This window comes from Centroberyx affinis, unplaced genomic scaffold (assembly GCF_046629955.1).
Source record: "Centroberyx affinis isolate AG114_WGS23_722 - 3 ecotype Tasmania unplaced genomic scaffold, CSIRO-AGI_Caff_v1 ptg001273l_1, whole genome shotgun sequence".
In the NCBI taxonomy this organism is placed as follows: domain Eukaryota; kingdom Metazoa; phylum Chordata; class Actinopteri; order Beryciformes; family Berycidae; genus Centroberyx; species Centroberyx affinis.
Genome location: NW_027279782.1, coordinates 562,873 through 634,961, shown reverse-complemented (window position 1 = coordinate 634,961; position 72,089 = coordinate 562,873). Strand labels below are relative to the sequence as shown.

The 72,089-nt window shown below is 39.4% G+C and overlaps 1 protein-coding gene across 1 annotated transcript; it reads left to right on the top strand.

Moving 5' to 3' along the window:
* Positions 1-50,065: 50,065 nt before the first annotated feature.
* On the top strand, positions 50,066-71,704 carry znf280d (zinc finger protein 280D). Its single transcript, XM_071525193.1, has 18 exons — positions 50,066-50,161; positions 56,854-56,978; positions 58,057-58,271; positions 60,108-60,207; positions 60,369-60,590; positions 60,699-60,773; positions 60,923-61,029; positions 61,770-61,969; positions 64,253-64,410; positions 64,502-64,602; positions 64,708-64,854; positions 66,174-66,308; positions 66,428-66,660; positions 67,515-67,655; positions 67,767-67,835; positions 67,984-68,099; positions 68,205-68,229; positions 68,695-71,704. Exons 2-18 carry the CDS (start codon positions 56,861-56,863, stop codon positions 69,161-69,163), a joined length of 2,631 nt encoding a protein of 876 aa, XP_071381294.1. The 5' UTR covers positions 50,066-50,161; positions 56,854-56,860; the 3' UTR covers positions 69,164-71,704.
* The last annotated feature ends 385 nt before the right edge of the window (positions 71,705-72,089 follow it).

The window sequence follows — 72,089 nt, the reverse complement described above, 5'->3', positions numbered from 1 at the left end:
TTTCAAATTCAGGAGTTGCTGCCCTTCACCCTTGCATACCAAAAAAGTTTATTTTCCCTTAAAATCCATCTCTGTGTGAGAGAAGAGATGTGGATTTCCTGATTGTATTTATCCCCACCCGGGATAATCAGGTGCCACGGCTCGGTCTATTTGAATTTTTTCTGACTCTGTAAAAAGGAAAAAAAAGGGGGAGGTGGAAAGGGGAAAATGTTTTCGTTTGGCCTTTGCCTTTTTCCGAGCCCAACTATTCTCCTGCCAGTGCTTGTTATTCACAAATGAGGAAAAAAATGCATTACTGCGGACCAGATGGGAACATTCCACATGACCAAACCAATCAATCACCTTGGTGGGACGCAGGTGTGACACAGCCGTGCAGCAACACACCATTTCACAGTCTATCAGGCACAAACACATGGTCACCAATCAATGGCACCCTGAGGACCCATGAGGAGGGGAGCTTCTCCAGAGCCGCACTGGTTCATGGCTGATGACTTCATAATCACACATCCATTCTCTCAGTGGAGAAAGGCAATGAGCTTCCTAATAACCTCTCCCACCATGTGAACACCAACACTGTAATGGATGCTGCTTTGGTCGGGACACCAACATGCTCCCCCGCATCACACATTCACATGTGAGCTCCCCGTCAGGCTGAGAGGGAACCATCCAGGGAGACGAGAATACACTGAACATGCAGGAGAAACGCACAGGAAAAAATTCCTGCATGTCCCTAGTTGGATATTAGAATCAAGTCGGCGTGCAACATCAAAGTGTGTGTCGATGTCTGGTATTAGATGCCAAGCAACTGTTGAACAGTGAAACATCAGAGAGCTGAGATGAAGGACAAGGAAGGATACACACATGGGCTAGGAATGTTGATCCAGCTCCAAGCACTGTGGGCATATTTCCTTACACAGAAAGCCATGCAAACCCTAAGCTGTCTATAGTTTAAGAATACAAGCCTGCTCTAAACAAAATAAAAATAAGGACAAACACAGTCCAAACAGGATCATTTCTTTTCTGTTGGTGTGTGTTCTGTGTGGGGATGAATTTGAATGTAGGCAAAAATTGGGGCAGTCATTTAAAAGGTTTTTGTTAAAAGTCATTGAGTTGACTAAAAATTTACCTCCCCACCTCCATACTCCTGGCAGTAAAGACAGTCTGATGCAGCCAGACTTTTCTCCACACTTCCCACACTTCGCACTCTCAGGACTGTGCCAGCGCAGGAGAAAATGTCAGGCTGAAGCCATTGTCAAGTGGGAGTACAGGCGAAACAAATGTTTGCATTTTATCAACCAATCACAATTCACTAGAGTCGAACAAGAGCATAGTGTACCATTAGCTAGTGTTTGTTTGGCAGTACACCCAGCATGGATACAGAGGACGACTGGGCAGGAAGGCAAGAAGGTTGCGACTGTGGAAAAATGATGGCACAAAGAGACTTCACTCTCAAATTTGTGATTTTGCAAAGAAAACTTTCACACAATTCTCACAACTTGCACCTAAAACACAACTTGGCAGTGTTCTAGAGGCGAGTGTCCAGGCAAAAGGAGTCGTCTATATTCTGCACGACCTGGTTTTCAATTCCGTGCCTTCCCCAGCGTGCTTGGTGAGACAGCAGTGGGAGAATCACTTGAACTATGCGTTTCAAGAAAAAGAATGGGAGGAGGTCTTGGACAGAATCCATTCATCCTCCATCTGCGCCCGCCACAACCTTATCCAACTTAAGTTCATCCACCAAATCCATTAGACCAAGCTTAAGTTGTCTAAAATTAAGCCTGAAATTGGTCCCCTTTGTGATGGATGCAAGCAGGCCCCTTAATGCATATGTTTTGGTTTTGCCCTGCTCTGCATTCTGTCTGGCAGTCCATTATTTTGAAGCCGAGTAGGGGTGTCTGGCACAACTTCACCTACTTCCAAGGTGCATGGAGAAGGTAAAAAGCTCAAAACTCCAGCAACACTTGTAGTATATAGAACAACTTTATTGTTAGACCAACGCGTTTCGGCTTGTGGCCTTCATTAGGGTCATCATGAATCACATTACAAACAACATTTAAATAGGGTAACAGAAAAAATTCAAAAAGGAAAAAAAAAAAAAGACAACCAATCATATACAGCCACACACATATCAGCCAATGGGGTACCTACAAAGATTGGTTGGGTATATGGTCATGTGGATTCAGGCCAATCCTAGTCCCAGACTGACAGAGAGGCAAGGGGAGTGGACAATAAGGGGCATGGGTGACACCATATTGGGTCATTAACTTTTTTCTGTTACCCTATTTAAATGTTGTTTGTAATGTGATTCATGATGACCCTAATGAAGGCCACAAGCTGAAACGCGTTGGTCTAACAATAAAGTATATACTACAAGTGTTGCTGGAGTTTTGACCTTTTTAGTCCATTATTTTGAGGCACTAGGTAAAGACACAAGACCCTTGTCCACTGGCTGCCCTTTTTGGCCTAGCACCAAAAAACACACTCCTCTCACATCTACATAAACATGCGCTCACATTCTCCACTCTAATTGTCAAGCAATTAATTCTTTTAAACTGGAAGCGTGTTAATCCACCCTCCCATATACAGTGGGTGAGAGATCTAATGAAGTGCCTCCATCTTGAAAAGATTAGGTACACAAGGGAGAACAGAGTGGATAAAGTTTAAAGTTAGACTGCTGACATGCCCATTATTCTCCCTAAACAACTAATTCCATGACATTACACTAGAGATGTCCTTTGGGTTTTTTCTTTTTTCGTTTTCTATTTTTTCTCTCTTACATTGTGACTGGGGATTTTGTCATCGTCATTATTATTATTATTAGTAGTAGTAGTAGTAGTATTATCATTACTATTATATCAGTTATTTTCTACCTATAAGGCACTTAACTGTCTGCTGTTAGCATCGGGTGTGTAAGCGTGTCTAAGTGTGTAATCTTATTGTCAGTCAAGATTATGGAGACAGAGCCAATTATTCATGTTGGTCTCCTTGGAGAAACAACTGTAGCTCAGCCTGAACGCTCGCAAGACAACATCTGTAAATTCCAAAGGAATAGTGCTAATGCCAATGCCAGTACTGCATCATGTAACAGTTAATCATATATTTGCTAAGTGTGGAGATCATTTCTGTGAAAAGTTTGTCTACCATTCCAATTTGGTACAGACTCAGCTGGAACCAAAAGTCCTTTATTAAATGTTTGTTTAAATGCTCATCTTTGCCGGTTGTTACACCAAAGAGATAAATGCAAAATCTGTATCATTACTTGCACACGTACTTAATATTGAGTCACAAAATGAACTGGGCACTTAAGGTTTACAACTCTATATCTGACTTGGGCAGAAAGAAAATCTGACAACGACAAAGCGGATAAGTGGAGTCATAAAAAAGCTGACAGCAAGCCAGTACTGAGTTATAATAACTGAGGCTATCTGTAATGAAGATCTAAACCATTGGAGTCAAAGAGTCACCAGTAGACATATTTCAGTGTATACCTAAGCTATACAGTAATATGGTATCTAAGGCTGTCAGCAATGACAATATCAAGCACTGAAGTCAACAGACTTCAATTGTTCCACTAACAGTAATTCTTCTGAATGAATCATTTCCCTTGAACTTTGTGCTTGCACTCAATAATCTCCAACATTCTTCTTGGCATCAGCTGCAGGCTAGCGAGAGGAGAGAGAGAGAAATTAGAGAGAAGGGGGAGGAGTGGAGAGAGAGAGAGAGAGAGAGAGAGAGAGAGAGGAGAACAGAGGGAGAAAGTGGTACAGAGAGAAGACGAGGGATATAAAGAGGACGACAAGTACAATGGGCCTTGGTGACAGAATTTGAATTAATCTAGACTTCAGTAGACTACATTTCAGAAAAAAATTATTTCAGCAGAAAAAGTTTTGTAATTTATTAATGAATACTGAATTGGACTCTTACTTGAATTATTGAGTTCTAACTGAAAAAATAAAAACTCACTTATGCAGAAATTAGAAGTGGAAAAGCTCTTGGCTACCCCTTATTTGAACAGTAGGGAAAAAGCTGTGCACACACAAACACACATGGACACACGCACCAACAGTTAGGCACACATATTCTAGGCCCCTCATAGCAATTTGGTCCCTTGCACCATCAAAGCTGCCTATCTTTGGCCTTGCCAACTCGACAGCATTCTGTAGAATTAAATGCAGTAGAAGTGACTGACAACAGCCATGTGAAGACACCTCCTCCACCGATTATCTACAACTATCACTGTGGCACTTCGGCTCCTGCAGCTGCTTCTCAGAGGCTTGTTATGTCACCGTACCTTGGCCATACCCCAGCTCTTCTTCCCTCTTTGGAGAGACAGCCCTCCAGGCCTACTGAGACTACAGCTGATCCTCTGCAGCTGGGCAGCCTCGCCAGTAGCATGCTGGGGGCTGGGGCCTAAGGAAGAGGAGGCAGGGGCTGGGCAGGGCCAAGACGGGCTGGGAGAGGCACAAGGGTGGGAAGGACTCGGATGGGGAGAAGTGGGGGGGCACAGGGATGGAGAAAAGGGATTTGTGCCCTTTCAGCTCGTCTTCAGCTCCTCACGCTCCACTGACCACAGTAACAGATAAGCACACCCTGCAGCTCTGCATAATGACTGGCTACATCCACAAGACTACACCGCACCACATCTCCTCGTCTTCCCTTGTCTTCCCTCCTCCGCTCTGACACTTTGTTCTCCTCATACATAGATTAAGACCTCGGCGCTTTTGATAAAGACGCGCCTGCAAAAGAACTGTTGAACATAAGTTAATACTGTATCCTGCTCTAACTGCCAAAGCTTGCACCGATGTATGTGTGCATGTGTGTGTGCGTGCGTGTGTGTGTGTGCATGTGTATATAGGGGTGTGAATGACAGAGTGGGAAGAGGGAGCAGCCTTGGCAGCACCTGTGACCCACGCTGCAGTGGAAACTGAGTGCACACCTGAGCAGCACCTGGCCACAATCACAGCCTGGGTCTGGGGAGGGTCTCTCGCGGGACAGAGCATTAGCACATGACACCTGCACCCGTAAAAACACGCTGGGGATGCCAGTGTGATGTGGGATTTGGCACTCCATGATAAGCCTTGAGGAACAATTAGAAACGAAAAAGGAGAAGACACTGCAGAGGCACTGAAAGAGATTGATTATTTTCTGGTGCAAAAGACTAGACAATACATCTTGGCGGTGCCATGGCCCTTTTTGTATCTTAAAACCTTCACTGTCACTTAACCAACTGCATAATTTCATTCAAGGAAACCCATTCAGTTATATAAGATGGAGATTAAAAAAAAAATAATAGCATTTTTGTGTATAGAGGATAGAACAGGAGTGGAGCAGGGGAGACGAGGAGAGGAAAGCAGAAGTAACTGCACAATCAAACAACACTCACTGAAGGCTGAAATGAGGATGCAAATCTTAAACACGAGCACTGTTTATCATTATTTTCCTTCTGTCAGTATGCATTACAGCTATTAACTACCTAGAGAGCGGAGACACATACACAATTCATGGTTAGTCTCTCATGACATGCATGATATCAATCTAAGTGACTAAGTATTGATCTGAGTGATCTGCATAACCTTGGGCTTAACAACACATGAGCTAGGAGCCTATGCCAGTGACATGAACAGTCTATACGCTCCATCTTTGCCATCTGTCTTGCTAGCAGTGTACATCGATGATAAAGGTCCCCATGAAAGCAGTTGTGGTTTCAGTCCACTCTGCTCAAGAATATCATTTTTGGGGAAAAGAGGAATTATAAAACTCAAAAACTTTATTGTTCTATCCATGAGCCAGAAAGCACAGTGTTTGTACTAGTGTCATACAAACATTGAATTTGATAGCTCAAACAGTGAGCCTGCACCTCTGCTTTGAACAGCTATTCAACAAAACAAGTTTTTAATGAAATTTCAATAAGAATTGTAAGAATTGACAGTTATAAATGCAACAGATACAAATTCTATGAGTGACACTTCTCATTATTAGGGGTGGGACAAAATATCGATACTGGAATATATCGTCATACTTCCTCTTGCGATACGTTATCGATACACTGGCGCCAAATATCGATATTTTTATTAAAACATGCAGGTGCTCTGAACGGATTCCCCCGCATTAAGCCTGTTACCATTTTGACTTACCAGAGTCACTACTTAATGACTCCTCGTGGTGGCGCTTATCAAATGAATGAGGGTAAAGTGAACGGAAGTTAACTAACTTGCGGTGAAGAAGACGAATAGCTCACTCAAGGGGAAAACGGCGGACAGCGGGGGGAAAGCAAATCAGAGAGGCACCCAGGGGGTTCCCCAAGCGCCGGCTGCCGGCTATTTAGCCGTCTACTCACCTCTGTCTGGCCGGCTACTTTTATAACTGAATGGCACTAAACGTACACACTATCAGAATTTGGTAGTGACAACCGAATTTATGAATGAGAGTGACTACGCATATGTATGGTATACTGGAGCAGACTGTGACTAGTGTCTGTACAGTTAACAGGAGTCACTCCATTCCTCCGATCTCGCGATGGCTGGAAATAATGTCTGTAACCATAGTAACGTTTACCACTGCCTGTATTTTCAGTTTGTTTGACACCAGTAACACCAGTAACCAGAGGCGTCAATTTATCCATAAGATCTTAATAAACCGCCACTGACAGCGGCGTCACTTTCTCTTTTTCCACCGCAGGAACTTGATACTTTTAACCGCAACATCTGGGCCGAGACCCAGAACTGGAGGAGCAACTGCAATGTTGAGGAATATAAAATTTGAGAATGTCCCACAACACTTACCTCCGTCTCTTTCAAATTAAGGATGATAATGTTACGTAACATAACGAGTGTCGCGCCACGTAACAACCAGTTGTCCAGTCCCGTTCTGGTTCACACTACTAACCGAAACCGCTGTCAAACTGGGTAGTCAGTAGGCTACCTGATTTTTTCAGGTAGTGAGTTTGGTTATAGACTGCGGTTGTCACTCTCCTTAATAACCGAACTGCGTGTGCAATTGCAATGAGAGTTGTGAGTTTCATAGAGGTTTCAAAATAATAGCTATCTCTGCTGAACCTCGGATCGCGCATCGAACGGTTGCCATGGTAACGACGGACTCAACTGAAGCGTTACAGCTGAAACTACTGTATAACGCTAAATACAAGGCATTAGCTGAGGAGATCATTTTAGGGGCTTCATGTAACGCTCCTAAATAAACTCCTGGCCTTTGATGTTACCACCCAAGTTTAACCAAGTCCCACTGACTCCATTTTGCCAATGTTCAAAATATAAATGGGAGAAGTAAAGGGAGGAAAAGGGAAAGATTAGAGGGACTTCTGTTTTAGGAGGTTTGTTAAAGCCAGTATGCAGGTGTTATGACCATGTAAAATTGGGGGCATTTTGCCACTGCAAACATCCCATAGCCGGCTACTTTTCCCATCTGGCTGGCTACTCAAAAATTTGGGGAACCCCCTGGGCACCACAGTTCCTGCTTTTTGCCTTTTTAGGGGTATTTTTTCTTCTTCAGTTACACAGATATCGTGATGTATCGTAGATGAATTGTCTTGCAATATATCGAGTATCGCAGAATCGCTGTATCGTGATACCATCGTTATCGTGGGCAACGTATCGTGATAGTATCGTATCGTGAGTTACTCTGTGATTCCCACCCCTACTCATTATGCATTTTAAAGACCTTAGAAGGAAAGTGTTAGCAACATGAGCACAAGCACACTTGACCTGCTGAACACACTGAGCAATAAGCAAACTTGATTTCCAGCGTGGGTGACTGAGTTGGAAATATAATTGCAGTTTATGAACCTACCTGAGAAGTCAACAAAATGAATAGAGCTGCCAGTGTAAATTGTGACTGTGTTGTAAATATAATGGTGGCCTAGCAAAAGAGCAATAAAAGCTCCACAACTCCACAAGTTCAATCAGTCCAATTTTATCTGTGTGTACTTGACAGGTTGAAATTTGGGTTTCAGTATGTAGCAAAAAATTCAAAAAGCTCTCATATTCTTTGATTCATATTTCATTCAAATTGTAAAAAGTACAACACAGTGCAAAGTTTAAAAGAGTGAGAGAGTAAAAAGAAAGAAAAGAGAGTAAAAAGACAGCCTAAAGCAGGGAAGTATAAATACAAGTTGAATGGAAGTTATAGTATATATTAATAGAGAGTGCAAATGTAAAGCTGCAGGGCCTCATGGAGTCTTACCTGGAACCTTCAAACAGACCGGCCAGCTGGCACTAGTGTTAACAGCATCTTTAACAACTCCATAAGGAGTCCCTACATGCTTCAAATAATCAATCATCGTTCCTGTTCCCAAAGTAGATAAGTTTCCCTGCCTCAATGACCTCAGGCCAGTCACACTGACTTCAGTCATAATGAAAACTTTTGAGCGCCAAGTGCTGTCCGACCTCAAATGCACCACAGACCCAATCCTCCATCCTCCATCCCCTGCAGTTTGCCTATGGGGCAAATCCGTCAGTGGATGACGCAGTCAAGTCAACATGGGTCTACACCTTTCTCATCAAACACTTCTGGCTCCTTTGATTTGCAGTTTCTTTGTTGTCATGTTCTGAATATTTCCTTACATGTTCATTAACAGGCCAAGCTGTATGGTACCAGTCATCATCCTATCAGGGATCTGTCAGTTCCCTTGAGGAGTAGAGAGGACCTGGGCTCTGGACTGGTGGGACCTCAGAGCAGTGAGAGGACGTCTACAACTGAGGGCCTGCAGCCTCTGGGGCCTTGGACATAGTGAGCATTTACTACCTGCTCCCTTAACAACCAGCTAACAGATTTCATCTACTTTGAGATACAACTGCATTGAGAAGTAACTGACTGTATTCCCAAAACATTACATGCAATTTGGCTATATGGGACAAATCTTAAATTGAGCTAAGCAAACAAATGATCTTTGACAAATATGATCAAAGATTATTTGTTTGCTTATTTTAATCAAACACTAATACATAAATAAATGTTCAGCCCTCAAACTGATTCTAATTTCTCAATGAGGCCCTCACCGAGATTGAGTTCTCAGGGGCGGAGCTTACCTTGTATGCATATGGGTGCAAGCTAGCTGTGACCTCTGTCTACACAGATCTCATAGGTCTAAAATAGCAATACCTTATAAGCACACTGAGACAACAGTTAATGTTAATTGCTAAATCTTAGGCTACAGAAAATGCAGTACTGATTCTCAGTGATATGTCAGAAAGAAACATGAGCGTTTAGCCAAAATTTGGCATATTTATTTACCAATTCACATTAGATGCAAGTGCATCAAAATCACCCCTACAAGGAAATTTTTCTGGATTTCATCTTTGCAAATTTGTCAATGACTTTGTTCAGATCAATATTCTTGATAATTTTCTTCTCGATGAAGAGGAGAGCAAGCTGAAAGAGACACTCCTTGCTCAACGTCAAGCGCAGGAAATTTTTCAGTAGTTCCAGCTGAATGAAAGAGCGCTCAGCCTGCACACTGTTCACAGGAATGGTGAGGTAAATCCTATGTAGTATCACCAGGGTTGGGAAGGCTCTGTCCATATTATTGGCAATAAGGAATGGCAAAACGTGGCCAGTGGACATCATCATCTGCGCCTCAATAAGCCTTTGTAAGCGTTGATTGACAGTATTGTGTCACTGAGTCATATTCTGATTTTGAGAATGTATTACATGATTCCATGGCAACAGAACATTCCACCTGAGGGATGGAGATACAAAAAGAATGTGACAGAAAGTAGTCCATGATTACATGTAATATGACTATTTAACATTTGAGGATTTTTTTATGTGGTTGCTAAATTCCAAATACATTGTCAGCCCTGGGTGCCAGGCACCCACAGCACCCATTCATATTCTGCTAGTGCCTGCAACGGAAGGATCCTGTTAGGGATTTGCAGAGGTGAGTGAGTCAACAGGGAACATCAATTGCTCCACCATACTCAGGAGGTGAAATTAAGGTCACACATGGGCATGTAGACAGGCTGGGAGCAGGATGCATGTGCCTGCATGTGTGTTGATGGCAGCATTAAGCTGATTAGTTTTTATGAGTTGCCAAAGCTGTACGTGCACAGTGTATGAAGCATACCAGAGGAACGTGAGCGTAGACTTATAACTCAGCAGTTGTGTTTGATAATACACCCTCAGGCACATGGTTGGATAGAACTGATGCAAAAGCACTCATACACACGTGTGCATTGTACATCCATCATCACAGATACATGGCAAGGCCAACCAGCAATCTGACTGTTTCCAAAAACTTCCAAAGAACAAAAACAAAGAGCTTATGTCTTTTAAATGAAATAAAGGTTTTCTTTTTTGAAGGGGGTAGAGAGGTAGGGATTAATTCATAATTAATTAGGATTAATACAAGTGTCATAACACTATTGTAGTGCAAGGATCATTGTGCATGCGTGCGTGTGTGTGTGTGTGTGTGTGTTTGTGTGTGTGTAAGTGTGTGTGGGAGTGTGTGTGTGTGTGTGTGTGTGAGAGAGAGAGAGAGAGAGAGAGAGAGAGAGAGAGACGCAAAATGCATGACTACATTTTATAGGTATAATCAAACTAAGCGTTTATAGCCTGTATGTTTTTCAAAAGCCTTGCAATTACGGTTTTCTGATCATAGTGAGTCAGGCCTTTCTAAAAACATACAAACATAGTGATTCAGAGTAATAATTGCCTATTTTTTTTTTTTTTTAGTAGGGTTTGTCCCAGCTTAGTCAAGCTAGGGTAACAAGGCTGTGATGAAAGATGGACTTAAACGCAGAGATACAATTCATCAAAGAGGTTTGGTGCTCATTTGTCCTCAGTCTCAAAAGAGAAAAAGTCACATTCCACTAAGAATTTACTGATTTACTGAAGAGCTGCAATTTGAGCTTAAAAAAAGATTTTATTTTCTTTTGATGTCCTTCTAAGACATTTCCCCCACTTTTTAGCTGCGACCAGCAGCTCTATAGCTCGCTCTGTCGGTCGGTCGGTTGGTTGGTTGGTTGGTTGGTTGGTCCACAAAAATTTCCCACCACATGTATGCATGCATGTACGAGGTCGCAGCTATTGCAAATTCATGCTTGTTTCAATACACGGCCACAAACTGTGACGAACAGCATCTGTGACCAGCTACATTAACCCCGTCTTGCAAATTCAAACAGTAATTTACTATTGTCATCTGAGGCTAAGGTTTAAATCAAAAGACGTTATCTGACATTTATCATTATATTTTCCCTTTATCGAAACAGATCAATCAATGAAGAACGTCTTCAATCCATTAAGCAAAAAGCAAACATCAGCGAACGTGTGCATGCACACACACACACACACACACAAGTCCAATCGCACAATGTAGCATGAAAGCAGGGGCAGAAAACAGCTCTTTCAATTGTAGCTCATCATCTGCTGTAATTGCCCACATTGCTTGATATCAACCTCCCCCACTGACTTCCCTTCATCTAGCTTACACCACAAGAAAAATACTCAGCAGGTAATTACATCTAATCATTCCTTGTCGGGCCTATGAACTGTTGACCAATCCTACGGCCAAATAAGTAGCACAACTGAATGAGAGCCCACCCTTCACTATAAGACTTGTTTGTTATTACATGAATTCTAGCATTTGAGAATATAGAGAAGCAAGTGACGTTCAGAGAATTTTGTCTATTGAAATTTATTTATTTGTCCAAACATTAAACCTCATCAACTGCACAGGAGCATGCCTGTTGTGCTCAGTTGTGTTATCCCTACGCCCTGAGATGATTAGTGAACATCTCCTGTCTTCCATTGCCAGGAACAAAAAAATTGAATTTGTCTTTCCAACTAATTTATATTGCCTACCGATACACAGAGATTGAATTAGAAAAGATGTCTGTGAAATTACTGAGTATGATTTTCCAAGAACAAGGCAACATTATCTGGTTAATAACTGATAGCACTGCAATAATAAAAAGCTTTTTGGATTTAAAATAATTCTAGTATAAACCCACCAACGCGCATTCAAAAAAAAGAAAAGGATCTCTGGTTTCTAGCTTTAGGAAAAAGAGGTTCAGAAATACAGATTGGGCTACCTTAGTTAATATGTTGAATTTTAAAATTCAGTGGTATTCCCTTTCAAGTTAACTGAAAGTGAATGCTATGAAACCCATTATGTCCATTGCAGGTCTTCCAGTCCTGCCTGATGCTATTCAGTATTTTCCATTCCAGTCCCATTCCCATCTATATATGTTACTCCCGTATGCTACACTTTCCATCAATGTGTCATAGACGTTGTATTAAACCGTTGCAGAGTCGTGTTGTCACAAAGCCAGTACACATACAGGCTTATCTGATGCAATGTTGATCAGAACAGTCTTGAATATCAATAAAAAGCTCAACTAATTCTTCTGTGATCATAATCTGTTTGAAAGGTAAATCCATTTACCTTTCACATGGTGAAGAGTCAGGATTTCCTATCTGTATGCAGATATCCATTTCATCAAAACTAGAGCAAGAGTGCTTTCTAGGTGCTCGGGTGGAAGCGTAGGGTGCAGGGTATGCATGTGAAACTACGACTACGACAACCTGGCACAGTGTGGTTGTAACTTAGAATCACTGATCAAAATATTTAATTCATGCTTTTACTACATGGATGAACAGCGCACAAGCCTTGAGTTGGCTGATGCTGTTTGACTTCTACCGTACTGCCTGGTGTACGAGCACACACTGGATTTCCCTTATGCAGGGCTCATAGGGCTCTGCGAGGCCTAAACAGTGCATTACCATATTTCCCCTAAGCACTGCACATTGCCAAAAGCATTACACACAAACATACAAACGAACACACAGAGCCCGGCTCTCCTAGAGGTGCTTCTCCCGAGAACATAATGAGCTTTTTAAATGTTGCTTCAGTAAGCCAAAACTGTACCTGATACCCAGAAAATCATCCAAAATACTGTCACATTTTTCCACCGATTGCAATTCATTATCTGAGCGGCTATACATCTGTGTGATATTCAAGATTAGGAGCGTGACAAATTATTTGTTATTTCTATGGGAAACCACTGACCCAACTGTCAAAGGGCACAGGAATCACATACTTCAAAGCTGAAAATCTCTTCCAAATGATTTCTCAATAATAAGTGCAGCCTCTTGCAATGCATGCAAAGAGCGGTTGAGTCAGAGGGATTCACATGGCTGAGAGTGAAAAAGTTTGTTTTGTAGTGCATGGACAATGTGGCAGCCACCTGTCCTGCAAGGGCAGCGTGCTGAGGATGACGTGTGGGTCAGTAAGAGGATTGGAGCACGAGGGGGTGGAGCTTAGATGCACGTGAGGCCCAGACCAGCTGATCCATAGCCTGACCTGACATGGGAGCTGGCCACTGGGGAGAAGAGTGTCATCATTAAGCAGTCAATGGCTGCTCAGCATTCACCCAAATCCCCATTCTTCAGCTTCAAACCCACACTTTTCTCATGGGACCGGGATAAGGCCGCACCATGAGGGAGGAGCTGACTTCTAACAAACCTGCAACATTCAATTCTGATGTAACCTAACAAAACTAAGTTATAGTAAAATAAGCACCCCTTGGCAGCCATCTGCTACCCACTATGACTATAAAAAGTTCATGATCAAACACAACAGCTAACCTGAAATGACTCTCGCTCTCTCTCTTGTTGACCACATACCGTGCGGCAAGAAACAGCTGGTGGAGAAATGGTTTTGATGTGATGGCTTCCTCCTTGAGTATATACAGAATAGATAAATGTGCTGTGCTGCCTCCAGCACACACAGACCAAATTTCAAAACAGGACTGATACGCAGACCAAACATGCAAGGTCACAATGCTATATCATACAAAGCCAGTTATTGGGTCTCTTTGGTTTATTTCATCCCCATATTATTCTTATTGTGAAATTTTGTCTGCAAGTGCTAGAGGCAGTGGAAGCTTACAGCACAGGGTCGTGGAGGATGCCGCTTGCACAGTAGGGTGAATGGTGGATTCAACATGGAGTGGTCCGTTTTTAAAATGGATTTGAACGAATGATTGGAATGATGTGGACCATTTTTTCACGTTTCACTAGGATTACGCACCAAAGCAGTTTTCCTACCATAAAAATTGGGAAAGTGCGGTGCTTTTTTTTGTTTCAACAACCTCCATTCACAAGGGGCTTGGATTAACAAGAATTCAGTGTACCGGGAAATGGCCAAATATCAAAAACACAAAATATTTTTGTTAGTATTTTTTCAGGAGAAATGACATTGCATTTTCCAAGGATCCAATATCAGTATCCCTTGTGCTAATAAAATATTGCTTGGATATCTGAAGAAAGAACACAGCATTTGGATAAGTGCAAGTCTGTTATTAGGGTTATGAAGTGGCCGCCTTCCACCAGAGATGCTTCCTTGAATTAGACCCAGGTCACTTGAATTAGGCCCATCTACCCTCTCTCTTTATAACCTCCGACACTCAGCTGACACCAAGCTGACAGAGCATCTACACTTAGGCTTACACTTCCCAACATCGCACCCAATAATTTCAAACCTCACCATCAATCTCAGAAACACCTAATGGAATGGCTGACCCTTCGGCCAACTCAGCAGTTCAGAAACCGCACTGTACCAACAACCGGAGAATAATGGGATGCCAGACCCACCTGACTTGGTTGGATTCTGCCGCTGCTCACCACTAAAGAAACTGGTTCTAGCACTACTTTGGAAAAAAGTCACAAAACAGATTTACCTTGGAAATGCTCCATCTCAGAGCGTAACTCTAAACGCATTTCACCCTTGCATGCTTGTTCTGCCCTTTTTTATTGATGAGGAATAACCCTTCAGACATGATTTAATAAGGTTGCTGAAAACTACATAAATCCATGCAAGTCACAGATATTGCTGAAAAAATACAATTTGATAAGACCATACTCATCTTACGATCCCAGCCTCAGATAAGCACAGGCAATTCAAGTATACAATCATATTTCCTAAATCTCTGACATATCACTGTAGCAGATCACATCCATATTCTGCTGCTTATAAGCATAATTACAGGCACAGCTGAAAGGGGGAGAGAAACCCAGTGTTCTGTAACAGTCATGTGATCAATTACAAGAAAGATAACATTTTGTTTCAGTTCACCAGCACCCATTTGTAAACTAATCACTTTGCATGGAAACCAGTCTCCAGGGCCACCACACAATGAGCTGAGATGTAGTTTGCCATAAAACTGTCAAGTGGTTACACATTACAGTGACACCAGGCCAAAGGGTTGGATAATACATGTCTTTTAATTGTTATAATGGGAGTGCATATCATAAATCTAAAATATGCAGCTGCAATAGGGGACAATTTCTCAGTGATCATCATTCTTATCTCCCTTTCACCTCAAATGTTATTACAGCTTCTTGCATTGGCCAAGAAAATGAAAAAAAAAAAAAAACTTGATGCAGATGTTCCCATTCATACCAGCAAATTGAGTGGTTAAAAAAAAACAATCAGCAAACATGATTTAACAAATGCCAATCCAAAGACAGCACAAAAAATCAAAGAGCACCATTCAATAAATCTACAAGAAAACCTTACAATAAATTCCCAATACTTGTGTGAAATGTTCTGTGACACATCTGGCTGTTTAACCCCCGCGCCCAAAGACAACCCTACTGCCGCCACCCGTCGACCGATGGAAGTTGCTGGGGGCTTTTGTTGATGGCTAGAAGACGCCGTTCTGTGATGGAAAGCTATACTGATGGCGTGACTTCCACCCTGGGGGAGGGTCATCGCAGGAGGAGGAAGACGGAGATACAGAAAGGGGAGGGGGATTAAGCAAGGAAATAAAGACAGCAGGAGATGGGGAAAAATAGCCCTATAGCCTACGAAGCCTTTCAGTGCTGCTACCTCCAGATGCATGATGTGCCTCGACCCCCGCAAGGCTAATATGGTTTTTTTTATACAGAATGTCCTTCCACTACCAAAGGGCATGTAAGGGGTGAGGTGACGAGAATCACTTACTTACCCATTATGTTGGAGTTCATGAAAGGTGTTGGGGACAATCCTTCTTGGGACACTAATCGACTGTCACTCAAGTGATTGCCGTAATGAGGGCTGTCTGCGAAACCCTGAGGGAAGAGATCAGAGTATTAAGCACATTATTAGGCAACTTCACTAATTGAGTGCTATGGCATACCTCTAATTAGTGAGGAGGAGAGCACAACTGGAGCTTCCCCCACGAAACTGTCAATTTTTCTTCCACAAAGTAAAAAAATAAAAATAAACTATCTCTGTAAAGCAGTAAATCAGTTCTCTGCCACACAACTCAACACATATGCTAAATGCATTTGGAAAAACAAGTTTAATGAGCTGCAAATCAGGAAATGTACTGCAAAAATCTTATGACATTTTAATTGTTGGTACACATTAATGGATCAAAAATACATGCATCTAATAACGCATTCAGACATACAACCCCATTCTCTGACATGAAAAAACAAGTGGGCTGAGGTCTGGTGAAAGAGACAGCAATGGTACCGTTTACATTGTTTTCTTTTCTTTATCAAAGCCATTCCAGGATCGTTCATGCCCTGTGGATATGGACACTATCATCCTGAAATGCTTCACCATAGGTTTTATTCGCATTTACCGTGCCCTCAACAGGGGTGAGTGGGCCTAAGCCATATTAAGTGTCAATCAAAGCATTAAAATATTTCCAAAACTACTAATGAAAAGAGCTTGTGTCATTTTACAGTAAGACCTTTTTAAGTCTAAAAGGTAATTCTTGTGCTTGTTTTTTTGCAATATGTGTTCACTGTATTCAAAGACCAAAAGCTATATAGTGTGCATTTTACCGTTTTCTTTTTGATCTTTTTGATTTTATCTATCTCACGACAAGGTTTATATAATATTTTATAACAAATATCTGCTAAGAAGGTGTTGTTTAATGGAGGGGGAAGAAACAGACGGATGCAATCCTACATCATTCCAAGGTACCTGCAGCTTAAAAAAATTGCCTTTTTCTCCTGCAGCTTAACAGTGCCTTTTCATGACAGTTATCAGCTTCGGGGGCTTAGGTCTAAATATCGGTCACAGTATGGTTTTTGAAAACTCGGGGTCCCATGTAATAAAAGATACTCTGTTGCAGTGCTAATCCCAGGCCCTGTGAAAATCCTCCTGTGCTCCAGTCAAATGCATCTCCCCAAACTACATTAACTCCCACCAGAGGGACCGAGCAGCAGTGGGCTTGCATTTCTATAGAGCTATTTTCACCAACTCATACCCTTTGCATTCAACATACAGTAAAAAAAAAAGTAAATCTTATTATCCATCTTTTTTTTTGTGAGTGGATGGTGATGGAGTAATTTCAAAGGCAGTGGAGTGTTGTGCTGTGTCGAGGGAATCCTCAGAGATTCCCTATTGTGCTCCTGCCAGGCCGCACACTCTGTTAATCACACCATGAACAGACTCAATAACAACAACAGCCCCGTGAGAGGCTCTAGCGAGCTAACACACACACACATACACACACACACACAGAGCTAACGTAAGAAGGCAAAAAACAAACATTTCCTCTCTTCCACTGCAAATCAACAAGGAAAGCGTTTCAAACTTCCAACATGTAACAAAATAAAACAAAGCACTGCTGGTAATGAACAATTGAATCATTCACCAATAAGTCTTCTTTGATCTTTGCTTCCTTGGTTGTTATGAATGCTACCATGAAGCAGGAAAAGGCCAGCAGGGTTGGTAGGAAAGGAAGAAAAAAAAAAGAAACACAGGGGGATAATGGTCAATGCAGGCTCACAGTGTGTGTCAGTGCAACCACACTGTGTGCCTGCTCCTCTGGGACCATTAGATCATCAATCACAGATCCCTCATCATTTCCAAACACCGGTGGCCTACATCTATCCGAGACGCTAACACACGCTGTCACCGCTGCCACGGGGCTACGTTAGCGCTGCTGGCTAAATAACTGTCAGATCCCCGCTGCAGCACGGAGGCCGCGGCTCACGCCTCGTCCCCCAATCACTTGCCACAGTGTTTAAAAAGTCATCTCTTCCACACTCGGCGCTGCGTCCCAGGTGAACATGTGGCTGCGCGTGGCAGCTTGGGAAGTGATGATATGGCCATGATGGATGCGTGTGGGGGCGGGTATCACGTCGGGGCAGGGCGCTGGGGATGTGGGGGTTGTCCTGCGGTGGCGGTGGGCACAGCCCTGCCTGTCAGACCGCCGGCCTGCAGCCACAGCTGCCCAGGATGCAGCGGCTGGCTGGAAGCCAAGGTCAGCGCGGCGGGGCTCGCGACTGTTCACAGTCGACTGATCACACACTCGTAGCTCACCAGCTCAAACAAGCTCAGGGACAAGACAGAATTCCCTTCATCACAGACTGAAAGATAAAGCGCTGAGGATTTCTTCTGGGAGATCTGGATAGGACTGATATACTGCGCAGAGCATACTTTTCAAAATAAAATACAGAAAATAGAAATTCACAAATGAAGTGAATGGCTGTGTTCTCAATTTGGATTCTATTATTTGAGTCTCATTTAACAGAGGAACAGCATAAAACGAGCCGCCGCTAGAGACATTGTCTTAATTTCTATTGGCAACTTTTTAACTAATATAAATAATAATAATAATACATTAGTTTGCTCTCTAGCCAATCACAACAACAGAAATTATGTTTCTCTGTTGCCTCTGCCTTTCAAGGGGAAGTAGAAAATGAGATGAAGTACTTGACAGTTGACAGCAGAAATCTTAGCATGTTCCCAGTGCTCAGAGTGTCTCCAAAAGGTGTTAAGAAATATGCAAGTGACTCATTCATTTTTGTTGGTTATTAGAAATTCATCATGGAGAGAATGTTAGCGTATACTACTGTTTGCATTAGATGGCATTCTTCTTACTGTCTTAGGAAACATTGCAAAAGTAGAATGATTCTAACTTTAAATGACAACTTGTACGTGCTTTTATATCATCTTGCCTTGATTACTGTAATGCTTTGTTCTCCTGTCTCAATCATTTCTCAAGAGGTTCTCAAGCAGGGAGCTCTGAGCGATCCCAAGGTCCAGGCAAGACTGAAGGTGTTGGGGCCTTTGTTGTCCAAGCCTCTGGGCTTTGGGACGTCCTGCCTGAGGAGTTTAGGCTGGCAAAAATCAGTGTCACTTCTTAGAAATTTTTTTAAACATATTTTATTGTTGTTACGTTTGGCTGTTTCATTCTTATTTAACCCTGTTTTTAATTTATGCATAACTTTTTTTTTTTTTTAAATCATTTTTACCTTTTATTAGCATTTTACTGTCTAAATCAATTTGCAACTCTGTTTTGAAAGATTTCTTATTATATTAAATCGACATTTCATTTTGAACCTGCCTCTCTCTTTCTCCCTCTTGCACTGATATTAGGGTTGGGTATTTTTAATAGTTTTAACAGTGTTTGATTGTAGAGTGTGTTATTATGTAATAGCAACAGGCAAATTAAACAGCACTTCTGTCATTGGGTGATACACTCAGAAAAAAATGAATATGTAACCACTAAACACTAAGCACGTCCAAGTGACACTAATGTATTTCAGTTCTGCAATACTGAGAAATTTATTCGCAACACAACACATGCTCTGGTATTTTATAATACAGTAAAGCACATTGTTGTATAAGCAGTGCTTCCACATATATATGTAACATGCTATGAGCTATATTTTCAGACTGTTTAATTGCTAAAGTTACCTAGCAGCCCAGGTAGTCTAACATTACTGTATTCTGCATAGAGGAAACAGCTGATCAACTAGAGAGCCAGAGAGCTGAGATCACATTCCAATAAAATCATAATTAATTAGGTCATTATGTCATCACCACAAATGCACCATGGGACTATACAGAATATAATCATTTTGTCAGATATCATTGTATTAGTCCATGTCCTTCTATTTCAGTGAAATATTTCGGTGCAGCTTTGGCTGAAACAAATCCATGGTTCTGTACTTTTATAGATCTGGCACAGGTTTCTATTTCCAAATACATTTGGCTTAGTAAACATGGATTATTTGGTTGTTAATGTGGGGGAATGTAAATTTTAAAAAAAATCTAAATTTACAACTCTAGACAGCATCATTATGTAGAATGAGTAGAAATGAATCTGAGGATTTTAAGAGATTGGCTCTGTTTTCTTTGGCCAAAGTCATCTCATTGACAAATTGATTTGGAGAAAAGCAGCATTCCTATATACTGCTTTTCTCCAAATCAATTTGGTCTCCACTCACACTGTCAACTATATCTAAAAAGCATTATCCCTGCTGTGGTGTCAATTGGAAGGGATAAGCTGTGTAATAAACACTGGTTGTCTAGGAAAAGATGCATTTTGTATGGACAACTTAAAATCATTCAAAGTGATTACTGTAGACACTTAAGTCAAGTTTTCATCTGCAGATAGAGAAAGTATAATCTATTTCATAACCTAAACTATATATGAGGTATAATATCTATGTGTGTGTGTGTGCGTGTGTGTGTGTGTGTTTGCGTGTGTGTGAGAGAGAGAGAGAGAGAGAGAGAGAGAGAGTGTGGAGAATGAGTGAGCGGGCGAGTGTTTGCGTGCGCGCCTTATGGAGGTGCAAACAGCTGTCTGCTGGCTGACGCCGTGCCTTGCAATGTCAGAAACACTCATTTATATGCACCTGGAGCAAAGATATCTCAAGCGTCTCCGTCTTATAATTCAAATCAGGCTGCCTATGTTACCATAGCCTGTAGATGTTCATTCGGGAAGGGCACAGAGAAATAAACAAGGTAATGCAGCCCGAGTAGCTCTGACATTTAACTGAATTCTAATAGAAAGTGACAGGAGATTGACATTAAATGAAATTCATACAGGGCATCTAGAACAACCAACGTGTGAGGGACAAACAAACAGGGGGAGAGTTGTTCACACTTGCTCATGCAAACAGAGAGATGTTCTCACTTAAAACAATAGAGAAATGCAGTTTAAACAATGCATGCATAGTTTCTTCTATATTATTCTTTTACAAATACTACTCTTAGTACCTTGAAGATATGAGTTCCCTTTGGTAATGGGAGTAAATGATGCTGAATTAAGTGCTCATTTGACAATCAAAAAAATTAAATGACTATTATGAATCTGTTATTGAAAATATAAAATCATTTCCATTGCCTCAAGGGGAATACAATTTTCTGAATTAAATTCATTTTTTCTTACCTAGTGAAGATCTGTGATCATAAGCAAAATGTCATAATGTAGTCTGAAGCAATGAACCCAAAAACAGAGATTTTTTGCATCATGTGAGCAACTGCCTAGGAGGCTGACATGCCCCTGAAGTAGTGCAGTATAAAATTAACAGAGCAATTTATAAACAAAAATCAAAGCTTATTTAAGCTTCAAATGACAGAATGCAAAATAGTGATCTGTTGTGCTACAGAAAATGTCACATGAACCTAATTTAAGTGTCAATGTAATTTTCCCCCACTGCTCATCTTTATGAGAGGGGCAACAATGCACATGTGCCAATTGTCTGGGGGAATACCATAAAGCAATTCTCCCTTATTTGGATTTACTGGATTATTTTGACTAGTTCTGGAAATATGGCCAAGAATAAGTTGGCTCATTTGCCCCTGGCTGCTTCAATTTTGATAATACGAGGGCAGAAGGACCCATCTTTCCTCGCATTCAATAACAGACATCAAATGGTGGCTGGTTGCCATTTGGAATGACAAATACAATTTAAATACACCATTGCAATGTCTAAAGAGCTGAGCATGTGCAAACCATTTCTTAGCAGAGGATTACAATTGGAACGCCAAGGCTTCTGCCATTACGTTCCAGCCTGTAGTTCAAGACTCGCTTTTGCAGAATATGTTTGGCCTGGAGAGAGACAGGCCAGTGGGCCTTTGGGCTGTCACTTCTCTGCCAAATCCAGTTCTAGTGAATTCAGTTGAAACTCTGTTTAAAAAAATGCCTCAACTGGAGAGTCATTGCATTGGCTTGTTTCACCACTGTTAACAGGGAACTTTCTGTTGCACAACCAATAGCGCCTATACATTCTCTGGCTCAACTGCTTGTTAAAGCTTAAATAATCTTACAGTTTGTCCATAAATCATCCTGTCCTCATCTTGACACCAATTCCCCACTTTACATTGTACTGTTTATGGGCCATGTCAGTATCTCAATGGAACTGGTTACGTGACTCACAAAAACACTCTTCTTCAGAATACATTAAAACGTTTTCCTTATGACCACAGATCTCCTCAAAGATAAAAAAAAAAAGACTATTCTTTCATATTGAAAATCCACGGTATCTCCCATTAAAATATCATTTGAGCCCCGTAGCATAAATATTTAAACAGATCTATATTACTCCACAGCTGCAAAATCCCACAATGTTGTTATCATATTCCAGAGCAACAGTAATCAGTTTCCCCTGACAAATGATTAACATTTCCAGTAAGATAAAGCAATCCAATGAAATGACAAAATAATGAATTGCACCGGCCATCAGATTATTAGCCATTCATTTAGGTCATACAGGGGGAAATAAGTCAATTACAGGTCACACAACATGACTGGTACTTGGGATAAGGTGGGAATAAAGTATTGTGAATGTAACACTTTGATGTAATGAGTGTTAAATGATGTGCTGTGGAGCAGAAAGGCCATTCGGAGGCGTTAAGGTGTGGGTCGTCTTACCCGTGAGGACTCATAGGAAGGACTGGACTGGCCACCTGGGGCCCAAGACGCTTGGCTGGTCCGCTCATCCATACCTGTCAGAGACAGAGATGCACAACTCAGTCAAGACGTTAAGGTTGCTCAGAGAGAGTACAATATAGATACTGAAAGGAAGCAGATTCTCTCTCTCTCTCTCTCTCTCTTTCTTACACACAGGCAGAAGGAGATATAGTCATGCACTTATATATACTAAGTAAACAACAGAAAGACAATTTAATAAGGTGTGCATAATATTACATTGATAATTGAAAACTGCAGTTTATGGAGTGCCCCAGTGGTTGAGTGGACTGGTATGTTTTGTGTCAAAAACCATTCACGTGATCTACTGTGACTAGATATGTTAAGATGAGCTAACAGCATGGGCGTCGCAGCTATTATATGAGGGTGGGACAAGTCCCACCCACTTTTTTAAATTATTAGTTTAGACGCCCCCCCACTTTTACCATGTTTTTACCATGTCAAAAATCAGTGCATCGGTCTATCCGCACTGACTGTCAGTGCTTCATTATCAAATCCATTCTGCTTGCTTATTGAGAGAATGCCCAAATCAATGAAATTTCATACCACGTTTTCACTGCTACCTTGCACCCAGGCAGATTCTCACATAGCACGCACACACATACACACGAGCGCACTGCTAACGTTAGCTAGTCATTGATGCCCGGATGCCAGGTAGCTGAGTTAAGGTGGGTCACACACTGTCACCGCAAAATGTTCAGGAAATTGTTAACTTACCGAAAATCAAAGCTTGGCATTTAACTAAATGTTCATCTTTTGTTCACCTGTTGCTTATAGCCTTCTTGTTTTTGTTACAAAGTCTCTATACTGATTGACAGCAGCCTCACCGTTCGGTTAGCTAACTGTTAAGAAGCGCTAACGCTAGCTAACATTAAGATTAACATTAGCAAAATAGTGAAAAGATGAGGAGGGAGGCTAGTTTTCATTTGATTGTTACTGTAGACTGGTCTATTTTTTGGCTGACGATCTCTTGGTTTGATATGTTTGCTCCCCCAGACAACATGGACATAAGGAGGTTTTTTTCAAAGAAGAGGAAAGTAAGTCATCACTGGTAGTAATCAGTTAACTTCAGCTAACTAACAACCGAGTCCCTAAATGGCCAGGGGCTCCTCGTTTTGACAAATAAAAGCCTGGCTGGCCCATGGCCTCGGGTCCTGGTGATTCTTCATAGTAGTAGAAATGATTTGAAGATTAATGTAGTTTATTGGAGAATGCATAGGGGCACTTTGACTACAGTTGTCCTCTCCACTTTACTCATTGATTTGATAACATTAAAGAAATTAATTTAACAGAAATTGCAATTGCATGCAAGCATAAAGAGATCCTCAAGTTTAAATAAACAATGAGTGGTTATTATTAAAGATGGCTCTGAATTAGTCATTGAATCAATTTCTGTATTTAAGCTTTTTAATATCTTCAAATATGTGATCTGGGGCCAACCACTTCCTCTAGATGAAATTACAAAATGTACCCATAATTTTCTCATGCTAGTATAGCCAGATAAAGGTATCAAACCACCTGTTAAAAGGCACCAGAATACAGGAAATTACATTTAGGGGAGGACCCCCTGACCCCCCGTTAGATTGTCCCACCCACATTTTCAATGCTTCCTACGCCCATGGCTAACAGTGTGCTGTCACATCTCTTTCTGCCTGTCTTTCCTGTGTCATTTCAGTGTACTATGTGAAAAAACCTACTAATGCAATTGTGCGAGAAGGTGGACTGGACAGCCCTCTCTTCCCTAAAACCAAACAAGTTCAGCGTTTCCCACAGTTTGCCTGAGTAGGTTACATTGGCAGGAGTGAGAGAGGGGCAAAATGTTCTTTGTTCCTCTGTTCTTTATTCCTCTTTATTCTATCTATTCAAATAATGAAGGACATCATGTTGTTTTTTCAGATGTATGTGTATATATATCTAAGTAGGCTATATTTTGGCTGCATTTTAATGACATTTCATTTAGCGAGTTCAAAAGCTTCCTTTGAGCAAACACTGAGATCTCTTACTCTCTGAACTATAAGCAAAGGCTAGCATTGGCTATTGCGACTGCAACATTAGCTGACTATTACTGTATAGTCCCATTTGATTATCAATAGTTTTGCAAAGTTTCAAACTTTGCCTTGTCAGTACATGGCACTTCGAGCATGACTGAAAGAAACACCGACTGACTAATACCATGCACTGTGTCATAAGTGTAATGAAAAACACGCTTTCAGTGGTTGACAGTATCAAATCTGTTTTTTATAAACTACATTGACGAGAAACAAGTTTGAAAGCCAGCTTAGTGCATCACAGCACCCGAAAAAATATAAAACAAAACTTGCCCAGTTGTTTATTTATCTGGGAGGGCCTCATAAATATAAACCAATATATGGAAAATTTTGAAATTTACTTGCACTCACCAGAAGGCACTTGTTTAAAAGCTCTGTAGTTAATAAAAAGGGCACGTCTATGTAATATCCAAGGTCTGATCTACATATCATCCGGGTTGACGGCTAAAAACGGTACGTGGGAAGTCAGAAAGTAACGGGAGTAGAGCAAACACATTGTTGATTTGTTATTTTCATAGGATTTGTTGACGGTAAGCAATGCATTAAAAAACACCGGCCTTATCCTTTAACGTGTTTTTTTTCACTGGAAAACGATGAGAAGAGTGACTAATTCATCTGTTCAAAGGTTGAGCTTCATGAGCTAAAAGCTGTTTTTCATAGTGTCGTTTATTTTGCTTTACATAAATCATGGCCAAAAATGTGCAACCCTTTACACTTGCGCCTTAAATGTACTAAAGAGCAACTCCAGCTTCATGATTTGGCACTGATCTATGACCAGGCTCCATCCAAACAGCTGAGCACTGAAACCTGATGAAACTCATTTTTAAATGAAAGAAAACCTCTATGTTCCAAAAGTCAAACTGAGAAAATGGATAAACAAATAAAATCAATAACTTTGACCAAATTGCAAAACTTGAACATCTGGCATATGATGACAAATATAATATCTGATCTTCAGAATCAAATTTATGTGACCCAGTAAAAAGATATGATGCCTCAATTGTTCTCGCTGTTTGAGACAATATTGTGTTGCAGTAACAGCCCAAGTCCCCACGAACAAAACATAATTGCAGAGAGGGTAAAGCATCAACATTTTCCAAGTTATTGATTGCCCCAGTTGTAATTTCATTCTGTCTCACTAAAATGCAATACCATTTGTTCAATTTCACCGTCAAATAAAAAAAGATCAGATTCAAAGAAATTGTGCAGGCTCCAAAAAATGAATATTGCAAGGAATAAACAAAACTTTCAAGGATACAATGAAGTATATTTTTACCCTAAAATGTTAACAAATGATCTGTGCTCAGGTGCCTCCACACGGCACTTGGCCGCATGGTTAGGCACACAATCCAAGCAGCACAATTTACATGTGTGGAACAAACAACTCTCGCAAAAGCAGAAGTGGATTTTACACAGCAAAAAGCAAGCAAAGCCTGTAATCAAACGATCAAAATGCGGTGGGCTAGTCTCTGACTCAAACACAAACACAACGTACAACCCAGCCAGGCCGTGTGACAAGCAGCACAACAGAAAGACTACAGCAGTCCATTCAACTCAACTTAGTTCAACACAGCCTACTTTTGGCACTTATCATGCGTCATTTAGGTTATTAATTTAATTTTTAAGAGCATACATTTTAAAAAGAAAATCATCAAAATCAGATGGTGCGACATCTGTGTGTGTTGAGATACTCAGAACAGAAAAAGTATGCAATGCCCAATCTGAGAAATGATACATGACATTTTTATAGACAGGGTACTCAATTTTGTAGCATTTAAAAATCATTATACTATTGTCATACTGCAGATAAATTCTTAGTGACAAACACTAATCCTTGTAAAATGTATCATTATACTAGATTATTAGATTAAGTTTGACATACAGTATACTTAACCAGAAAGTCATGATGAGTAGAAGTATAGTAGGATAAGTTCCATCCTGACGACCATGCTGCTTCGCTGCTACTGTGCAGCAGATTCAGTTCCCCTTCTTCTTCTACTAAAACTACTATCAGTGGCTTTTGGGAGAAAATATATAATTGTCTCTGTATCATGATTTTTCTGCTGTGCTATCGTTTAGATTCATAACAGTGATACTTGTGCTGGTAATAGTACCCAAGTCCATATTTTGGTATTGTGACGGCACTAGTGTGACATGTTGTAGCCCAACTGAGGCACTTTACTCTCTGACTGTAACGACGGTCAGTGTTAGCTCTTTGGGCCACTGCCCGTCATCAGCTCCTCTCTCTAGTATGATTACCATCTCCTACCAGGGCTCAAGGGTCTCCTCCCTCTCTCCTTGCACAGCCAGCCAGCACAATACCACACAAAAGGCAAAAGAACAGCTACAAATGCACAGGCTGTAACATAAGTCTAATGAATTAGGAGAACAAATGCCTCTCTACTGTGAGAAAATGAGAGTCACTGTGGCAAACATGCACCAAATCCTACAACAGAGAGAAAATGGAGAGCCCTCTTAAAAAAAAGCCAATCCTCACACAATATGCTTAAGTTCTTTTTTCTCCTCCAAATCAAGTCACAGTATCAAAATGCGTATGAAAGACAACCGAACCGTCATGAAATAGTCCTATGGCTTTAGCCTAAATAAATCAAACTTTTTGTCTAGTGCTGTTAACTTTCTACTAACACTGGGCTGTTTTTTAACCATCTAGGCAGTAGAGAATCAGGAGAAAATGTTTGCAGAAGTTTAGATGGTACCACTTTATTTAGAGCAGTGTAACAGGCAGCCAATCAACAGTGTGTTTGATACAGAGCCATTGTTTTGCTTTACGGTGGCAACCAGGGACAAAGTGTGATAACAGGCAAAGACCAAAGACTGTCTATAACTGAGCCATCCAAGAGTTATCATCTCAAAACGTTTCCAGCCAGTTTGGCAGGTGGCCCTTTCTGATGACAAAGTTTACTGGCAAATGCTGCTTGGCAGGTGTCAATTTTGGACCATGGCTATAAATTTGAAAGTTGGGTTTACAGGAATTTTTTGCCATCAATATGGGATCAAATACTTAAAGCGATCACTACAAATTGCTTGAAATGCCTGCAACAAAAGTTTAACTTGCAAAACACTTGTAATAACCATGGTAAGCCATGGTACTAAACTTAAATCAGTTTTTCCTATACATTGATTATATTTGTACGGCCTGCCCAGGTATATTAACAACTGCCAAAGTAAATTTTTGTTTAAGATTTATTTTGGGTGTAGTTATGCACTAAGCTGGTCATCAAACCTGGCAATTTTCATTGCAATGGTTTATACAAAACAAAGATTTCATACTGTCAAGCACTGAGGGCATTAGTGAACTACAACAACCATAACTCACTGCGCCTATGACGTAAGGCACTGAGCTAAATTACATAAATAAAATAAAATAAAAAATAAAAGAATTACATAAATGAATAAAAGGGTTAGAGTTAGATTTATATTGTAGATTACAATCTCTGTAGACATGGTCACTCTTAGGCACCAGCTTAGACTCGGGGCATTCCATTCGTCTCAGTCGAACAGCCTTTGCTTATTTGTTTGGGGGTGTAATGGGTGTGTCAGTCCACTGACGTCACAGTACTAGTGACGTTATGAAATGATCTCTGGGAAGTAAAATGCAAAAACACCACAGCAATGATCGCTTGTCACCAAAGATGTTGCCAGAATAAAAAAATTAAAAAAATCTCCCATTTCAAGTTCATCATTATTTGAAAAGATAGAGAAATAAGAAATACAGAGAAATAAAGAACATTTAACAAAAAGCATCCCTCATACATATGTGACAGGTTAGAGAAGAGCAGCACCCTCATCCTGCGGCTGTGACCAGAAGAGATTCAGAGGTTTGGCATGCGGACCCATAAGCCCCAACTGTGGCCACTTTGTTCTGAAAAAAAGTTTCCACTCCACACTCCAGCACCTTGGTCAGTGTGAACATGGATGAAGTGACGGATTCCTGGCATGACAGACGAATCTGTGTATGTGAAAGAAATTTCTCAGAAAATTTTCAGAGATACAAACAATAAAACTGGCTTGATTTTGCTTAGGAGGGGCTGGGGTTCCAAATGTGGAGTGGATGTATGTTTCCACTAGCTTAGACTCATCTTAACATGCTCAACAAGTGACTATAGTCTGCTACAGTCCAGGAGCTGCACAAAAGGAAGGTCCCACAGGCCACAGTTTGGGTGCTCATCAGACTGTCCACACCTGAATAATCTATTAAACCGGACTCCAGCAAAACTGAAATGGAGAAAAACTCAACTCACAATCTTAACTGGTTTCTGAAACAGTGGCTACAGATCTCAGTATGGACTTTGGAAGCCACTCTCAACCATAATGAATCACAACACACACTACAGCACACAGCATCGGGGCAAGTGCTCCCAAGTGTAAAACAGGCAGAGACAAAACAACAGTGCTGGACTGAGGCTGCAGGGGAGACTCTCATCCCTGGAGTGTGCTCCCTCACTTCACTGTCAAATCGACATTACAGGTGTTGGAAACTAAATACAACCTGGCATCACGGTATTCTGAAAATCATCACGTATGCTGCATTATACAGTAAAATGTAGTATCCATTGCACGTGCTGTGAATAGTCATAATGGATACACAGGCACGTGTCCTGCTATGACTATATTGTTGATTCGGGTTGCTACAGCTGTCAGAGAGGTGTTGCAAAATCATTTATATCTGTCTACACATTCAAGTGCGATGTCTGAATGGTTTACAATCACTCAAACAGATTCCTTCCACTATTCCCAACACCGCTCTGGGTTCAACATAAGCATTTGTTCGACTTGTCCTGTCAGGCAAATCAATTTGGGATGATGTTAACAAACATACGATTAGAGGCTTGCAGATTGCAGGCGATTCAAACAATGCCAAACAACTAGCCAAATTCTGTTCAACTTCTGCAGCGATATGTATTGCCATACAGGCCATATGGCGGAAATAATGTTTTGATATCTGTGCAAGTGTAAATATAATTCAATTTGGTGAATGCAAGTAAAAAACATGAGCTGTGCACACACCTTTTTTTAAGACAAAGAGAGCGGTACATGAGTGCTTCATCCGCACCACAGTGTTTGCGCTCCATGGCTCTTACTATCTAGACCTACGCCAAAGAATGTTCATTTACATGCAGTGTCTGTCAGAAGGGGGATTTGGCCTAATATGGATTTAACCTGGCACGGGTACCGCTCTGTGTGCTTTCTTGACTCTGATATCTTTGACTATCCTGTTTTCAAGCCTTGCAAGCTATTAGATATCCTCTTTCAACTTTCCTCTAGTGTTAGGCAAAAATCAAAGCTTTCATTGTTCATCGGTTAAAAGAAAATTTAAGGGGCACTTTGGTCTTAGATGATTATAACTTAAGAACCTCTTTCCCCAAATACCTACATGTTCAGGTAGCATAATCCCAGAAAACTAAGATAAAATTTTATGCATTTTCAAATCACTATCTGAACAACCTGGTATCTATTTGATTGTAAACAGGGATATACCAGCAATGCAATAAAATAGAAAGAAAACAATATATTAAATCCCACAACTAGTCCACTGGATGGGGGAATGCATGGCTGATCAAAACTATTACCATTAGATTAGCATTCACTTAACCATTTAGCTATTAACAATGATTTAGAAAAATAAGGATAAATCATTTGCTAGTTCGTAGTGTTACTGTTACCATTCTTTATGGAACTCATCAATGTACTGCATAGAGTTGCAGTCTCACTCCTGCCGATGCACACAGGGTGCACTTGAAAATGATAGGGCTATTTTCATTTGTTGTGGGCATTGGCCTTAAAAAAACGTAACCCTAAGCTCGATGCACAGGTTGGTTTCTTGTCAGATTTTGGTGCCCCCTGCTGAGGCTCCCCGTCAGCTGGAATGTGAAACACCTGTAGTGGCCAAGAGAGGTGACTTGCACCTCCTGGCTGGTGCTTCAGAGGAGTTGCTGCATCTCCAAAACTCTTCCACCAAGGACACAGCTTGACTAACTTTCTCTCTTAAGGGCAAGTCCTTTAGTTTAACTTTCTGGATTTCTGCTTAGTTTGGGTTTTCTGCTCGTCACTTTTGGACAGAATTAGTTGGCACCTAGCCCTGAAAGACTCTATAGTAGTGTATCTAAGGTATTAATGAGATTTGCTTTAGGTGAAATAGGAAATCACAACTACATTTGTAACATTCCTATTTTTGGGGGAAAAGACAAATGAAAGACATTCAACATTTGTATCTGTTAGATACATTTAGTTTTCTACAGCTGTGTATTTTCAGTCTGTCAATGAAGAGAAATGAGTCTAGAAATGACTAATCATGCCATCTTTATTGAGGGGAGGAAATCGCTGTAGTGAGAATGTGTGATGTGGTGATGAAGGTTTGACAGAGCTAATGCACAGCATTTTTATTGTGAGGACAAGCCATCCACAAACAGCTGCACCTCCCCCGGGCCTGTGGGCCCCCAATTCAGCACACCGTCATCACACAGGAAGACTATGGTCAGAATTTTTTCAGAGGCTTTAATGAAATACTTCTGATATGAGATCCTGCAACAAAACCAAAGCATTGCACAGCTTGAGCTTAACTGACAGCATGCAAAAAATGAGGCCATTTCAGGTTGCTCCCTTACAATGACACCACCACTATCTCATGCCAGTATAAGATGTGTAAGCTAGAGCTGCAGCCCCTCCCTGGGAAGACTGTAGGTGAGGAGACTTAGCGAACTGTTCACCTGGACATAGACTCCAATCCATCCTGCTGCATACAAAGAAAATACAACAAAGCATACAAACTTAATTCAATTGAATTTAAAGATGCTGTGTATGATAAGCAGCAGGGAAGGTAAGAATATGTCAGAATATAATGTCGATGGCCATTATCACAATTCATTCAGATTGGATTTTACCCTGGTAGGCAAAATTCACCCCGAAAAAGAATATACGTATGGTGATGGAGGTGCTTCATTAACAATGAATGAAACACTAACTTCTTCACTCTTTAAAGGTTTATTAATCTTTTAAACCAACCTCCATTTCATACACAAAGTATCTGTCAAGTAAGATGATCAATAAAAAACAAAAATCTATTTCTGATATGAATCTGTTGCTTAAAAAGGCTAACCAGTGTCAGTAGATGGACGTCACCCATACAGCTGCATCTATCCATTATCCCCTACTACACTTAAGACCCAGTGGCTTCATCAAATTCCCATCGTGAAAAAGGCTAGAAGGAAGAAATGCTAAATCTGTCAGAGCCACTTGGTAATTTTTTCCAATCCATCTTTCTCTGGCACACTTTTAAGGGTCTTGAAGGGTCTTGCCAGTCCCGCTCTGCTACAATTATCTGGGTATGCCCAGTTCAGATGCATTAATCCAAACTCTCATTCCCTGCAATTTCCACACTTCTTTCCTGCGCAGTCGCTTGCCTTATGTTCACAATCACTTACGAAGGTGCTTCTCCCCCCTACCTCGAGAATCAGAGACACATGAGCAGACAGGCTGAAGAGAGGAGGAATTATCTACTATAGGCCTAATGAATTTCTAGGGTGCAGTAGTTGGTTTTGACATCATTAATTTTTAGATGATGAAGGTTTTTTGTTTTGTTTTACATAATTCAATTTTGCAGTGTTTGTCATGTGAATTTAAGGGTCAAAGACCAGTGCTAAGCTATCTATGCAATCACTTCTCAAGAGCAGTATACCTACATGAATGTTTGTACTTGGAATTGCAGACTAAATTTAGAACCTGTGAAACTCCTAAAATTATAATCCACTCGAGAGTCAAAGGCATGGAGTGCTTGTTTGGTGACAAGAACATGGTAAATTTCATATCTGCAGGTCCCTGCAGTTACTGGCTCCCTTGCTAAAGATGAGCCAAAAAGGCTCATCTTTGAAAAAATAAACCCAAATTAATCAGTGCCCATTCTTTGGTGCCCCACAAGTGTTTATTTTCTCACCACCAAAAGATAAATAAGAACGATCCAATCCACAAAATGTCATGCTTAATAACTTTTGATGCAGCTTATATGTAAAGTTGTATTGTACTGCATTGTATCTGGCTTCTGGTTGAGTTTCAATAGTGTCTTCGCTTCATTTCCACAAAGAATACTGGTGTCATGTTACTACATCTAGCACCTGTCTTGATAACTGTGAGTGTGACATTATCATTCACAACAAAGCCTTGATTGACAAGTTGACGGCCACAATGAGTGACCACACGCGTAAATTGTAAACAGTTTTGGACAGACGCATATGAGGGGGGATACGGCCCATGAGCTCAGTATGACACCTAATATTACAGTGAATAAAAAGTGGTGGCTTCATGGCTTATTTGAACTGGCTGAAGGAATTACATCAGGTGTCAACCCAACAAACTTGGTGAACCCCATGGAGTGTTGAGTCCAATTCAGTCCACTGCTGGGGATCTAAACTCTGATACTTGCCAATGAAATACCCAAGCTCACTGTAATTTTTTCTCTTAGGCTTAGGCTTCTCTTAGGTAAGTATCTACCGTGTCCGATTAGCTAATTATTTTGGCAGTACGCAAATATTAATTAGCTTCTCAAAAGTAACTAACTAGCTTGTAGTCACAACAGATCGGTTACGAGAAGGTTTGTTGGAACCAGGAAAGGTGGGACAAAAAATGCAACTAGCCCCTGCTCTTTTATTTCAAGTCAATACTTAATCAACTGTAACAAACACCTTCCTATAAACGGTCTCCAGGACAAAATGTACCTCAAATTCAACACCAACACCAAGTGATACTGAATGAAAGCATTTTAGCCCCATTTTTATATAACTTCTGCAAATGAATACATGTAACAATATTTCCACTGAAAATTTCTATTATATAGCAATCATTTTCTCTGCAAAATGATAAAATGTCTCAATATCATCAAGTGAATCGAGCTACTGTGGAGAAGGTGCACTGTGGCAGAGTAAGGAATACTGAAGAGAAAATTGGAAGAGCCTCCCTCCTGTCTCCAGGCTGCTGCTCATGCTGCGACGGCTGAAGTCGTCGCAGCAGAAGCTGTCATGGTAAGGGAGATCACAAAGGGGGAGCGGAGGCTTGACCAACCTTAGGATTGGCTGAAGTCCCAGAGGGAACTTTGGCTTCAACTAGAATTGAGTTTTCACATTAGTTTGGTAGGTATGCTACTTTTTTTTCTTAGCACTAAGAGAATGTTTAGAGGAATTGTGGAGCCTTTTCCAAGAAGGGTTGGTCACTTCTTTTAGTCATTCAAAATAAATAAATAAAATTACATTATATTTATTTTTCTTATTTTTCCATGACTGGAAAACTATTTTTTAATTTCCAGATTTTCCAGGATGCATGGGAATCCTGTTACAAAATTAGCAGCATTTTGGGTGCACCTGTGTATTTATTCAGAAATAAATGAACATTGTTGTCTATGTTGCGACAGATAAAGTACTGCATGTTGCTTTCCAAACATGGAGATCCATAAGCCCTTGGAATAGAGTCAGTAAGTGTCAAGTTTGATTGGGCTTCTACAACAAATTTGCAAATTCTTTTTTTTTGTGGCATTTTTATGCTTTATTACATAGACCAGATTCGAACCCGCGTCGCTGCAGGAAGGACTGAGCCTTATATGGTACGTGGCGCTCTACTCGGTGAGCCACCGGGGCGCCCCACAAACTTGCTATTTCTAGTAAGAAACCGTTTGAGTTGATGAAAACACATTCCTTGAGGAAATGAACCAAGAGCACAAAAAGGTTGCTGTGGAAACTGGTAGAAATACCATATTTACACCTAAAAATACACCCAAATTTAAACTTCGTTTCTAAAGGACGAAGCTGAATGGTCGCCTGACAATACACTGCTATGACAATGAGCTTTGGCTGTAACAGACAATTCTCCTGACAGTCTCCATTTCTTTTCTATTCCAAACAAAAAGCACCATGCTGATGCTGGTCTATTTTGGAAGCCAGCGAGTACACGTCCCAGCCGAAAGGTGGCAGGTCACATGATGTCCGTACCATACTAAAGCATAAAGCATACATCAAAGCTTACTCTGTGCAGTTCCTGGACGACATACATTCTTGAGATGTGGCACAGGGAAGCTTCTAGTATACTGCAGCACCATCAACAAAAATGTTTTACTAGTGCATGCAATCAGGTTTTGAAAGCATTTAGCATATTTAATATTTGTGTAATCTGCTCATCAAAGCTGACAAAGTATTACTGCAACTCAAGTCTGTGTGTATAAATGTAGAAATGTGTGTATCTGTGTGTGTGTGTGTGTGTGTGTGTGTGTGTGTGTGTGTGTGTGTGTTCATTGGGTTTTTTTTGTGCACTGTCTTTAAAAATCCTCTTTCAGGTCAAGAAGCATGCTATTGCACATCTGTATCTTGTAGGATATTCTCTCACATCTTAATGGATAAGGCTGGTGTTTTTTAATGCATTGCTTACCGTCATCAAATCCAATGAATATAACAAAATCAGCAATGATTTTGTTTTGCCAACAAATCTCGTCCATGTAGCCGGTGCCCAATGAAGCCATGTCCCAGCAGCCATAGAACTCCATTGTATTAAAAAAACAATTAAAAACACGTCAAAGTAAAAGAGCCTGCTTAGAGATGCCCAAATGCTCAGGGGGGCTGGCTTTGCCTAATTTCTTATTTTATTACTGGGCAGCTAACATTTCTAAGATGAATTACTGGATTTCAATGTATGAAACCAAACAGGGACCAACTTGGGCCTCTATGGAACTTGTATCCCATTCGGTACCTTCACCTATTTCTATCTAAGTTGTTCTTTACTTGTCAGTTTAAGTCTCCAAACTCTGAGCCCAGTTGTTAAAAACTCCCTTAAAATATGGTTTCAATTCAGGAAACATTTTCGCTTCAACCAGGCAAACATTTTCCTCCCGTTGGTGGACAACCACCTGTTCCATCCATCCCAAATTGATACTGCTTTCAAAACATGGCATAGGAATGGGCTGGTATTCATTGGTGACCTCTTTGTCAATGGCATATTCGCTCCATTTGAAACACTGCAAAAAGATCACAATATTCCAAAGAACCATTTTTTCAGATACTTGCAGGTGCGTAGTTTTGCCAAGAAACACTTCCCATTTCCTTCCTTACCACCTAAAAATGCAATTGACGCTATACTGGAATTTGACCCTTATGGGAAAGGGCGGGTGTCTAAAATCTATAAAACAATACAAGATATCAGCCCCCCCTCACAGGATATTACTAAACTGGCTTGGGAGGAGGACTTGGATGTTATACTCTCTGATGAGACGTGGCAACGTAGTTTACAACGTATATATACCACCTCTTTCTGCATAAGACATGGTCTCATTCAATTCAAAGTCGTACATCGGTTGCACTATTCGAATGAGAAATTGGCCAAAATATACCCTGGCACCAACCCTGAGTGCCCGAGATGTCGTCACAGTCCAGCTACGTTAGGTCATATGTTCTGGTCGTGCACTTTACTAGATAACTTCTGGGCGAGGATTTTCGATGCAATCTCCTACATTTGTGGTGGGACAGTAGATCCTAGTCCCATTATTGCTGTTTTTGGGGTGTCTCCGTAAGAAGAACAACTCACTGTTCTCCAGGCAAACGCTACAGCATTTGTAACGCTGCTGGCCCGGAGGCTGATTCTTCTGCAATGGAAGTCAGTGAAACCTCCCTCGTTTAATCAATGGGTTAAGGAAGTACTCTCTATGATTCCACTAGAGAAGTTGAGATATAATCGAAAGAACTCCCGGGATAGATATATTAAAACCTGGGTCCCCTTTATGGAATTTGTCGAAAGCATACCCTTCACTTGATATCGTTTTCTCTTACATGCTCATGAGATAGCCAGTTGAATTCATTGATACATAATGTTGTGCAATGTTCCTATTCTAAACACTGCTTAACAATGTACATGTCAGGAATTGTCTGTAACCATATTATAGGTGTTTATTTATTTTATTTTATTTATTGATTTTTTATTTATTTATTGATTTTTTTCTCCACTGTGGCCTTGGGGTGGGTGGGTGGGGAGGTGGTTGTTATATGCTACCAATGTTTGTTTTGATTTTATAAACTGAAAATCTATAAATAAAGTAAATAAAAAAAAACACGTCAAAGAGCAATGCTGCTGCTCTGGGCAGCATATTTCATCATAGCGATGCACCGGGCCAGCCGACTTTGTCCTCAAACAACTTAATAAGCCTGCTGTAAACACGTTTGCGATCTCGGGAAAGTAGTTCCGTAGCACCAAAAATAGTCCCCGGCAATGAATAATTTGTTCCCATTTGAATTTGATTTGGTAATAACTACAACAGTCTGACTTTTCGTGGTAACAGTTAGCGATTTTTAAAATGGAAACTATGTCTTTGTGAGCTGTATTTCAAGGTTTTTAGCTTACAATTGGAGCCAATTACTTCCGGGTTGACGGCTAAAAACGGTATGTGGGAAGTCAGAAAGTAACGGGAGTAGAGCAAATGCATTGTTGATTTTGTTATTTTCATAGGATTTGTTGACGGTAAGCAATGCATTAAAAAACACCGGCCTTATCCTTTAACCAGCACACTGCTCAACACTCTGTTACTATAACTTATTTATGAAGCATGAAAATAAAAAACAACCAGAACAACTAAGACCTTTTGTTATTAATGCATTACAGCCAACTTACATGTGTGAACCTCACCAGGAAGGCACAATTTAACTTAAAAATCCACATCAGCTTGACCACAAGTCCTTGCCGTTTGCTTTAATGAAGTGTTGCACACACACAACACCCTTCTTACGTGAATGGTTAGGTTTTCTAAAATTCATCCTCACAGTTCTATAGTTCATGTACAACAGCTCTCTAGTTTCTTTGTCTTTTTGGTCAGTTTCCACTAAATGTGTGTCTTTCGTTTCACAGATAACTGAATACAACAAGGCTTTGTGGATGTACACAAAACATGCTTTCACAAAACATAATGCTTGATTGTTGGCTTTCTCTAGTAGCGCATCAGACAATAGATGTGCTTTGGATTAATGTCATGAAGCATTTAAAGCTAGGAAGTGATCCACAAAAGCAGGGAATTTAAATGCTCGTTATAACAAAAACCATGCGCGAGCTTGTTTGTCAATAAAAGATGCTCACAGATAAAAGCCCACTGAATAAGATCACCTTCTCATGGAAAAGACTGTTAAATCCGTGTGTATAAAAGGACTATGTGAAGGACTGAGCCATTACTGAGCTGTTATTTGTACAAAATCACTTTCCACTGTGTGTGAAATAACTCTTGGAGAGGATGTCTCGCAATCCCATTAGGCTGCACTGCAATTCACAAACAACTCCAATTTTGATTATGTTCACTAAAATCTTATTCAGACACATTATATAACCGAGTCAGAAATTTGTCTCTGAGACACCTCATAGCAAACCCTGGTAAGAACACACTGAATTGCCTCAGATTTACTGTTTTTCTGTGAACACTTGCTGCACTGACACTTGACGGCACACCGTGATCAAAGTAAAATATGCATGGTTAATTTATGACAGTGAGCTAAAATATGGGACATCAATTGCATTACACCATGATGGTAGTTAGATCAATAAACCATTTACAAATGTCTAAGGCCTAAACATTATTTGTTCCACATATTTACAACAGGACTCCACCACTATTCCAGGTGGAGGGCTCATGTTTCAAGCGCCAGATGTGTACAGTGCACACAAGCGTCACACAGAGGTGGGAAATGAATCCCATGCGAGGTAGAAAATGAAGCCCCCTTCATCCTCCATTTATAAATAAGCCCAAACCCCATCCAAGCAGCAGAGGTACAAGTCAGTAACCATAACTGATTTTGAAGAGCAGATTTATGAGTCATGCAAACACGGATAAAGAGTGACTGCATAACAGAGGGTTTATTGAAATAGGTTTCTTGGATGAAATCCTACCTGATGCACTGAACTGACTGCTCCCGAGGGTGGTAGGTCTGTTTTTCCCACCGTTTACAGGTGGAGAGAACATCTACAAGGAAAAATATGATTTAGACATATAGACCTACAATTGAGAGCAACTTCTCTGCAATATAAAAGTGAAGTATTCTGAACACCAACTGCAGCAGTAAATACTTTGAAAGCATGCCATGATATTTAAAAATAAAGAATAGCTGGTAGAAAATAGAATCACAGAATTCTGATCATTGTCAGTTAACTAGTACCTGCCCCGACATAACACAAGCATTCCGCTTTGAATAAATCAATTAGACATGCTTTAGCCTAATTGGTCTGAATAACTCTAAGCCCTCAAAACTATATACACAAGAGGTAAAAACTGACGGTGAAAAGCCTTCTTACCGCACTAAAATCCAGCAAGTCACTTAATTCCTTGTCTGTTCCGATAGCGGCAATCCGCTGCTGAGGATTCATCCTTGCGATCTAAAAACCTGAAGAGAACACAGTCCATTAGGTTACATCTCTGGTGATTTGTTTCACAGCGGTGGTGATCGGCACTAGAAATGCGTCTTGTGGATGCAGAATAAAGACAGCCACAGTTAAGTTACAACTTCAAGTTGTTTGTGGAATCGCGTCATGTAGAAACACTGACAGTGCTGCCACATCCAAATTGATCAAACGGTGCCAACATGTTCCTCACACACCTTTAGTTTTTTTCCGTACAGTGAGCTGGACGAACTGATGAAAGATAAAGACCCTTGATGGGAGCGCTCTGAATGGATGGCACAGCTTGTGACAGCCAAGACCTGCAGCATCGCATTATTGCAGTAACAGTGTTTCTCTGTAATGTTAACGTTGATAAAGATAAATGTAACTAAATGACTTATTAGGCTTGCGCTGATGTTGATTTAAGTGGTAAACCTTGCAAGCATAACATTAGCAAACGTTTGCAGTTAGCTAGTGCACCTAACGTCACTTAACATTAGCTGACTAGCTAACGCTAGCTAACAAGCTGCAGTTACTGATTCGTATGGATTGGACATAGCTACCAAGCTGCAAGAAGCTGCAACGCTTTTAGTCAATGTAGACACTAGCGCAGAGAACACAGTGGCTTTGTACTTACGAGTGAAATACAAAAATACATATTTGTTTAAGGTAAGTAAATAAATATTGCAAATGAGAATCGTAATCCCCAGCTCCAGACTATAAGGCGTAATGTTGGTCTTTCTCAACTCCCAACTTCTTTCACCAGTCCGAAAAAGCTTTTGGCAAACTCCCATAAATATTTTACCTTTTATCCGAGTAAAATTCCGACTAGGGTGATCGGGTGTGGCAGTAGAAGCCTTGTTTTCTTGCAATACGCCTCAAAATAGCGAAATAGTGGTTTATGCAGCGATACCTGGAAAAATATCCTCTATATATATCAGTTACGAGTTTCCCTTAGGCAGACATTTTTGCTTCGCAAAAGCCTCAGCACCACGATGACATTCGCTATTGTATCCCTCCGCCGACAACAGCGACATAATTTCCCCATTGGAGGTCCCACACACACAGGAGATGCTGCGGGTGTCAACACACACAGCCCGGGGTTACACGGTTTATTCCTGCTTTGTCACGTTTAAAGGGGCATTTCACCCAGCATATAGATGCTCTCTGTTTTGTTCCTATCATTCATGTAATGGATTGAAGCACCCAGGAAATGTTTTTATTTGAATGCAAGAAAAAAAGGCATATTCACTCTAAATAAGTTACACAACTCCACTTGAGAATTGTAGGCTATTTTCCAAACGTTATGGCTGACTTTTTCAGACTGCTATTTTTTATCTAGGCAAAGCTTACATCACTGAGCTGCACACAACAAAGGGATTGTCCTCTCATACCAACACTGGAGGAAGGACTGAAACTTATTAACTATCACAAAGTCTTAAGGCAAATTACATTGTCCAGTGTTTACAGTTTTGTGATTGAGCCTGTTCAGTGTCAACTATGTTTTCAAAAGTAGCCATTTCACATGAGGTATTTGAGCGATCAGTTAGTTTTAGTGTTAGCCTACTACAAAAAGTCAATTTACTGTAATTATTACCTGTGCACATGCATGAATTGTATCCCCCTACAATCATTTCACTGTCTTCACCCAGCAACTGCAGTAAAAACTTATTCACTGGAGTGCTATATCAGCAATTTCTTCCACATCACAGAGGTTACCAGGCGTTCAGAATAAAACAATTACTGTTTCCTCTGTCTTGTTCAAATGAGATTTGTATAAAAAATATGAGGTAATATAGACAGTGTCATGATGATTATTTTAACTTTGACCATCAATAACGTACTAGAATTAAGAGCTGCAAGAACAGAAGTAGGCTAGTACAGGCAGGAAAAAGGTTCATCCTGCATATCAGCATTATACCTCCTGTTATAAAATGACTGCCTGAGAATTGAATGATTTTATCATGGAAGTTAATATTTTTTTAATGTGTTGTTAGTGCGTGATACTCAGAAAATTTGAATGCTCAACACCCACTGATGGTTTTCCCAGGGCAATTTACCACTAATTTGGGGGGAGGGGTCCTGCCTGAGGATTATCAGGCTTTGCTCCAGCTCACAAAGGGTTAAAAGATCTCGGATGTAACTTGGGACCAGATTTAAACACGCCTTGAAAGTAATCAGCAAATATTAAAATCTGTTCAAAAACTCTCTCAATGTAGAGAGGTTAAAATAATAACATGATCATGTGTGTTTAGTCTTGAATAACCTGATAGCAGACAATCTGAAGGCTTGTCAAATAGGATATTACAGTAATAAAGGTAGGATGATATGAAGCTTTTCTCTTTCTCAATATCATTAAAAGTCAAAAAATAAATACATATCCTAACCATAAATCTAAAACATAAATCACCGAAAGCGACTAAACGATTTGATACAGGCAGCCGAGTTTGTCAAGAGGTGTTGAGGGCCAATAACATGGTCTTCAGTTTAGTCATCTCTGCTTTTGGCAATGCTACAACACTGAGATCACGGCCATGTCAACTGCAGAATATAACAGCCAATAGAGGTGTTGAGGATGAATGATGTGTCGGTATAAAAAAAAACTTACAGCACTTGAACATTTCTCCTTTTATTCAGTCATCGTCTGAGTAACCACTTCAAATCACCGAGAGCCGCGCAGTAGGTCTACCGTGCAAAACTGTATGCCGGATCTACTTTTTCCTCCGCGTTGGCGAGAGACCAGACCAGCGGACTGCAGCAAAGTTAGACTGATATTGGACATTGCTCTGGTGTGAGGATGCAAAAAGTGGATGGGTTTGATCTTAACTGGGGGAGGATGCAGAAAAGTCTCTTTTGTATTCTTATTTTTGAGGGGGAAAAATTATATGTTTTTGTATATGTACTGTATATAAATGTTAACATGTCTCCTAGAAGTCTGACACAAAACTTATTTTGATTGGCATCATCACCCCCTCCAGCGACTACTTTTTTTTTGTTTTTTTCTTACAGGGATTTTTTATTTATTTAGTTTTTGCAATTTAATTAATTGAATAATTAAAGCAACACTGCTTTGAGGTTCAAAAGCAATAGTTTAGCAAGATCAGATCTTAGGTTGGTGTTACTTTAGTCTAGACTGTAAGTTGTTGGCCTGCAGCTGCTCATATTTCCCAATGTCTAGTCTGCTTTAGCTACACTTGTGTTTGCCCTGTAATAGTTCTCTCCTGATTTGTTGTCCTTTTAGGTGCAGCATCCTGACAAGATATGATGCTGCTGTGTGTGAACACAGGGGATATGTGGCCTTGCTGCTGGTCAAGGTTTGGGATGATGTCAGCAGGTTGCTCTAATAATTCATTTAACCCTGGACACAATCCATATTTGACAATTCTTTCTGTTTCTGCACTTTTCATTTCACACATTGTCCCTGCTTAGCACAAGTGAGTTACATCAGATCATATATTTGAGTAAATGTAAGTACAAACTGGGAAAACCTGCTATAGGTTGATTGGTTGATTACTCAATATAACTCAACATAAATAGAAATTAAAGGTTGCAGATTCATCTTCATCCTCCCTTGATTATGAACACTGCTTACAATATGTGTGTGTTTACTATAAATTATACTGCAGCTAGAAATGGAAGAGATGAATCTCAGTCATAGAGATATAACAGTAGAGGGGACATGTCATAGAGAATTCCTATTCTGGAATGGGACCATATGGCAGCCATCTTACCTGGGTCAACTTCTCAGCTGACTGTCATTGGAATCAATGGTGATAGTGCCTTATGCTGCCATTATAATGCTTTTTTTTTTTTTATTGAGACATCACTACTACTTTTTATTTAGCTCATTGTATGCAAGACAACTGAAACTGTCTAAAATGGTACCAAACATGAGCATTTTCTCTAGTTTGTAGATAAAAATAGCTAAACTATGTTAAGTAATTATGTTTTAAATCATAAAGATTATCTTCTGAAAGTATTTTAATGGTGCGTTTACTTTACAGGAACTATGAATCCTTTTTTCAAGAAGACTTTCAAGAAGAAATTCTCAGATTTCTTTGGTACTCTTAAGTACTGAGTAGTTGTATTAAGAGAATATATGAAAATCTTCTTATTTTTAATGTAAAACCCCCAAATGATCTGTTGTTGTAGCAATAGACAGATGTTGGCAGCAATTAAATATCACCATCACTGAAACACACTTAACAATACACCCAGATAAAATATACAATAAAAGGCAAATGTAATGCCATTAAGTGGTTAGTGCGACAGCTCTAAGTCAATTTAAGCAGGTAATAATGGACATAAGCCCTCACATTTTTTTTTTAGTTTATTGGCATGGCATCTTAGCCTACAATTAAGATTACAATCCATAAAGAAATAATTTATATACTGTAGATGCCATCATGTAAACAAGTAGGCTACTACAGTAAAAACAAACATCTCGACACTTGAATCAACTTCAAATATACAGTAGCCTATACAGATATGCAAATGAATGTCCTCTCTGTCTGCGACCACACGCCACGATGTGTCACTTCCATCATTAAGGAGCATCTTGGTAGAAATAGCCTGCAATTAATTAAAAAAAAATTGGCGCATTTTCAGCAGCGGTGCCACTACTGAGTACTATACAAATACTATAGAAAACACTATAGAATGTATGTTTAGCATGGCGGGTCGTGACTTTACGGTGGCGACCTGCCACAGTAGAATATAAACGCTGGTTGGACATAATGCTGAATGATGTGTGCTGATTGTTCTCGGAAACAACGTGTTCGTATGGCAGCAGAGACCCAGCCAACTAACATACAGGCTGAAATGTAAGGATTACATCTAACAGCTAACTAGCTAACACAGAACTCCAGTCTGTTGGCTACTACTAGCCAGAAATGTTGTGTTTTAAGTTGTGTCAGTTAAATTTAGCATATAAAACAGCCTCTATCTTCTACTCTACTGATGTGGAAGGTGCTGTAGCCTCTCTGGTCTCTTTGGTCCTTTTAGTGCAGCAGTTTGGTCCAGATCAGGACAACAGTGGTTGCTTCCCATAGACAGCTGTTACAGGTAAACTGTACCCAGGTAAGATGGCGGATGATTATCCCATGCTTAAAGACGTCATATCCCCTCTAGTGTTATATCTCTATGATCTCAGTATCCAATATAGAACTAACTTTACAATAGTAAAACCTGGGGAAACAAATTGTTAAAAGCATAACAAAAGGCCCATTCACTGAATGTGGTCGTTGTGTAATTATTAGATAGGCTTACAGATGCTTATTACACATCAATTAGATAACAGAAATGTGTCCAAATGTCATTTCACAAAGGTAGACCATGGGAGCATAGTGTCAAAATTGCACTTAGGCCACTGATGGTCACAATTCTGTGTTGCCTGTGAACAGATTCATCCAAAGTAGATGAGTTCTGGTTTTAATATTACATGATTTTAGACTGTTTCAACAACAAGAAATATGTGTTAGGTTTTTGCAAATAAAAAAAAATAGTCCATGGCTGCCATTAGAAAATGCTCAGCCTATGCTGCTTATTCTGGACATAGTTTTCAGAACAGTCACCTACTTGTACAAAGTAGTTATAAACATTTTCAGCCAGATTTTGCATGCTCAAGGCTCAAGCTAAAAAAGTTGGCACTTCAGTACCTAAAACCACTTAGAAGAAAGGTATTAGATGATTTTTAGACAGGGTGCTTTTTCATGGACATCCTGCCCTATTTTAAGTGAAGATGTGCCAAACAGAAACAAAAAATTAAACAACATATTCTAGGAGGGCAGTTGTGTATGTAAAGGGTTCAAACTCCCACTGGACCAATTGTGCACATGTCTGATTTTCAGTGTATCTCTGTATGTAAGCCTATTGAGAAAATAAAAAAAAATGAACTTAGAAAATGGCATGAAAGAGGGAATTGAAGGCAGATTTTACATTTTAAACAAATGTTCTAAAATATTTAATCATAGATCCATGGGAAGCACCTCTGCCTTGTATTATTAATTCCAGACTGCCACCTGTTGGACAAACTCAAATCACCCTGAACTTCACTGGATGTTCTACAATCATATTCCAGTATTCAAACACTTTATTAAATAACATAACAATTATAAATGCAAACACAGATTAACAAAATAAAATTGAAATAAATTTACAAAAAAACTAAAATATTTGAATGAATAAATAAAACAAAAAGGAGAGATCATTGAGAATTTAAAAAGTTATTAGGATTGTTTACAGTAGACAGACCTTTTTATTGCTATGTAATTGTAATGAGTCCAGGGATTATGTAAATTACAATTTAAATGAGAGAAATATGGTATAGCACTAAAAATGTACATTTATGTACCTAAAACACACTCATAAATGTAATCAAAATAACAATGAGTTGACTTTACAATAAAGAAAAAAAATACATCTTTATAGTTCAAACAAAAATTTTGACAAACAGTATTTAAAAAATATTTTTTTAAAGCCATTCCAAAAGAGCAACTAGGCACAAAAATTCTTATCAATATCTTTAAATCTAGGATTGAGTACATTATTTGGGTATATGTTGTACAGAATGTTTAATTGAACTTATGCTTTATTTTGAATACAGAATTTATATGGGAGAAGCCATACTCTTTCCCAATTTATATTTGTGACTATTGAGTCCCAGAAAGATTTGCCTCTGGGACTGACTTTCTGTTTGTTGTGGCACATCTCTTTCATTTGGTTGTTTCTAGATTTAGGGTCTTTTTCGTCCAAACACCCAATCTTGACATTGCGTTCAAACGTATGCACTGTACCACAACTCATGTGACATTCATAAACTGTGCAAGACCAGTAGGGAGAGCACAGTTTTTAAAAAAAAAAAACAGCTCAGAACTCTTCAAGTTTGACAGAGAAGTCTCTCCTTCCTTGTTTCTCACATGACCCAGAAGTGTTTTTTTTGTGCAGCCATTATGCCTGCTGCCCCAATGGTGCCAGACACAAGAGATTCTCCTTTAATCATGTCACAAAGAACAGATACTCAGATGTATCTTCTCTTCACCCAATTAGATATAAAGCATTAAGACTGAATGACTTGACAGTCGATGACAAATTATATCTCCGTACTCATTCACTGAAACCTCCTTCAGAGGACATCTATTGGCCGGGGATTCATCATCAATTTTCATTTCATCCACGATACTGAAGTGCAGTATCTCTTATTTTTCCTCTCATCTTTCACTCAATTCCTCAAATTACTTCCTGCTGAAGATGAATGGAAGTGAGGCAGGGGAGAAAAGGAGCAGTAGTGAAAACTTTTAGGATAAACCCAGAGAGTGGAGATGTGAATTTCATTCTAAGTTACATGATTCTTCTTGCTGTTGAGCTGAAGGGAGGAATCTCTAAGTACCAAGATGAAAACTGGCAGCCGGACAAACTGAGGATCCATTCTAACTGATGCCAGACAACGGAGTGTCCCTAGATCTCTACTTTTTCCGCCCTTCGGCAAATGGTACAAAATGTACCCGCACAGCATGAAGTATATCCCACAATCCAACACTCTGTGTGTCATACCACTGATCAAAACAAACAAATCGACTGCATAGATTGGATTACTACCACATGTTTTTATAGTTATGTTTATAGACAGCTTTTTATATTTACATCGACTATTGTTTTCTTGCACAATATGAGGGTAGGCTGGTTGTAAAAATGTAAAATATCAAATAATATTGTATTATAAAGTGAGCTGAATTCTGGTTATGCTGCTCTAAACTGCTGCTAAGTTGCTACGACAAGGGGAGGAGGGATTGGAGACTTTTTTGCCCAAAAAGATACATTTAGCCAGACTGACATACAGTAGACCAGCCTTTGAGGCAGAAAGCCACATGCCACTCAACCAATCAGTTACCATCCAAGTACTTCACAGCCAATCAATCAAATCCCATGCTTACACAACAGTGGAACACTGCAATTACTGGACAAAATAAGTCCAAAATGTTTGAGCACAGTTATCTGAACATCAAATGTCTACAGTTTGTTTTTTTTCTTGGAAGAAAGCAGTCTTTTCCCTCTTTCTGCTGTCAGTTTAACCAGTATGTTGAGATAGATAAGATAGATAAGCTAAGCCGGCTGGCTATGTTTTTAATGGATAGTTAATATCTGTAAGCAGCTTGTAATAAATCACTTTTTAGCTGACTGTCCTTAAATGAAGAGGTGTAGGCTGATAATGATGTTTATTTAAAAATTGTATATGTAACTATGTTTCATGTAGTTACTGCCTGTGAAATGTAACAGAAAAAAATTCATTAGAGTGATAATATGTTTGAATTTGAGATGAAGGAAGACGTGTGGTTTGGGATACTGAGGCAGATTTTGGAATTTTGGTGCCAAATCTAAAAATGATAAAAGTTAGTGGAAGAAAAAATAGTATACATATTATTTTTGAACCAACTGAATTATTACTTTATTGGTGAGTATGCATATTATGGTTAAAATTATATAATTGCCATGGTTTTGTCTTCATTATCTCTGACATGAAAGCATGACAAAAATTGTGAAACTCGACTGGCTCGGCTGCGCTCCAGCCAGGTTGGTCCAGGATCTGAACACCGGCTTTGAGCCAGACAGGCTGTGGCTCGGCCAAACCCTGGTGACACAAGGCACATGAAATCACAAATACTGAAAAGAGAAATCCATCACCTGTATAAAAATGCACATCTCTGAATAATGTGCTCAAAACTGCTGTCTCACTGCATCACTGAAATAGACTATAGAGTAAACTGTTAGTGTCCCTGAAGTGTAATTTGCTTTAAAGCCTGCCGTCATTAAAAACATGCACAAGACACATGAACAGTTACAATACATCCAACATAAAAAAAACCATAGAAACCGGTCCAGTATAAAGCACACTGAATTCAAGCAAGTGGGCTCACCACCAACATTTGTTCATAAGAACAACAGCTGGGATAAAGGAAGTTTTAAACCCATTGGTACCACATTTGGAAGGTTACCCGGGTTTGTTTTACCCCTGGGCTCCAGAAATCTGCAAAAGAATTAATAGCATATATACAGCAATACTCAGTATAGCAAAAAAATACTTTACTAACAAGTCCAATGAGGCCTCTATCAGTATCAAAATATGGAAAGCCATCAATCAGCTTTTAAAAAAGAAAACACCCTTTCCTCTTCTCTGAGCGTTAGATGACAGTAGCACCTATGCTGAACCTTTGCTGATATCGCTTGTGAATTCATCTTATTCCTCTCTGTGTAGATTCATCTGATGAATGGCTTTCCCCTCAGATAGGAAAGAAACATATCCTTCTTCAATGAGTTTTGATCTACCTACTGAGATCGAAGTCATGAATACAACTGCCAAGATGAGAAATTCAGCAGCGGGTCATGATGAAAACAGTTCATCTCTGATAACTGAGGTGTGTCCCTCAGTTGTCAAACCAGATTCCTGAGAGTCAAGACTAATAAAACCTTGAACCTTAAAATAAACACCTTGTTTTGCAATTAAGTGAAGAATTCTCTAGTTATCCACATCTCTAAATCAGTGGTTTCGTTGATCATCAATGTCTTTCAACAATCTATTATACTTTGATTTACACTTACCTCACATACTGCAGTATTGTTTGGGCTACCACAAATCACAAGATTTAGCAGGACTGAACACTCAGCACCTCTCCCTCATCATCTAAATATTTGGACTTAAATAAATACAAATCAAATGTATTTGTGTTTATACATAATACATAAACAATAATCCCTGTCCTTTCAAAATATAATATCAGTTGAATTAACAAGTTTAAAACACCACACAGTAACAGCCTGAACCTTAACAGACTCTTGACGACTCACTGTAGTTCTGCATAAAACAGGATCTTGACTGTGGAGTATTTACATTCACACTAACAGTGAATCTGCATCTCTCCACAATGTTAAATATATGTACACGTAAGACCTGTCTGATGACCCATATTAAACTGTGTATCCTTCGACATGCACAAATGCTAACACGCTCAGTCACACACACACACACAAACACACACACAAACACACACACAAACACACACACACACACACTCCCTCTCATCACCACACTCATTTCTCCAATGATTTCATTTCCTGCACCAGGGCTATTTTAATTCATCTTTTATTTCCATGGTTATTTCCTGTATTTTATTGTTGAATCTGTGTCATATAGCTTCTCTTATCAAACCCAGTGGTGTCTTTACTTGTCTTTTTGATTTTTTTGTTGATGATGTTATTGTTTTATTTGTTTGCATGTTTCTTTCATTTGTTTTGAGATGAAATGTTCTTGTAAGACCCTTATGGTTTTTTTTTTTTTTTATCTCACCTACAGGTAACTGTATCTCTTCTTTCTTAATATTTTTACCAATTTGCTTTTATGTTGTATCACTGTGCCAACAAAACTAAACTAAACTGCACATTTGAGGTAGGCCTATTCTCAACTGATCCCATTACAAGCAAGACGATTTCACAAGTTGTAAATGTTGAAAAATATTGAAACATATGAAAACTGTTCTATAAACTGTACCCATGCACGCACCATTAATTGTGCTGCATACATTGAATATGGAGACATGTACCAATACAAAGGATCTGATAATATTTTGCTCTTTTCAGTGTCTCTCTATTGTGCCATCAAGAGCATATGGACTTCATTAAGGAAACAAAGGTCAAGTGTAAGGCAGTGCTGACAAGATTCTTACATTATAGCAGAAATGGTGGATAGGAAAAAACATTAAAGGTCTCTGATTATAGTGTAGAAAACATGGGTAGAAAACGTCGGCGAGGCCAGGAAGTACTACATAAAACACAGGAAGTAGTAAGGGCACTGGGCGCCTTGTCTTGTCCCGCTTGCACTGATTGGTCCAGCCGAGGATAGTGCATTTACTCCGCCTCGGTCCAGCTAAACATACTTTTATCTCTCGAGTTCCCCATCCCAGCCCCAACTGAACCTCATCATCTCCGGGCGATTGCATGAACGCTGGGCTTTACCTTGTACCCTGGAGGTTGGGTGTGAGCGAGGTAAGCTTAACGCTAACGCCTTGAACGCAGTCTTTGTCCCGGTAGTCAGACCAGAGAGACGAAAAACGCAAATTACCCAGCATCCACTGCCGAAATGTGAGACTTTGCTGGACTTGTTGGCTAACCTAACCTAGCTAACGTAATGATCGGTAATCCTTTGCAACGTAGCGATACTATGACATAAACGGTGAGGTGGGTTTAAATCTGACACAATTGATTATGTCGTTTGAGAGGCGTTTTAATCCCGTCTCAAACTGCCACAGTTGCAGAGAACGAACGTTTTGAAATAATAAAGGTTAGCCTGTTGTGCACAACGAGCAAGCTAACACTCGGCTACTGCGTTGGTAAATATGAGCTAGCTAGGGTAACGTTAACATTTGCTAGCTAATGTTAGTTGGCCTGGCGGCAGTCGTTCCTAAATCGATTGAAATTCGTTTTGTCAAGTCAATGTATTTGGGATTTGTGTGTGAACTTAAAATGTCTCTTGTGGCTGTAAATTAACAGAAGACAACATCCTGTTTGATCAGAGGCTTTACGGTTGCGCCAGAAATCTCCTAGCAACCACAGCTGTCGCCATCTTGGAGGGCCGGGTGGCGTGTGCGCAAATAATGGCTAAATATGTAACAGGGCATCTGAAAAAGATGGAAGTCGTGGATGTGGATCAATACAGCAATGTCATGGCATGTTATGTTAAAAGTGAATCGTGTGATAAAGTAGATTTGTTTCCAAATTGCGGCTATTGTGACACAGACATGTCTTGTCTTTAGCTGTAGACCCTGCTCCCAAAGTACTCTTGAGTTTTGGCTTTTGGCTTTGCAAGATTGCAAGATAACTAATCTATTTATTCGACACTACAAGGTACTAGCTAGCTATGTTTGGCTAGATAACCAACAAGCTGACATTATAAAATTGGTTAGATGCATCATGACAAAATGATCAATCCCTGGTATCTATTTGATAATGTTGAGATGGCCAAGTTGTTAACAGAAATGCAATCGAGCAGGGGGCAATCAGGCCTGACAGTCGGCACAGATGATCTTATAACGATGCCACTTTATATATAATTTATAACGATAAAACGGTCTTGATAATTATCACGATAAAATTTGTTGCGATAGTGATGATAACCTTTTGGGATTTATTTTTGATAAAACAATTTTCTGCATCTATTTTTCCTCAATCTACACAGCAACTTGCAATATAAACAGCAAATTGCGCAACAGAAATAGGCTTGCGGCACAGACGGACAATACTAACAGCCACAGCAGAAATGGCTTGGCGCACAGACAAACTTGACACTAACAGCCAATCAGACAGCAGAAATAAGATTGCATGTTGCTGAGGTACACTCACAACAACAATACGACACAATATGAGTGACCACGCTTATTGAGTTACTAGAGAAGATAAGTGGATCTAGATTAGCGAGACATAAAAAATAATGAAAACATACTGTCCCACAGACGGGGATGGAATTTTGTACTAGACTTTCAATTAATTTGTAATTGCATACTTACATTATGTTAAAAAAGGTTGCTGATTTTTGTCTTTGTTCGCTAGCCAGGAATATAACTAGCAAAGCAACTGATGCTAACATTTGTCTGTAACTGCTAGCCACTATAGATACTAGCCATCCACGTTAGCTACTGTGAATATCAAATGTATTAACAGCAAGAGATAGTGAGCTGACCAGATTCTATGGTTGGCTAACAAGTGTAAACAGAAAAGGGTAAGATATATCAATGATGAACAGATCTGTCTGCAGTGGAAAAACCAGCATGGAAGTGTGTGTGTGTATGATGTTCCTAAACATAAAGGCTAAGATTAGAAGGAGATTATGTAGCACAAAGTCACAAAAATCATGCCCATGAGAAATCTATGCTCAAAACAGCCCAAAAGTCTGGCATACTCAGTCTGTGCTCGGGGGCGTATAACATTTTCATTGACATCTCCCTGTTTTCAAGGCTTGTATGTCTCAATGCTTGTAAAGCAATTGTTGACAGAAGTCTTTAGAAATTATGCAACAATAATCTGAACTCAGTTCATGTTCAAGTGTTCCACTAACAAAATGGAAATATGTCCAAAAGTTATGAGAGGGGGAGAGCATGATGAGTTAGTGAATCTAAAGCAGTCAAACAATAAATTGGAGCAAGTAATCTGAGATTACTGTGTTTTTTGTAATTCCGTAGCATCCTAATCAGTGGTAAAGACCAACACAAGATTGTCTACTTTTTACTTTAGAAATGCATTCCCATCCCATTACTTCAAGCTCACAAAGAGGTAAAGCAGTACGCCTGCCTTATGTCAGTTGAAATTTGGGCTGAATGCTGGCATGAAATTAATAATGATTACAAAAATAGTTCAATTCCAAAATCCACAAAATCAGACTTTTCTCTGGCTTTTTGAGGGATTCGGATGGCAAAGGCTGTGAAGCGTGAGCTGGCGTAACATCAGCTCACACTCTGTGAGTGCATTTCTGTGCTACGGTGTGCCACAGCTTGAAATGATAGAAATCTGTAGTTAATTTGATGAAGTCCCTGTATTCCCCTGTTATAGGCCTACTACAGGATTATATAAAATGCACATATTGTTTGAAAATCTTAGTTTAATATAGACGAGAACAACATGGTTGTCCCAACTACAAAAACAGTTGCTATAGGCTTTTTTATATACTTTTTAATATAATTCCTGTGTGTTAGTGCAGTGACAGGAAGGAAGTGGAGAATATCCCTTTGGCTACCAACAAGCTGGTGATACAGACAGATACACACACAAAGCCAAAAACCCGTAGACATGCTCACATGCTCACACACATACGCACACGACTTTCATGCAGTGTGAAAGTCAGTGCAGATTTCTCAGCTTTGTTTGCCGTATTTCACCCTAATTTCCATCCTGTCAATCAAAGGCATATCACCAACATGATAATAAAATCTGTGGCGCTTTTTATGGGACTCTTCTAGGGCTGCAACTAACGATTATTTTCATTGTCGATTAATCTGTCGATTATTTTCTCGATTAATCGATTAGTTGTTTGGTCTATAAAATGTCAGAAAATGGTGAAAAATGTCGATCAGTGTTTCCCAAAGCCCAAGATGACGTCCTCAAATGTCTTGTTTTGTCCACAACCCAAAGATATTCAGTTTACTGTCATAGAGGAGTAAAGAAACCAGAAAATATTCACATTTAAGAAGCTGGAATCAGAGAATTTTGACTTATTTTTCTTAAAAAATGACTCAAACCGATTAATCGATTATCAAAATAGTTGGCGATTAATTTAATAGTTGACAACTAGGCTAATCGATTAATCGATTAGCTAGGTGATGGATAGGCATGATGGAAAACCCTGAAATTCTTCCACACAGTTCAGATAGTGCAGTGGTAGACATCAATTCCTATTTTAGTTTTTGGGTGGCCTAGTGTTTAGAAAGATATCCTTCAGTACTTATGTATATTTATTGAAGACTACCTTTCCTCCAGGCTATATATTCAGCAACTTTTAAAAAGTGAAGTGAACAACACTGATGTTAGGGTCCTACTTCTTGTATTTGGAGCTCATTGCAAAATGCCTCAGGTAGAAAGAGCCAGTCTCTCTTGAGACTCAATAAGGAGCTGTTCTCAAGATCTGTTAAGACTTGTCCTCTGACCCTGCTGTTCTTTTATCAGACTATTGCCTTTTGAGTGCTCATATAGTGAATTTGCCACCGGCATTTTGATTGTATTTTTACTTATGTACTTAGTTATATGTTGTTTCGTTTATAACTGTAAATTGTGAAGCTGCATTCTTGAAGCAAGATTAGTGGGTTAGCGAGCTAACTTTGGGCATAACCTGGCTTTTTCGGCCTCATGTCATTACAGTGGCTCACTTTTTAGCGGGGTCACCATGGTAACTAGGGCTGAACAATTAATCGAAATTTTATCAAAATCGCAGTATAGCCTACTGCAATTTTCAAATCGCAGGAGGCGCAATATTTGTTAAAGGCGAAATGTGTGTCAAAATTTGCCATTTTAAATTAAATATTGTCATGCTGCAGAGATGTCCTGGCCTACACATCATATTCTACAGACTTAAGAAAACATCTTTGTTTGGTACAGATCCCCGCAAAAATCACACCATAATCTTTTTTTTTTTCTTTTTCAAACATTTATTAAAACAGGTTCCTTGACAATGTGTCTCACACAGCATGACACAAATAATATTGGTATAAAAAACTAAATAACAATACAAAGACATAAGATAGGAGAAGAGGGGAAGGGATATCCTTCTTTGTATGTTATATACTTTAACGTTCACCCCAAATTATAATAATTAAATGTTTACAGTATGTTCACTTTGCTAGATACATTATAACAGAAGACCATTTTTTAAAATAAATGTCCTTCCGGAGTTGTAGTCTCGCCATTATATTTCCATACAGTTCACAACCTTAAGTCTTTGGGTCCATTGGTCCAAGGTAGGTGGGTGGGGCTTAAGCCAGTTTATTGTATTAATTTTATGGGCTATTAACACAAGAGCTCTGAGCATATACAATTTGTTTTTCCCTAACCCCCTTGAAGGTATATTGCCTAGAATTAGCTGCTGTGGTTCAAATGATCTGTCTAAATTCAAAATTTCTCCTATTTCCTTTTTTACCTTCTCCCAAAATACTTGTAATTTAGGACAAACCATAATCATTTTAATACTTTTTCAATGAAAATGAGAATAATGATGTAAAAATGATCATTCCCTCTAATATTGCAAATCATATCGCAATTGCAATATTAGTCAAAATAATCGCAATTAGATATTTTTTCAAAATCGTTCAGCCGTAATAGTAACTTAGAATGCACAGCTAAACCTGCTCCGGAGCAGCTTATGTTCAGGATCGGATCCAAACATATAAAAAGTCTGCCTCCTCGCTACTCCTTGAGGATCCCATGGGTTTTTTTAATAATCTTTATTGCAAAAAATGTATTTACAGAAACATTGTGTTCAACTTAATGAGACAATATAAAGAACGGTACAGGATGATACGATTTAATTAAGAGATATTAAGAAGGGCTGTTCACAGGACCGTGGTGTTCAGAGACTGGCAGAACATTCATGGTGATTTTTTTATATCAGAGATATAATAAATGTTTGTAGCATTTTCCAGGCCATTTGCCCACTCTGGCAATGAAAGAGGGAATCTAACAAATAGCAGGTAGCTTACATTAGTTGACTTTAGTTGCCAATAATGAATGAAATCAACTATTGCATATTAAGTGCACTGAAATTCTTTCATAACATTTCCAAGAGAGATTAATGCAATAGATTGCACCCATATTCCATCACTGCAGCCCTGGGGAACATGAGGCGACTTTGTGAATAGAAAATCTTTTCACAGCCTCAGTATGACGACACAATATTGTATCAATTAAAAGTATGCCCACTGTGCATTAATGGGGCAGTGATAAGTCTGTTTAGCTACTCACACATTTACACTACCTACATTTTTCCTCCAGCAGTCCGCCCCAGCCTTGGCAGCAGTGACAGTGTTATAGTGTTTTTGTGTTGTTCATATTTATTGATTTTAACAGTTTGTTCTTCTTGAGAAAAGAACACAAATGTTAGTAAAATGTTAGTTTGTTTCCCATTTTTCCCACTTCAACAGTCTACTTAATGTGCTGAAATTGTCAGCAGCATTTGTTTACATAATCCCACAATTATTTATATTCTATGGCTTTTATTGTTTGATTATTTTATTTTCCACTATTTCTTATTTTTATATCCTAGCTGTGTGCTTAGGCTATATTGTATGCCCTTTTCCCTGTTGAATCATATTACTTTGCTGCTGTAACAATCTAATTTCTCTGGGTGATCAATAGTTTAATCTTATTTTAAACCCACTGCTCTTGATCTGACTATGTTGCATGCAATTGGGTGTTTGTTACTAACCCTGCCTATCCCCTTTCATGTGAAGGCACTCATAGCTGGATTGGAAAGTCCTGGGTTGACAGAGCCAGTTGAAAACCATCTTTTGATAGACTGGTTAGTCAGGATTGACATAGTTAGGTTTTGTGAAACCAGCTATCACAAAGATAACCTGAACTTGCTTTGTCACATGAGACAGGTCCAGGTCTCTCTTGAACAAGATTTTCAATCTCAATGGAACTACCTGGTTAAAGAAAGACACACACACAGCCACACACACACTGGGCTTGGGCTGATATTCGATAATATCGAATAACAGTTTGTTCCCTCACTCCACTAAGCCTACATTGTTACAGCTGAAACTGAATATACAGAGCAGTGAAGTGCAGTGAGACGGCCTGTCGTTCATTTACGGAACAGAACTGTGTGCATTCGTTTATTAGTATGTCCTGATACTCCATTTTATCATAAAATCTGATTAATATTGACATTGACTCATAACCTCTTATTGAAGAGGTTATCAAACAGTTAGCCCAGCTCTTTCAACTAGTTTGAAGTTTCTATTTGGTTGCAGGAAGTAGGGTAATTTTTAATGGTTAGGTGTTATGAGGTCATTTTATTTGGAGTAATAATTGGTCCCATGAATGGATTATTTGACTGCATGTAGCCTAATCATTGTATTGCATTAGAGCTAATACTAAAGGTATTTTAAAATTGGTAAAAAGATGTTGTCTTAGGGTTTTGTATACTGTACACTGTGTGTCACAGATTGGCTGAAGATTTTGTTATTATGTTCCAGGTCCAAAATGTCTGAACTTTTTATGGAATGTGAAGAAGAGGAGTTGGAGCCATGGCAGAAACAAGTCCCACAAGTAAACTTGGTGGATGATGATGACGATGAACCCATCTTCGTTGGAGAGCTCAGTATGTCGCAGCACGTCCTTAAAGGAACATGTTGGTGTTGTTTATCAAACGTCTCATTTCTTTGCTACCTCAGATCCACCAGGATAAATTGTTACTCAATCCACATCATGTCATCAAATTGGCAGTTCAAAAACACATTACCATCTGCCACTTACCGATTATTCTCAAGTTAATAATCAATCTAAGCAAACTGATGATCGCCATGAAGGGCCCAGACAGGTAGCATTTGAACCAAAGGCTACAAAAGGAGCAATATTGTGTTCAAATTGATCTCTATAAATTTGAATTCAGTACCTCAGGTGAATATTGTAATCATGAATATTGTGATCATGAATATTGTGGTGGCAACATGAATTGGGAGACACATGGACACAGATTTCTTTACATAATTCTTGAAAAAAAAAATACTGTATGAAAGATTTTCTCTGACATGCAACTTCATTTTTTGGCTGGAGATTCTGCACAACCTCAGAACATCTTAACTGGGAGGCTGTTTGAAACACCTTTCCCTTGAAATTTCTGTGATTGCTGATATTTTTCAATTGTGCAGTCATATGATTACTGCGGACACAGCAGAAAATGTGAAAGAGATGGACTGAAGGAAATGAGGCAAAAGTGAACAACACTATTATTTTCCTTAAGTATCAGTGTTTATGTAATTATGTGATTAACATATTAAACATAGGTAATTATCTTATTGTTTTTATCTGAGGTGCTTCCAACAAGCCATTTTCAAAGGAACGCCTTTTGATTTAAATGGAAAATTTCAGTTGAATAACTGTGAATTAATATTCCATACCACTACCTGCAGCTGACCTAATGATACAATGATATTTTAACAGGAATATTTCATATATAGCTTGAGCCAATCTGCCAGCATGTATTTGATGCCAAATACAAGCATGGTCTTGCAATTGATTGCACTTCATTGTTGACAGCGAATCTTTGTGTCACCAACTGTCTATGTGCTATTGCATACATCCTTGGTTAAAATGTTTATTTGCAAACGTTGGCTTACATCCAAGAGCAAAACCTCCTGTTGAATTGCCTATTTTGGTTTTTGTGTGTATTCTTTCAGCTAACAACCAAAGGAACAGTAAGCCTAACCCTGCACCTCTTCAGAGAAACACTGAAGGAAGACCAGGGATACAGTCTCTTGCTCCTCAGCCTGCCAGAGGCTCAGCGCAAATAGTGCTGCCATTGACTTTACCTGGGAAGGCGGTGAATACCGTGAATACCGCACCACCCAGTATAACAACAATAACTCCACAGCCTGTTATTGTCAATAACCAGGTATTATTACTGTTTTACCTCTTTTTAATGAGAACAAGTCTAATGAATAATGTAGGGCTGTAACTAACGATTATTTTTAGAGATGCACCGATTGCAATTTTCTTGGCCGATTCCGATTTCCGATTTTTTAAAAGTCTGACCTGCCGATTCCGATTTTCTTTCTAAGAACTATAATTGACAGCACACACAAACATTTTTGTAACTTTTCTTTAATGGAAAATTAAAATTCAATTGTATGTTCATAATAAAACATTGACTATTAATTACATTTTCTCCAAAACTGCACCAGGTTACAGGACCTTCTCTCACTCTCATTCAAACAAATCTCAAAATAAAAAAGTGCTCCAGGTTACTGGACAGAGCTTTTTTGAACAAATAAAATCCAAATTAAAATGAATTGCAGTATATCCCACTTTATACTTTCCCGAAAGAAATCAGGTGCAACAGATCTATATAACAACACACGGACTATTACTATTATGGACTATTATACAACAGGTAGTTCCGACCAAGCAATCTGATTGGTCAACTAGGCATTTAGAACGTGATCAAATCAGCATGACAGCACACCTAGCCGTGCTCATCACTAAATATTACTCCGCCATATTATCATACAATATATTTAAATATAACGCTACGCTAACTCTGTTCAGCCTTGATGTTACCAGACGCTCTGCATCCTCCATCAGCTGTGCCGGTGAGTCGGTGACACGGCGCTACTAGCTTAAAAATACATGTGAAGTTCGCAGACATAGTAGCTAAATCTGTCCATGGAAAAATTATGATATCTTAGTTACAACAAGATTGAGCTAGCAAGGCAGTTTTGTGTTTATATGTGTGGTATTTATTCAGTTTAGGAAATCCCGCGATCTCTAGAAAGCATTAGCTCCAGTTGGCTGGCTGACTCAACAGGGACTAGAAATCGTCTCTGTTGCAGGTCGTTACTAAGGCTCCGCCTACTTGCTGGAGTAGTAAACTAGGTTCCATTACATAGGAGTCTACTGACGTGACTGATTGTTTTCCAGTTATCAGTCGGACCCCATGTATTTCCAGGGAAACGGAGATAACACTAGCAAAAAGTTTTTTGTTGTTGGTAACTGTTGTATAATCGCAATATTACACTCGAGGGTGTGCGTTACCGTCATTATTGGCACGACAGTGATGCGGTCCGTAAGCATCACGGTAACGCACACCCTCTCTTGTAATATTGCTTAATTACAGCGGAGTTTTTACCGTTGTCTTAAATTTGACCGGCACAGAATCGGATATATGAGACTGATCGGCCGGTCACCGGTCATGGCCGATCAGCTGAAAACCGGCCGATTCCGGTCACCGGCCGATCGATCGGTGCATCTCTAATTATTTTCATTGTCGATTAATTTGTCGATTATTTTCTCGATTAATCGATTAGTTGTTTGGTCTATAAAATGTCAGAAAATGGTGAAAAATGTGGATCAGTGTTTCCCAAAGCCCAAGATGACGTCCTCAAATGTCTTGTTTTGTCCACAACCCAAAGATATTCAGTTTACTCTCATAGAGGAGTAAAGAAACCAGAAAATATTCACATTTAAGAAGAATTTTGACTTATTTTTCTTAAAAATGACTCAAACCGATTAATCGATTATCAAAATAGTTGGCGATTAATTTAATAGTTGACAACTAATCGATTGATCGTTGCAGTTCTAGAATAATGTGAATAAAGCACTAATTCCTGTTAATGTGGTTCAGTATTGCATGGACATGTGTTGTAAATAGCTTGTCATGTAATGTAAATGGTAATATTGATGGTATATGAAGTATTGGTATGTTCAAATATTCACTCTAAATCTTTCTTAGGGCTTCATTGTGACGTCTCCACAATTATCAAGCAGCAGCGAGTTCATCGCCTCTCTTGGTAAACAGTACCCCCCTGGAACTTCATTCACAATACTACCAGGTAAAACTGAGGATAGCTCTCATAAAATATTATTATGGAGTAAATCTTTGTTTTTTTTGTTGTTGTTTTTTTGCATTTCTTTTGTGATGACATAGAAAACCTTCACCAAGAGCTTTTGTAGTTTTTCTGGTAATGTCAAGTTGTTATTTCCCGTCTTTTAGCCGGTCAGCAGCACCTTTTGCAGCAGGTGACTCCAGCCACGTTGATACCTGGTGTCGTCCATCGGCCTCAGGTGCAGCAAATCAACAACAATATTGTGACTTTGTCCAATGTCCAGAGTCCTGCCGTATATTCAACACCATCTAACCAGCTGCAACCCAATCGGTCCAACTCACAGTCTATCCAGATCTTTTCTTTGCCTGTGAAGGCCCACAACAACAGGGGTAAATATTTTTTTGAAATGTATAGTGTGCACTTGCTTTACGATACTTGAACTTCAGTCAACTGGCAATTGACTACAAATTAAATATCTTTTCTTGGTTTTCACACAGATCAAAGCTTAGTCAAACGAGCATTACCACCACAGCAAAATGACAGCGCTGCAAAAAGAACCAAGTTTGACTTGGGTATGTTTCCGTTGAGAGGCAGAATTCTTTGATATTGTTTTACATTCTATTTATTATAAGCCAACCACTTGATGCAGCATGACCTTATCATAGTTGCTGCTATGCTGTGGTTGCTTGTTTATTGAAACATGTCTATTGAATTTCTGTAGAGCCAGCTAAAGTGGTTGATCTAGTGGAAAATGGGATCTTTAGGAAGAAGTGTCCCAAGTGCAAAGAAGAATTCCTTCAACAGGAAGCCATGAAATGTCACATGATGGTGAGTGAAAACCTTGTGCATCTTGTCAATATTTGCACAATTTACAATAAATATACATACATATCAAGTTTCTGTTGTCCATAGAAGTTATACTCTGGAAATTTCTTTTTTTTTTTAGAATTTTAGGATTGATTTAACAATGATCTTTGATTATGCTTATGAAGAGAGTAACTCAGATGCACCCATCATACAGCTGCTTTTAGCAGCATAATGTGGCTCTCTAGGATTGTTTTGCTGAGCTTCAGTCACGTCATCAGTTACATTGTGTTTTTCTAAAAAGAAAAATAGGTCAAAACAATAATTTATACTACAACTGATTGCACTACTTAATGAGCATAGCTCTTATGTCTTTTAAATGCACTGCAGGATTTTTTTTTTTTCATTGTGTGGCCTCAGCTGGTCTGGTTAGAGTAGATTTGCTTAGATTGCTTTATCTGTTTCCAGAAATCAGAAGTCTTGTGTTGAAGTGCCATTGCGCGTTAGACATTAGAATACATAAAAACATGCAAAAATACATCAATCATACAAATGCAACAGTCATGAAATTCATTGCAGTGCATTGCATAGTCCAGTTGAGGTGCAGAATAGAAAGGATGCCACCGCCGTTTCTCAGGCCCTCCCCCTCTACCTATGATTTATCTTCGGGTTTTTGTCACCTTTTTGACCCCTGATATGTTTGCATCCCTGTACAGGTGAGTCAAACATGGACATTAAGTTTCTTTTCTTTTCTTGTATTTTAGAGCTGCTGTGCTAAACTTGTGGAAAATGTATTTCCATCAACCCCGAACAATACTTCCGTTAATGCAAGCAAGCGCATCATGCTTGTCTCAGACTTCTACTATGGCCGATTTGAGGGAGACAGGCCCAAGCAAGAGGGGCAGAAGACCAACACAACCTTCAAGTGCCAGAGCTGTTTGAAAGTACTCAAGAATAATATCAGGTATGACAGTGCTATTTTTCAGTAAATGAGCAGGGTATAGCTAAAACATTTTTTTTTCTATATAATCACATCTACATTCAGTGATGAGAATAAATGTGTAACATGGATTGGGTATCAGAGGTGCTGTGTTTCTGGATTGCTTGATATTTGATTACAGTTGTTTAATTTAAAGATCCCTAATATAGATTTGTTTTTGTCACTGTAATGCACTTGAGGCTCCAGGCCAAAAAAACGCTGATATGCCATCAATGATGACAAAAATGACAACGTCTCCCACTCACTGCAGAGCTGTAATATTTTTTTAAATGGCTTTAAAAGATATTTCAGAGGACTTTGAACTGTTATCTGTGTTAATTACAACTCACTGAAATGGACATAATAACATGGTGCAGTTAGGTGAAATGAGGCATACTATTCAAATTCTCAGGTTTTTCTATATATTGCAAAAGATTAAGGGCTTATCGAAATCAAAACAAATATCTAATGAACGGAAATCTTTCTAGGGGAATCAATCACACTAGTTCAAGGACAGAATAGTATTCTGAATATTGGCATTCAAATGTCTGCTTTATTGGCCCAATCTGGAGTTATATATGGCACCCCCCCTTCAGCCATTGTCGCCCCACTTCTGGCTTTATTTGCATTTTGATGTATTGATTGAAGACTTTTTTTCACTCAAGTTGATTGACTGAGCTTTTGATAGAGGGAATAACACACTGTGACAGCTTAAACATGAATTTAAATCTATTTTGAAGTTTTAAATGCTTGTGTACATGTGTGTTGTTTGTAAAGCAAGGAGCAAAACGAACCTGCATTTTAAGGGTCTGCTTTCAAAAAACTGTGTCCATATCCCATAATTAATATACTTGCAAAATGCAGATTGGGGCTTAAAGGGAAGGGGAGCTATGTTTATTCTCTTCATTGAAAAGAGATCTGTCCTGTGCCCATAAGGAAACCACAGACAAGTTCCTTGGCCCTCATCACAGTTTTCCTCTCAGATGGATGACAATATCAGACCGTTTTCCCTCATGGGCCTAAAGATGAAAAATGACTGCTAGTTTAGGTGGCGTAAGAACTGCTCCTTTGATTAAATAACTTTGCCTCAGAACATTGTAAAAAAAGCCTCTGTAAGCTGCTTTTAATGGGGAAACACATTTGTACTGCAACCGCACTCTTGCAGCAGAGGTCATAGTTCATCCGCATAAAAATTTCTATTAGGGGAGCTGAGGTAGCAGAATGTACAGGCTGAAAAATGGGCCGTGCCTCGTCAGGGCAGCAGTGGCAGGTAGCTGTGGAGGTGCTCACAGCAGCCACAGAACACTACATCATTAGGCAAAACAAAAATCTTTGTGTAATTGCTGGTATTATAACGGCCATTATACATGCTTAGAAAGTGAGGTGCAAGGAGACTAGTTCATTTATCTTTTTTAAAACCTTTGGGACCTGAAGCATAACCATTGCATGCATACCGGCCATGCATCGTTAATTTTTTTTTCTTTCCCCATTGCTTGACTGTGGTTTGTTTTAATACGTTACTTTTCCCTTTCAAAAGTGGGGATTTTAGTCAAATCACTGAAGCTCACTTATGAATGTAGAATATGATCCCACAGTGGAAGTTTTATTTTGCCCAATTCAATTGAACCGGAGCTGTGACAGAAAGCAAACTATGTGGTTGGGGATCTTTCTCAACACTAAAGATTTTGGACGATCTTTTGATATGACTGACAGAAAAATAACTGCTAGACTGGGTGGACAAAATAATGGAAACACCTAAACAATATATCAATATCAAGTACCTAATAACAAGTAGGGCCACCCTTTGCCTTCAGAACAGCTTCAATCTTTCTTGGATTGGTGGAAATCTGCTTCAACTTCCCATAAAGGTTCAACGATGTTTAGATCTGGCGATTGAGGAGGCCATGGAAGGCATTTGACTTAATCTTGGTGTTTATGAAATCACACTCGCTTTGTTTCATTCTAACATCTAACATCTTCAGTTTGGTGGGGTTTCCCCCACTGTTACTCTTGAAAACATGAAAACAATTGTAAAGACCTATTTCATCTACTCTTAAATGTTTCCTATGCAAAACGCAGTTGTTAGTCATCCCCCAGGGTAATCAGCGGTGTCACTCACACAAACTAACGTTTACAGTCTGTTGAAAGCGCCTCACTGCAGGGACTAGCTTGCTGATGCTCATGAGATCATACATGTCAAATGGTTAAACGACCTTTTGTGTGTGTGTGTGTGTGTGTGTGTGTGTGTGTGTGTGTCCTCCCTTACAGGTTCATGAACCATATGAAGCACCACCTGGAGCTGGAGAAGCAGAACAGCGAGAGCTGGGAAAGCCACACGACTTGCCAGCACTGCTACCGGCAGTACATGACTCCATTCCAGCTGCAGTGCCATATTGAGAGTGCTCACAGCCCGTTTGAATCCTCAAGTAAAACATAACAGTCTATACAGCTGATTCTGACATAACAAATATTATAATGAGTGGCCGTTTGTAATTTTCTTTCTCCCCCCCCCCCCAGCTAATTGCAAGATATGTGAATTGGCATTTGAGTCAGAGCAAGTGCTGCTGGAACACATGAAGGACAACCACAAGCCTGGGGAAATGCCCTACGTCTGCCAGGTCTGTCACTTAGTTAGTGAGTTGTGGTCTATATAGGTTTAGTTTAAAGTGTCCAGGAAAACAACATTCACTGTATCTTACACTTTGGTTTACCTGGTTCCACAGGTGTGCAATTACAGGTCCTCTTTCTTCTCTGAAGTGGAGACACATTTCCGAAGTGTCCATGAAAACACAAAGGATCTGCTCTGTCCCTTCTGCCTCAAAGTTCTTAGAAGTAGCCACATATACATGCAACACTACATGAAACATCAGGTATGATACCGAGTTTAATCTTGTCTATTGTAAAGCTAGTCTGTTTTGAAGTGTAGTGTGCCTAGTTGTCCCCCGCCAAAGGGGGACTATTGATCGGTCTCCGTCCGTTACTTAGTTAGTTAGTTAGTTAGTTAGTCACACTGTAACGTTGACTTTGTGCCACTAGGGGGCGGCATTGACAATGAATGGGGACTCAGTGGTAAAGCAGGTCATACAGTTAAAGTTATCATACAATGTGGGGGACAATGAATGGGGACTCAGTGGTAAAGCAATACAGTTAAAGTTATCATAGGTAACATAATAGTCTACACACTCTACACACTTGGAGACATCAGACTGGGCTGATGTGTTGAAGTGAGAGTCAATGGAGAATTTTTGGGCAAACCTCACAAGACACTGTAGTTATTGTACAGTTGTTGGACTGTTGTACTGTTATTGCACTCATCACTGCACTACCACTGTGCCGTCAGTGTTGACTACTTATATCATATTACCACTTACCTACTGTTCAATACCGTATATCACTTATCATTTAGCATTTATATTATTCATAACACTCACGCTCCTGGTGTTGTATGTTATATTGTATTATAAATTGTATTGTAGTGTACATTGTGTAATGTACGGATTGTATTTATTGCGTATTGTAGTTCTTATATTTTATTCTGTATTGAGTAAAAACAGGACAATTATAGTTACTACATTCCAAGATATACTGTAACTTGTAAGCCTAATTCTGAGGAGAGTAGGCAACAGAAATATATGGTCAATCTGTCCTTTCATTGTCCCATATGAAAATGCTTATACAATTTCACTCATATTTCAAGTACATTCAGCAATCACTGACTGACCCAAGGGTGGAACTACATCACTGGTGGGGGACAACATTACTATTTGCTTGTTCAAATGTTGTGACTGACCCACCGCAGTGTATTGTTATGACAGCCTACTGATGCTCTAAATCCTTAAGCTAGTGAATGGTATAATTGCAAGAGTTGGAACTCGTGTGTTGCACTATTAGCTCCAACTCTAAGGTTGGATTGATTTGGTTGTCTGCCGAACACCTTACTGTAATACATAACAGGCTGACAGTAAAGCCTGCTTCTCTTCACCTGCCCTAAAGGAGCAATAAATATGGTAGAGTGGAACCATATAAAATTAATTGCTGTTCTATTAATAGCCATGGAAGAAGTTAACTTGGTAACCAGTTGTGTTCTTTCAGTGAACCCAAATGAAACATCTCAAGAATTAGACTCTTGTCATGCCAATTATTACATATTTTTTTTATTCTAAGCCTGCGATCCTTTTTTCTATTTCAGAAAAAAGGAATCCATCGGTGTGGAAAATGCAGACTGAATTTTCTCACCTACAAGGAGAAATTGGAGCACAAGACTCATGTCCACAAGACTTTCAGAAAACCTAAAGCCCTGGAGGGCCTTCCTCCGGGAACAAAGGTCCGACCCTGTCATTATGAGATCTGTACTGCATTTATTACAGACTGCATGTTTGAACTATTCCAGCATTAGTACAGTTATACACAATTATAGTACATATTTTTGGGTTTCTTTTTCAGGTGACAATTCGAGCCTCCGTCACAGGAAAAACGCCCATATTACCCAACAGTCCTGAACGATCTGGTTTTAATGTCAGTCCAGAAGCACCAAGTTTCAAACCGCAAACCAAAGCTCCGGTCAGTATCTCCAAGTCTAAATCCAACATCTCTGGAGCAGGAAAAGCCAAGCCCCCCCAGATCAAGAAGCAAGAGCGTCGTACTTCCAAACACAACGTGGCACTGAGGAACCTCAGGTTGTTAACTGAGCTCTCAGCAGTATTAGTAAATACATTAATAACTAGGTTTCTTTTAATGGAAAACTTATTTTAGCCATTCCAGAGTAATTCTTTGTGCAGCGATTCTGCAGATCAAAAAAGTGTCAAGTTTATTTGGTAACTTTGATGGTAACTGCAAAGCCTTAGTTTTGTGTAAACATGTCACGTTTTGCATCTCATTAGCAATCAAAATTGGATAATTGATTTTGTGGAGTAAACACTGAATGCCAAGTGAACTGAATGCCTTACTAGTAGCAGCCTTTCTATTTCTTTGGGTATGTTGGGCTGGCTAAAAACTATATATTGAATAGTAGATAGACTGGCATGATATTTGGCTAACTTGACTCTGATAATCAGTGTGTTGGTTTAGTCACAGGACATGGGCTGTTAAGCAGATGATGGGCCATAAAGAGGTAGAGGGATAATGGAGCAGTAAAGACCAGTTTAATAAAATTAGGAACCTGCAGTCTTCCAGCAGACAGACTGGTTACATTTAACACAGACAACATAAATGCCCTCTAACAGTAACCTTGCCTAACATCTAGGTATCAGACACTAATGACTACAACTAGTGATCATGCAAAACATCAGTCTCTAAATATTAGAAATGTTTGTGCATTTGCTGTGATGCACACCCCCAATTTAATTAAAAATTCATATAAAGTAAAAAACATTATATCCTAATGACAAAAAATGAAATAAATTGCCTGCTACAATACTCTGTAATATGACCTGGCCCATGAATAGAAATCCATTTTGATTAATATTTTAACACCATACTTTCGTGTATGAATGAAATGTGATGTACTGATTACATTCTTTCCTGCCTTCAGAGTCGATGGAGGGAATTACACGTGCATCGAGTGTGACACTAAGGTTGCCGACTTCTTTTCTCATTATCCGATGGCTGCAAAGTGCGGTGCTTGCAAATATCGGACAAGCTGCAAAGTCTCCTTTGGGAATCATATGATAAGGTGAGTAAAGATGTTGATTTGAATTAGTATTTCACAGTGTTGCACTGGAGTCAATTTCAGGTTCTCTGCATTCATTTGACAAGTCTTGTGACTTTTTCTGCCCTATGTTAGGTTTCATAGTGCCATCACCAAAAACAGGTTTTGGAAAATGGAAAATCGGAAAAATCCAACTGTGTTAAAGTAAGTGAGCTTCATGAAATGATGTTTTTTTTTGTACTAAATTTTGACCACACTCATACAGAGATTGTGTAATGGTAGGGGCGGACGTTGTATTTCACCAGATCTGAAACTAATCATGAATAAAATGTCATCTTGCTTTTTCCCCCAGATTAACCCTGGTCTGTCTCAACTGTGACCTCATTGTGGACGCATCAGGAGGTGACATGATGAGCAAACATTTAACTGACAGACCAAATCACGTATGCAAAGTTATTCAGGAGAAAGGTATTGTACTTGTTTGCTGTAGTACCACCTGAATCATTGGCAGAATTTTGTTCAGATTTTCTTTATACATGTTTCTTGAAAAACTTATCTTGTTTTCTAACCCAGCAGATATCCAAGTTGAACATCAAGGGTGAGTAGCAGCCACTCGGCGCATTATATCATGTTTCCCATTTATCTGTGATCTATACCTGATACTTGACAATGTACAGGACTGAAGAATATTTCCCAAATTCTAATGGTGATGTAATGATGCTGCCACAACAAAATGTCTCAGGTTTCAATTTCACTCAGTATAAAATGGCTATAGCTCAAATGAAGGGTTACAATAAACATTTGCAGAATAAGTGCATGACATGGACCTAGTATACAGATAGTATACAGATAATGTGGCCAATCGTTCTTACTAATGAATATCAGTTATTTTAACTTGAATTCTTAAGTCTTATGGTCTACACTTCAAATGCGCAATACTCTATTGCTTGGAAATATTGTATGTTGCCCCTGATGAGAGCATTACCTAAAGGCCAAACTGTAAATCTAAATTGTACATTCATAACACTGTAATAAAATAATAAAAACCTGTTGTTTCATGCAGGCTTTCTGCTTTTGGGGAGCCATCAAAAGTCATATACATCTTCACATCAGTACCTGCTGAAGGACCAAAGAAAATTGATGTGCAGCAGGTTGAAAGTGTCCCATCTGGAGGTGTTACTCTTGTCGAAAATAAAGCCACTGTTGACCAACCAGAAGAGGAGTCAGAGCAGAGCGTCCCAGCAGCTGATCGGGACAACGGGACCCAGACAGAACGTTCTCCTGAAAGGGAACTGAAACATTCATTGCTGCCCAGTTTGGCGTCTTCCACGGTCTGTAAATTGGAAGAGGGTTTGCCTCCCCATGATGAGTCACTGGGTGACTCTGTGAGCCTAGGTGTGGGAGAGCAGGTCAGTGCCCCGCTGCAGCCCCCTGTCTCACTGACTGTCCTGAACCAGGAGACAGGGACGGCTCAGTCTGAGGTGAACAACTCGTCCAGTCAGAGTGACGAACCAGAAAAGTCTGCAGAGTAGTGGATTGAAAAATCACAGCTTCATCAGACATACCTTTAAAACAAAACAAAAAAAAAACGGTATTGTAGTTTGATTTACCCTACCATTCGTATGACAATATTGCTTGGGCTGCCATATTGCTACTAATCTCCTCAAGATTCATGTGTTGGGCTAGCCAGTATCCATCTGTCCATCTTTTGTTGCATAAATATTTGCAAAATTATGTAAAATATCTATGTATTTATAAATTAAAATTCATCAACCAGTATCACCTTCCTTGCCCTATAAAGTATACTTTAAAATGAGTATCAAACACCAGAAACCATTCCCAGATCCTAGACCGCTCACTGTCAGCTCTCCATTAGATCTAGAGGATCTTGGCCCACTCTGCATCTCTCCACAATTTAAAATATAGTTAAAACCTGGCCGGCGAACCAAACTGCTTAATGTTTTCCCTCAGGAACACAACACACACGCCCTAACTGCTCTGGTAAAGGTGCTATGAGAAGCATCTTTAAATATCAGTTTATCATTGTCAGACTAATTGTGATGCATTGTTATAATTACTGTAAACAAATGAGACCATGGTCGAGATGATTACTAATCTGTTGTATGCCGGTGTGTGTTTTTTTGTGTTTTTTTCTCCTTCATTTAACATAAACCCCATTGCCTGTGTGGCAAAGAGGATGTTGCTACTTGCCCCATCCCCCCAACCCTGGTGTCACTCTACATGCATTTCTTTTCTATTTCACTTTACTGAAGAGGATAAACATGTAAGAGGATAAACAGCAGGGGCTTGTCTGTTGGCCGGTCGCTCTGTTCACCACTTTTGGCTGCGTGAGTGAAAGTGTGCCACAGGGAGTTCGATTGCAGACGCTTCTACAAAATTCAATGTCATGGGGCTGTTAGACGCTTTGTCTTGTTTTTCCATCGGCCTTTCACTCTTTCCACCATCTGCCATTGCGAGAAACTCTGAAAGCTTTAGCTCTATTTGCACTGGAAGAACAGTTGACCTCTTCCTGTTTTGTGCCATAAAGTAATGTCCCTTTGTACCGTAAAGTAAAAATACAGCAGATTTCCTGTGAAATCTGACCCGGTGGCACATAGGTGCTGCCAATCGTCTTGCCGATGATCTCATTTGTTTATGGTAATTATACTGCGATATATTGATGTTAAATGGCACACATGGCATCCCTAACATACACACTACAATAATCTCACTTTACCTTTGATTTCATTTTCTTTGGGCAAATTTAAATTATTTTTTCCTTACTATTATTTCCTGATGCTATTCCTCATTGCTATCTTGATTTGCAGGTGAGATGTTTTCATAAGCTGCTTTTTTTATTTTATTTTTTTTCATCATCACCAGCAAATCCATTGTCTCTCTCTTTAATCCATGGTTTATTGTTTTTATATGTGTAAATAAATCTCCATGCTTTAATCTGGAAACTATTCCTTTCTGTTGAGTTGTAGGCTGCTGTGCCTAATAAAAAAAACTCACATTGATGCATTATATCTTTAAAATTAATCTTTTCACTGTTTCCTGGTTTGTGACAAGCAGGTGGGGACAACAACTCTTAAGAGGTGTATTGTTACCAGTTGGGGTTTGGACGTCCAAGTGCCCCATATAGTGCAACATATAGCTCAACCTGAACAGTTGCTATTAAGCATTCAGTGACAGTACATATAGAACAAAAATACCAGTGTTGGATTATTATATGCCTGAGCTAGTTCTGAGTATCATAACAATTCATAAAAAGTTAAAGATTAGAGTATTTTAAAGACAGAAAATGTACTAATGGCTTTAAGTTTCAGGTGCACTATTGCAGCTCAAAGCCCCAAGGAAATGGATGTCAGAGATTGGTGAGATGTGTGGTTCTGATAAAATAGAAATGGCTTCAGCAGTGGCAGGGGGCATTATATTGGTGAATGCCAGATGAAAGCCCAGTGGCAGCAGATGGAGCAATTAAAAAAAATAAAAAAATAACAGGCAGTTATGAATATGATTGTATCGCCCTTCTTGTAATTGTTTTGAAAGTGCTACCTTGGAAAAGATGAAACAACAGAACTGTGTCGCTTTGGACGGCAACACAGCAGCTTGAGTTTACAAAGATGTTGGTCCATTTTTACGCCCCAAGTGTTGGTTGATTAAGTTGCTCTTCATTGTGTGTTTACAGAAAGAATAAAGGCAAATTTATTGTAGGTCTGGGCATATTTTTAGTAAAGTGATTTTGTTTTTTTTACTTTTTTTGTGGCCTGTGTCATGACCTTTGACTGACTTCTGGTAAATCAGATTGCTTAACATCTCGCAAAAAGCATTTTTCATTATACGGTTTTGTTTTTTAAGATGGATTTTAACCTGTCTTGTATATATCTGTAGAGCGAGCCTTGAAATGCATCTTTGGCTATGATGAAACTGTAGATGTAACCCCGAGTCCATTTTGAAGACATTCCTCTAAAATATTATTCTGCTGAATCTTTTTAGGACAAACATTCTCTTCAGTTAGAGGTCTGTATACTGAATTTGGATCAGTGTTTCCCTGTTGTTCTGTTATGTAAATAAACATTTACTACATGAGGTAGAAGTCCTTGGGTATTTTTGTATGAATATAGCTTGCTAAGGTAGCCAGGTCTGCATGATGAATGATGAATGACAGAAAGTTGTAAATTCTGACTTCTCACCTGGAAAACTATCCAGGCCTAAGAAGTTGGAATTCCAAGTGGGAAAATTTCTCAACCATGGTTTTTCAGAGATGCAGTTATCTGACATCACAGCAACATGAACTGTAAGTGTTGCACAGCATTATTTTTAATATATTTATAATCCTTAAAGTACACTGAAGTGAAATTTTCAGTGTTGCCTGACCTCAAGCCATCAAAGCATCTGTGGTAAATGGTTAAACATAAATTTGAAATGTAAAATTGCACCCACAGTTGCTAACAT

Coding starts and splice junctions, on each gene's coding strand:
- znf280d (XM_071525193.1), top strand. CDS start 56,861: ATGTCTGAACTTTTTATGGAATGTGAAGAAGAGGAGTTGGAGCCATGG. Junction 58,272..60,107: donor CTGTTATTGTCAATAACCAG/GTATTATTACTG, acceptor AATCTTTCTTAG/GGCTTCATTGTGACGTCTCC. Junction 64,855..66,173: donor AACACTACATGAAACATCAG/GTATGATACCGA, acceptor TTTCTATTTCAG/AAAAAAGGAATCCATCGGTG.